The sequence below is a fragment of the Episyrphus balteatus genome, chromosome 2 (assembly GCF_945859705.1).
Source record: "Episyrphus balteatus chromosome 2, idEpiBalt1.1, whole genome shotgun sequence".
Classification (NCBI taxonomy): domain Eukaryota; kingdom Metazoa; phylum Arthropoda; class Insecta; order Diptera; family Syrphidae; genus Episyrphus; species Episyrphus balteatus.
In genome coordinates, this window is record NC_079135.1 from 91,764,134 (window position 1) to 91,836,222 (window position 72,089).

The following is a 72,089-nucleotide window of genomic DNA, read 5'->3' on the forward strand; positions in this document are numbered from 1 at the left end:
GAATTGAAGGGTTCATGAGGAAAACAGCTTAAGGTCCATTTTCTTCACTCGGAGTTGAACATAACTTGAGAATTTTTAATATAAAAATTCTCAAGTTTTGTTCAACTCCGAGTGAAGAAAATGGACCTAAATCCATTACAACTCATTCCGAGAAATACAATACAAACACAATTTATAATTTTGTTCTCCATACAATTTAGTACTAAAGGCACATGTATTTATTTTTTGAGCACGACTTAAATTTGTTTTCTAAAAGTAAGAATGTCATTAGAAAGTGCTACAAGACCTCATCCTCATCATTAGTTTATTTTTGAGTTAAAGTATACACGTGTCCTTTTTCCAGTTAGTAAAAACAACGTTTACCTTCTTTAAGTTCTGAACATTTTTTCATCGAAAATTCCTACAATTCGAATTTTACCTAACTGAAACTTTCTCAATGGGAAATATGTTTTAAGGGCTAATTAATAAGTGTTTTATTTTTTTCTTTAATATGTAATTCAAAAAAATAAATTCATGGCAAATTGTTCATAAAACAAAATTGTTCATAAAACAAAAGTTAATTTATTTTCTAATTATACATCTTCTCAAAGTTCTGTATTAAATTTGAATACAAACTTTATTCAAAAAATTCTCTATTCTACATTATAATAATTCTTCTATAGAAAAATAAAATTCGATTAAACCGACTATGGACCGACCGAATTGGAATAAATTAGCGTGAAACAAGACATCTATTATATATATTAAAGTTTGGTTTTGTGTACGTTCGCTAACTGGCCACACCGGCTGACTTATTTTCTTAATTTTTTTTTTTTTAATCAAAGAGGTATAAGAGGAGAAGGTTTAAGGCAAAACAATTTAAGATTTTATTGGGTAAATAGGGGTAACACGACATTGAAAAAGAGGCTATTTTCTAAACGGTAAGTCGTAAAGAGTTGACTTTTTTTTTAAATGATAGACAAATTTATTCAATAGTTAAAAAAGGTATTGAAAAAATTCAAAGAAAATTTCAAAACCAAGTTGTGAAGGTTTTTTTGCAGTCATAGACCTTCGACAAAAGACTAATTAGAGGTACGCAAAATTTTGCACAGAAATTTGAGTTACACCATGAGAAAGATATTAAAAAAAAAAAAAATTAGGGGTCTAAAACGGATAGGCCCTGTATTTTGAAATAAAATTTTTTGAAAAACAACCTATTTTTTAGGGACATTTTTGAGTAGTCTTTTATTTTTTTGGAATTTTTCAAAGTCTGCAAAAAATCTCAAACTTATAGAAAATATAGGTTTCAATCATGCGCATGCATGTACAAAATTTTGATTTTTGACCGAATAACGGGAAAAACAATTTTTTTTGTCCCAAGTTTTTTGTTCGTTTTTAACATAAGCCATATTTTACATAGGCCACTTTTGCTAAAAGCTTAAAAGTGAATATTTTTAAACTCATTTTACGAAATTTTCAAGTTTTGATTCCCTTTTTCATTTAAAATGTTAACTAATTATAGAGTCAAAAATTAAAAATAAATACAAAAAATGGCGGAACGAAGTCCGCCGGGTCAGCTAGTAAGATCTATAAAATAATATTTCTTTCGTCTTTGGTTTTATCTATGTATGTTTGTTTTTATGGAAAATGGTTATCAAACAATTCCAATTTTGTACAAAAATGAATGTGTTTGATTCTAAAAACTAAGAGAGAAAACGAAGAAAAATCTGTAGAGGAAATGGTTACATATTCATTTCCTAAAAATCTTAAAAAGTAATTTTTTTCCCTCTTTTCTCAAATAAGTGTAGCGAATGAATAGCAATAACGCAAAACTATTAAAGGGAATTTAGAAATGTTTGTATGGTGATGTGGTAAAAATTAAAATCCGAACCCAATTATGACTTCGGTATTTGATAATGGATCAGTACACGAGCCAAAAACCACACTTTTCACAAGTTCAACTAGTGTCATATAGTCACCATTTTTTTTGGCGATTAATTTGATTTTCGTTTATAACTAGCATGTTATTGGTCCTAGAATATTAAGTAACAAACTTGTAGCAAATTTAGTTTTTTTTGGTGCTCTGGTTTTTCTCTGGATTGTCAGTACCCAATCCAAAAACCACAATTTCCATAACTACACCTATTATCATAAAACCGACATGTAACTTCTCAACCATAGAAATAAGTTGAAAAAGAGAGGTTTTTGAACACTCTGCTGCCTATTTCAGTTCTTGTTTTGGTAAATCTGCTTGAAAGTAAAGTGTATAAATTCAAGTGCCCAATAAGCCAAGACCCTATATCCCCGCAACGAGCGCGAGCGCTTGAAGTAAAGGCTCTCTTCCCTGGTTTTGCATCTAGAACTTACATACAGTTCACAATATTGGCCAATTTAGAGATAGTATGAGAGAAATTAAACGCAGCTGAGAAGAAGATGATTCGTATGACGATAGGAGTTACAAAATTTGAACCAATTAAAAGTACGAATATCTAAAGCATATACAAAAATTATTTTCAAAATGCAGCAAATGTATTTTTAGCAAGCATAAATTTAGGTATGTTGCATATGTACTAACTTTCAAGCAGCTGAGCATTTTAAGATACTGGTCGTGTCATAGAATTGTTTGTGTCATATTCTAGAAGACTTAAAAAAGGTATCTTTAACGCTAGGAAAATTGTATATTGTTGAAAATATTAGCTCAACTTTTTTGAAAAACTTAAAATTATTCAATAATAGAATCAGGAATAAACTTAGGTAGATGCAAATAAATAAAAACAAAATAAAATAATTAAACGTAAAGGAATGGTTAATAAATAACACTGGTTAACAAAATTAAACTTTTTTTTGTTTTTGCCGAAACAAATATATACTTTTCTGAAGGTTTTCGGTGTGCTGAGCTCGAATCCGAAAAAAAAATTAATCAGCTCATGTTTTTGAAATATTACCGTTAGAAAATGCTGTACTTCGTGCCTTATTCTTTTATATAAAGAAAATTGTTTGAGCATATTTAGTAACGGTTTTAATAAGAACTATTTTCCACCTTTTTAAATCTGTTTAAATATTTCCGACTTCTTTTTTACTGCCCGAGATATCCTCAGTTGTTTGGCATATCTCATTATCATTATCTCCTTTATGACATATTATGAAGCCAAACCCACTGACTTCATTTTAAGATATCTCGGGCAATACAAACGATATTGAAAATTTTCCTTATACAAAATAGTAAGGTCCGAAGAACTCAAAAAACGTTTTTTGCATTTTCTAACGGTAATATCTCAAAAACGGGAGCTGACTAGTTGTTTCTGACTTCGGATTCGAGTTCAGCACACCAAAAATCTTCAGAAAAGTATATTTTTATTTTGGCAACAAAACCCTTGTAAACCAGTAAACACTTTTGAAGGAATAATGATTTTCTTCGAGAATTTGTCAGTTCCTCACAAGAGGCAGTACCAATGAAAGAATGTTTTTAAGGTGATCGAATAGTAAGTCGAGAATGCAGTAAAAATAGAAATCGTCACAATTCAAATCATTTAAATTTTTTTTTTCTGGTTGGCACGTTCTTGTTTTTAAGGTTCAAACTGCTTAAAGTTTTTACCTACCATTAGTAATTACAGGAGTACTTAAATAAAGTTTTAACTTTGTAGATAGAGCGAGAATCACTCCTTTTAGTTTTTGTATCTACTTTTGTCTAAACCATTGATCCAAAAATAATAAACAAAAAATATTAAATTCTACAATGATTTTTAATTTTCTTAACATTAATATTTACATTTTTATAATACATTTTTAAATTTTATTAATTAACACGATCTTTTTTTTTACTTAAAATGTAATGAAGAGCCGAATACAAAAAAAAAAAAAAAAAAAACAAAACATATACAAAAAATAAATGTATAATTAATATTGATTGAAATAATCTTTACAAAATATTAATTTTATTTTATTTTGATATTTTTGTTTATTTTTCAAAAAATTGATACAAAAAAAAAAACGCGAACAAGTAAAATTATTTATTTTGAACAGAAAATAGGAGCATTACAAACTTGTTTGAAACTATTAATTTACAATTATTCATAGAAAAATTAACTTCAGCTCTTCCGTTCATTAATTTGGATTTCTTTAGTTTTTAAATATTTTTTTCTTAATTATATTAAGTTCCTTGTTTTTAAAAGTATCTAAGTTTTTTTTATACACATCGCAATAATTTTTGTTAAACTCATTTATCTATTTTTTTTTTTTTTATTATTATTATTATTAATTTTCTGTTTTTATCTTTAAACAAAATCATCTGCTGTCTCTTTCTTTTTCTTTGTTATTAAATTAAATTCGATATGTGTGGCACAAATACACTGCGCGATTCTGTGCTTGGGGGATATGAAAATTCACAACATTTTATATCTAAAAAAAATATCTACGTGCAGACAATCTCTATACTAGTACGGTCTCCAGACATCAGACTGTTTTGGCGTTCTGCAACGCATCGGTCCCAAGCTACTTCCGCTGCGATTACTTCGATCGTCAACTATGTCCGCTGGCGAGGGTGATCTTCGTGTGGAGGTGACCGGAGGCGACGCATTTGGATTTGCATTTTCACTGTCTTTCTCGTCGTTGGAATGTGAAACTAAGGTGACACATCTCTTGACCAAATTAACACCCGCTACAGCATCTTGAAGACTCCCATTCGATGTGGCATTACTACTGTTAGTACTGCTAGTCGATGTGCCATTCCGAAACCAAGGAAGATCATGATAGTTTCCATAGAGTTGAGTATATAGCCATTGACTTGGTTGTGGAATGAGTGGATTTTGGAGGAAAAGTTGGGCGGCTAAGGCTGGATTAAATCCGTGTGGTTGTTGGAATTGCGAAGCAAATCCAGAAAATAACTCATTTTTTCTCAGGGATGGATTACGTTGAATTAGGGCTGTAAATGCACCGGTTTGTGGTGAGGGCGTCCTTCGGTCGTCATCTTCATGTGGCGAGGTGCTTTTTCTAGGCGATCCGGTCACAGATATGCTATCACTTTCGAAACCGGCGTCGATGTTGTTGTTGTTATCGTTTTCACTTGTTAACGGCGAGGAGGCAGAATTTGTATTATGAAGAGCTGAATTGGCTGTTGGAGGACACGTGTTCGGTGATCCTTCGGGACTGGTTGTACTGTGTGGATTACATGATGCTGATAATTGACTAAGTTGAGCTAGATGGTGATTTTCTAAAATGAATTAAATGTTTTAAATTGGTTTAAAAACTTTAAGAAAATTAGAAAATTGTACCACTTATTGATCGAATTCCTGGCCGATCTAAACGTTCTAATGTATTTGCTAGGACATGGGGAGGAAATCCAGGATGTTGGTGATGGAAAAATGCCGCACCATGAGGAAAGCCAGGACGACCTAGGGCTGGATTCGCACCTAATGAACGCCAATCTGGAGCGTGCAAATGACCGTGCATGCCAGCTAAATGGTGGGCAAAACCTGAAAAGAAAAGAGGATTAATAAAAAAAATGCTTTTTAAGTTTCAAAGTTTTTTTTTTATAAATTGATATGTTTTAATGTTAGAAATTCTATAATAAGGGTATTGAATTATGTCTTCAAAAAGGAGCTAAGACGTTCATGTGCTTTTATTGCAGAAATCGTTACCTAAATAGGTTATAAAAGAAGATAAAACAGCAGAGGGATTTTATATTGGCGTTACATTGTTGCTAACTATGTTTTTTTATGAAAATAAATCGAAAAGAAGTTTAAAATGTGCTACCATAAACAAAAAATCCAAGAAATATCATAAAAAAAATTCAAAAAGTGGAAGTTTTTGGTGTTTGTTCTAAAATTTTTCAAATTTTATTTTCATTAAAAAATATGAACAGTTCTACAAAAATCCAAGAGCGAATATCTTTTCGGCATCAATTTAGCTAAATTTCAATCTTATATATAGTTTTGAAAAAAAAAATTCTATAAACGCTTATTATGTCCAGCATTTTGGAACCATCATTTTGAAAAAATAAAAGTTGTAAGATTTTTTGTATTTCTTATACTAATATGCTTCGATGTTCTAAATTGCATGACTTTTCCTCAAGAAATGGTTGTGTAAATGATTTTTGACCCCATAAAGCACCAAATGCACCACTGTGCGGCGGTGGCAAGGAGACTGATAAATAGTCAAAGCCATCTTGGACGACAGATTTTTAAATCTTCAGCGAGTTCATGACTTTCACTGATTGTGTTAACTTCATTTCTACTTCTTATTTGGTAAAAATAATAATATACAAAAAAAAAAAAAATATCGCAAAAAAATTTCGACAAATTTATTTGGTCAATTTTTTTTGTTTTTCTAAAAATACATTTTTTTTAAATTTTGTTCTAACACCTATTTAGATTATTTTTTAAACCCTTCTCAGTGTTCACCATTCTCAACTTTTTCGCGCTAGTTGGTTTTGAAATTCGAAAAAAAAAACAGATTTTTGACCCACCCTATTATAAATAGTATTTTATTAATTAATTTTTATGAAGAAAATAATAATCAATAAAATGTTCAAAAGATAGCCAAAAACCCATTACATTTTATGATATTTGGAAAAACCTGCAGCAGGCAAAAAAATATTGAATATTTCGATGTTTCGAAGCGGCAAAAGTCCCGCTACAAAAAAAAGCATTTTGAAAAATAAACACCTAATGTCTCAAAGTTAGTTAAGTATAGAAAAATATTTCTGAAACAAATTTTTATAGACAGTGTAATATGTATCTTTCATTTGACAGCTACATACATGATTTTTTTACGTTATTTATTATGCATTTTACGATCAATTGTTTTAAAAAAAATCATCTAAAATCTTCGTTTTGAGATCAGCAACTTCAACCTTAAATATCCCGACATTCCCATCGATGATTTTGAAAATATTTTATATACATAACAAGCTTAACACCACCTTTCATTCGATATTGAATTCACCCCCGTACACGCAAAGCTATGACTCTATTGTAAAATGGACATTTCCTTTGTAAAAACCCATAATATACAATATGCATAATAGATTTGTAATTTTGTTTAATACTTATTCAGTGATAAGATTAAAGAAAACTTAACGGGTCACTATGGTGTATGTGTAACTTTTTTTTAAATAAAAAATTGCACTAAGCTAATTTTTTTACATTTGAGCAATTAAACTAGATAACGCTGTTATCTGGTCAATCATTGTATGAAAACAAACCGTTTTGACGTCTGTTTCCAGGACAACTTATCAAAAAAATTAGTTTATTTGTAAAATTACTCTTTTTTGGAGTAAATAAAAAAAGAACCCAAAGTACCTATTTCTTAAAGAATACCAAAACTATTAGAATCTTCACAACTGAACTTACACATACCAAAATGTCATTTAATAAAAAATATTAGAGTACGTTTGAATTTTGAAGAAAATAAAGCAATTCTTTTTTGTTAAAATTCCAAAATTTATAAAGCTCCTTTATCAATTATCCTCCAAGATTAATTTCAATTTAAATTTCAAAAGCCTCTCAAAATCAAATACTTCAAATATAGATAGATACCAATTTACTACATATATTTCTTTAAAAAATAATATTCTTCCAAAATAAATTGATAAAACAAAAAGAAAAAAAAAATTTCGACATTACAGACTTGTAGGTACATAACCCAAAAGTAACCATCTTTGGTGGTAACCTCAAACTATCACCCGCATATAGTAGTAGTGTCTCACTTATACGTCGGTCTTTGGTCTTCTTCTTTTAGGTATATGACCTTATTTGAGTCCATGAATGTTGCTAAGAACCAAAAATACACACTCAACCAAACCCACCTAAATAATCATTATAATTACACCACCAACAGCAAGTAGTAGCAGCCATCAGCTAGCAAGATATTTTGCCCATAAGGCACAACCTACTTCTCTTTATATGTGCGGTTATTTATGTTGTACATGTTTGTGTGTGTGTGTATGTGTGTTAAAGGAATGTAAATGTATCTAACAAATTTTCCTTCCAAATTAAGAAGAAGACTACTCTCTTCCCTCTATTCTATACCAACAACAATTCAGGGAATGTATAGCTAAAACAAGACACAAGATACACAAAGCTGCAGAGTTTTGATCCTAAGCAACCATTACTTGGTCACCATTTTAACTTGCACCTACAACACTTATGCCACCCACAATAACGCGCAGCAGCGGTATCATTTATGATCACAATCAACAACAGCACAGTTTTGTTGGGCTGAACCCCAGAACCCAGTTACCAGTTACTCTCTTGACTTGAGAATCATCATTATTATCGATGGCAACATACATTACCAAGGTATACCGTCGGCATCAATGCAAAGACGAAGGATTATCCCATGGTGGAACCTACTCCTTTTGCTTGACAAGAAGACGACGACGACAAACCCAATTGACATTGCTCCCGCACAGTTCTAAGCCATATTCCAAGCTGAACAGAGCATCATCACAAGTCGAAATATTAAATGTATATTTGTATGTGTGTGTTGTTAGTTCTGCCGCAAGGATATACTCTCCAGAATTGAACAGAACCTTTATATTCTACTACAAATGAATTATAGGAAAAGATATACCCCCGAAATGAAACGCAAAACAAGGACACACGACGACACCGACACGAGACTATGCGGATATCGTCGTCGTCGTCGGTGGTGGTGGTCGTCGTCGTAGTTCAGTGGCTTGCTTCACTCCCACTAAAACCTAAATATGCGGTCCTGTAAGGAAACCCTATGTGCGATAAAGGGTTAGCCACTCTGGGTACGGTGAAATCGTTGTTATACCCGTTTGCCAGGAGTGGGGCATAACGTGGTGCCATTGGTGCGCCGCAAAAAGCTTTTCTTCTTCTTCTTCGAGTCTTCATCTGGGGTACTTTAGTCATAGACCTACCCACTGTGAGCATTAATATAGTCTCTCTCTTTGCCCCCCTTTCGTGCTCCATCTCTGTGAAAATGAAAATTGCAAAAAAAATAAACCAAACCAAAGCTGCCTCTATATTAACGTCGTCGCCCGCTTTTCTATACCGCCACCAGAGTGTCCTTATGTTGGCGCAGATATTTTCTTGCTATAGAGTTTTTGGGGCACACCTACACAGAGAATGAAAATAATAAAAAATCATCGTTCTTTTCTCCCAAGAATAACGGCGTACCTACGACGACGAAAAAAAAAAAAGCTGAGGAAATAAAATTGAGATTTTCCTCTCACCAACACATTCTCACAAAAAAAGGTCCTGAGAAATCTAAAATATTCTATACTCAACCTCACACACACACAAACATTTGTATCCTATGAGACTTTAATGGGGATTTGAAATATTTCTCCATGAATGTGGAGCTGGGGTAGGTGATAGCTTGAGGGTATTTCAAAGGCAGCAACGTCTTACAAGGAGGTGAAATTATCGTTGTCGTCTTTGGAATATGAAAATGAGTCTGCAGCTTGAAGCTTTCCCCATCTGCTGCCACATTGCCAAGAGTCTCAGTCTCAATTTTACAGACACAGAGATTCTCTCTAATGTTGTAGGGATGCGCAAAGAGAGCTCTATAAAAGCCAGCCAGCATACCAGCCATCATCTCTAGCTAAGTACATTTTTGCCTTACATTGTGGGGATTTTTTTGTTCCTTTTTTTTTTTTTGGTTTATTTTTTTGTACTTTTTTTTGCGTTTTGCCAACCACCATCATTCTTGGTCTCGTATTTACTTGGCTAGAAAATAAAAATACCCAAGAAGTACATAAAACTGCTCTGCACCACCTACAACATTGATGGGTGGCAAAGGCAGTGTGGTAAATGGCCACCCTAACAAATTTTTAGGGTATGGGTGAAAAAAAGGACGTCCTTGCTTCTTGATTCCCTCCGCAGAAGAGGGTGAGAGGGTCTTAGAGAAAAAAAAAAAAAGAAAAAAAAACTCCAAGTATCTAGAAGAGAAAAAGGATTATTTCTATGTGCTTAATGCATATGGTGTCGTTGTATTTTTTTTTTTTTTTTAAGTGCCATATGGGAATGGTTACACTAAGGATGCAGGACTTATAGAGAAGAGCTACAGCTACCCAGAGAGAGACTGGGGGTCTCTATTTTATTTACTTGTCGGAATTAATTGAAATCTGTTTTCGTGGTGGTTTAAGGTCCTGCTATAGTTTTTTTTTTTTTGCATTTTTTTTGTTGTAATTTTCCATCTTCTCGGCTTCTTTGTTTATATAGAAGTTTGCATTTTTTTTTTGTCAAGTCCATATCCCTTGCCTTTTTTTAGATATCTAACTAAGGAGATGACGTTTTTTTTTTTTTTTGTTCATTTCTTTGTCCTTTCATTTTACGCTTTTGGGTTTTTTAAGGTAGATATGTATGTATATTCCTGTTGGTTAGACTGGTCGGGACATTTGTGGGTGGGTTATGAGGTTATGACACTTGCGGATGCCGACACCATCGACTATAACGACGACCGTCGGTCGTCGTCGCCATATTGGAATTTTAATTTGTGGATTTTCTTTTAGTAGAAGAAAGTATACAAGGAAAATATGTGTACCTAGTACTACATAATAGACAAGAAATGGAACAATGGAAAATTCAATGAAGGTATAATATCACAGGATCCTAAAGGTAAATATGCTTAAGGAAAGTTTTGATTTTCAAAAACGGTTAATAAGAAAAAATTACATTTTCTTGAGAACAGAAATCTCGAAAGTTTTAAGAAGGAATTTTTAATTGTTTAACTACAATAAAATAAACTTCACTCGTTTTAAAATTTTAGATCAAAACTATAACAGTATCACTCAAGAACAGATTGTAGCTATTGTATTCAACTTTTCCATAGTCATAAAATATGACTTTGCTCTAAATCTGAGCTCTAAAAAAATGTTTTTAAAATTTCGATTTCCAAAAATATTACATTGGAAAATTGAACTTCTAACTTTTTTTTATTCTGAATTAAAACGTCCTACAGGAGTATTTTTGAATTTTTTTTTATCCAAAACCTTACGCTCTACAAAAAGGTGCAAATAAAGTATCCTAATTTCGAGTGATAATGGATGCTACAACGGAGCTACTATATAAAATGTTCATCAAATTTCAGAAAAGAGCATTAATATATCTAATTTTCAAGAGCTGTTGACCAAATATTGTTGTACAATAACAAATAAAATGCACGACTGGGTCGCACGTACTTGCTCTTGTAGTTCATAGTATCTTTATCTTAAATATCTATTGGAAATTTAAGATTTTGTTTAGTGTCGAGAAAAAAAAATCAAAAAAAAAAAAAAAATCGAAAGTTTAAAAATTAAATTAAAATTGACTTATGCTTTGATGAAATATATGAACTTAAAAAATATGTAAATTTTTGAAAAACGGTAAGGCCATATTTCCATTCTCCGCATTTTTGAAGAAAAACTAAAAACGCAGTTCTGTTAGAATCAATAAGTCTATTACGTATAGGTAATTACCAAATTTAATCAAAATCGTTAGAGCCATTTTCGAGAAAATTGCAATACCTCGAAAACGTTATATGGGAGATATGCTTTACAAAGGAGATATTAAAAAATAAAAAACGGGTCTAGAGAATAAAGTAAAAAGCATCTGTACCAAGTTTCAAGCAAATCCATACATCTGTTTAGGCCCTAGCTCGATGTACAGATGGACGCACAGGCGCAGAGACGCACACACGCACAGACCGACGGACGTCATGACGAAAACCACTTTTTTGATTTTTTAAGTAGGACCTTTTTTAAAATTTGGTTATATTTAGGAAGTATACTACTGCCATTTGGCGCCATTGTACCTTTGATTGCAGAGGATGTGTAGGTGTACCCTGTTAGTAATAATTTTCAGCAATAAAATAATCTGAAACCCTCCAGATTTTCTATCCAAATCCATTGGAAGCAATTTCTACTTTGCAAAAATACAACTTAATACAATAAAATAAGGTGAAAAAAGAGGTAAATCTCGGAATGAATGCTAATAGAAATTGTTTTTGCTCAATATCTTCGTTTTTGTGTTCTATAACATACCTCAAAAGTATAGACAAATCTAATGTCCGCAAGTCGCGATTTTCAAGGTCAAAGCGCGAAAGGAGATTTTAAAAATTAGCAATAATAGACAATGGTATTATATACAGTATACACATATTATAATACATGTCTTCGAGGTATTTTTAAATGCTGATTCCAAAAAATTATAAAATCAAGGCAATCTGACGTCTCTGAAAAAAGTTATACCTGTTTTTCATCTGTCAATCCATTTTATTACAGGTAACAGTTGCAAACTTACTACCGAAAAACCCTTAAAAGTTATGGTAGAGCGACCAAAATTTGTATGAAGATTTTCATATCCATTATCATTACCTAAGAATCAAAACAATGCAATGAAAAAAAATTCATATCTATGAAAAATTGGTATTTTTTGAAAAAAGGAGAAATTTTGGGATATGCACTAAAAAACATCCTGGTATAATCTTGAAATTAGTGCTAATAGGCTAATTTTTTTGTTTCTATCTTTTTTTTGATATTCTATATCTTATGTCAAAAATCTAAAAAAAATCTCATGTCCGCAAGTCCTAATTTTGGAGGTTAAACTAAGTTAGGTGCAGACTTAAAGAAATAAATAAGAAAAGTTTAAATTTGTATGTACATACCTATATACCAACATAAGCGACATGATATAAAGGTATTTTTTAGCACTTATTCCAATAAAACTCACAACACAATAAGTTAACCTGACCATCCCTGAAAAGTGATGCACCTTATTCATGTTGATCTGACACAAATATCTGAAGTGTTGTTTTTCATTTTCTTTAAATCTGCACCCTATCTTCAAACCAGGAAAATTAGGACTTGCGGACATGAGATTTTTGTAGATTTTTGACATAAGATATAGAATATCCAAAAAAAAAAATAGAAACAAAAAAATTAGCCTATCTGTACTAATTGTACTAAGAGACGTCAGATTGCCTTGATTTTAGATTTTTTGGAATCAGCATTAAAAAATACCTTGATATCATGTAGCATATGTTTATATAAGATCATTGTCTATTATTCTAATTTCGAAAATCTCCATTTCGCGATTTAATCTTGAAAATGGCGACTTGCGGACTTGGGGTATGTTATAGAATGCCAAAACGAAGGTATTGAGCAAAAAAAAATTCTATTAGCATTCATTCCGAGGTGAAACCCTGAAACCCATTAACTCAATATTCTCGTTTCAATTTTATATTTGGTAAACGGTGTTCCTAAAATTTGTAAATAATTTTTTTGTCACTGTTCATGGTTGTTAAGATACATAAGTATTTATTAAAATTGAATTTTTTTTTATCAACTTTTGATACTTTCACCCAATTTTTTGTAGGACCTACATATATTACCTACATTATAGGTAGGTACTGTAAAACTACTTGTATTTTTTTATGAATTTTGTTTGTAAATTTCATGTAGATTTAATAAATTAAGTCGCCACTATTTAATATTAGGGAATATTTTTTTAAGCGTTTTTGGACTTTTGTATATATTTTGTATAGCATCGACTTTTTTAGCTTTGAAAAATATCCACTTTTTAATATTATGTATACCTAACTAAACATTTTAAAGCTTTTATTCTTAAAATTTAAAGTGATTTTAGCCAATTTATATATATAAATTATCGATATAATTTTCTTAAAAAGCTTATCATTATATTTAGTCATATATTCAATTTTCTTTTTTTAGAAAATCGTACCTATAAAAAAATACAATATTGAAACAACCACCTGTTGCCTTCTGTAATCCTCCATAAAAACAATATAACTCGAAAAAAATCAAAACACTGTTTTGTATACCTATTTAAAAAAAAAAATCCAACAAGGGTTTACGAAAAAAAAAATACGACTTCCCTTTCCACCAACCGTAACAATTTTTCAACATCAGCCTTTGCACAATGACTCAATTTAAAAATGTTTAACTTAAAGTAAAAACCTTTGGCAGGACCCCTTGGGACATATTACATTGATTCAATTTTATGTCAATTTTCTTGTCAATAAGAGAAATCCCAATCCACATAGCAAACCTCCTTCTGCCATATTTATAGGGTACGCATGTTGTAAACCAAGCAATTTATTCCGTAAGCATAACAACACAATTCATACAACATCTATAAGCTGGATAAGGGTAAGGTAAATTCTGTGCAAATTTTTTGAAACAGGGGTGAGCAAAATTTTGCACTTGATACTTGGAATTTGACATTATTGCCATCACACCACCACACATACCACCGCTATCGTTTGTAGTCATCGGCAACGCGGCGTTATTGTCACCCTCGGATGAAGTGTGAACGTGTCAATATTACTACACCACCCTTACCATAACCAACAACAACAACAAAAAAAACTCACCCCCATGCAATGGTATTCAATTGACACGGAGACACCTCATGTCTTATTTATTAGTTATTGATACAAGCAAGTGTTTTTGATAACACAAAATATTGACACTATAAAATGTCTCAGTCTCAGTTAAATTGGTGAAATTTTTTAATGGATATAATTTGTTTTATGGATACGTTTTATTTGTTGTTACCTGTGTATGTGATTTCTTTTTAAAATTATTGTGATTACCAAACTTAATTTTCGAGCTAATAGCTTTTTTACAACGGATCATAAATGCATTACCCTTAAATTGAGACTTCAATTTTTTCACTATCAGATTTTGAGTGGTTTTATCCAAAACTTGTCATTAACGAAAACCTATAGCTAAACAAAAATGTATGAGAAACCTTGTCTTTTGGGTGTGTTTTTTTTTATTTTCTTAAAACAGAGTTTTTGTTCGTAGAGAATCGTAGAGAAAATGCTTTTTGAAGTTTAATTTTAATAAATTTATATATTTAACTATTATAGTGTATTTATTGTGATTGATGTTGTATTTAAAAAAAAAAACATAAAAGTCAGTTGAGTCCATTAAAACAATGTTTTTTTTATAAATATGAAATAAAACATTTCAAAAATTTTGTCAAAAAAAAAAAATTTGGTACGCCATTATATGAATGATATCAACACATAAAAACAAAGTTCCAATAGAATTCATTTGGCCTTTTTCAAAAAATTGATTTTTCAAGAAAACATTTTGAACTTTTTTTTAAATCCAAAAATAATATTTTTGAAAATTTTTCTTAATTTTAATATTAGAGTTAATAAAACTATAACAAATTAATTAAAATCAAACTTCTCGACATAACAGTTAAAAAATTAAAAAAAAAAAGCTTTAAGAAAAATTTTTTAAAGATAGACCTTATTAAAAAACTAACAAATATAAAAAAGTCGGGAGCAAGAACTCTGTAAGGTGATTTTTATTAATGAGTGAGTGTGCTGAATTCAAAATTGTTTACCTACAGATTTTTTCCATCACGTCTAGTTTTTGAGCTCTACTCATCAGTCATCAGTTTTTTCGCTAAAAAGTCTCAAAAACTAGTTTTGAATTAAATGCTTTTTGATGTTCGGTTTGAAAAAAATATGTAGGTATGTATTTCCGTATTATTTTGCTTTTTTTATCCAAATCAGTAGTCGAAAACTGGAATTTACTTCAAATTTGCTTCAAAAAACATTAGTTACTTTAACCACTAAGATTTTGATATATCATAAATTTATATTTCAAATATCTTTTAGAAAAAAATAATATTGTAAAAAGACAAATATATTTAAGGCGATAAATTATAGCTTTTAGAAATTGCATAAATAGTTTTGCGATAAAAAATTTAACGGTGATGTAATTCGACGCCAAAAGTCTCAAACAAACGCGTTTTTGACCTGTTAATATTCAAATATTTCAAAAATCTGATGTGCCAGTGTAATTTTGAATTCGGATTCGGAATCATCACATGCAAATTCTTTGGAAAAGTACCTTATTTTTTTTTTATTTTAAATAAATTCTTATACCCGTGACAAAAAAAGCTTTCCAACCCTTAATATTAATTACTTATTTTTTTCTATATAAAACAATCAATATAAATTATTTTGTGTTTAACACAAAATAATTTTTTTATTTTGTCTAACCCGTGATAATTAAAAAGGCTGCCTGATTTTTTAAATATTTTTTTTTGCACAGATATTGAGTTTATTTTGAATTAGTTTAGTACTAGCAACTGCCACATAGTGTTTTATGAAAAAACAAAGTAAGAAATTTCGACATAAATCTTGATCCGAGGGGGAAGCAATGCATAAAAAAACAGCTTTTTAACGCTTTTTTCCATTTTGGTTATGTTTATAAATTAATTTTAGCAAAGTATAGCAACATTTTTAGTTTAATTAATATTTTACTTTGCGGAAATGTAAAGTTTTCATGCTAATTTTTGCTAACCTTAAAAATTTTCAACATTTCTAGGACAAGGTCAAATCTTTAAAAATTTTACAAATTTATAAAAATGGATTTCTTTTACAAAAAATCACGAATTGAATATGTTAATAATTATTCTGTATGAATTGAAGATAAACAAATGTTCCATACAATTTAAAAATTATTTAAAATCCAAATTAAGTTTTTTGACTCAAACCTCGACGATGGGAACAATATTCATGTTTTCTTCGAGAAGCGTCATGAAGTTAACCTATCTGCAAAATCTATCCCCTCTTGATGAAGGGGGAACTAGTCGTGTAAGACACAAACACTACATTTAGAAGCGTTGTCAAAGACGAAAAAAAGGAAAATTTGTAATCGATTAGCCTTTAGCCACTAAAGTGGGCGTGGCAGAGGGCGGAAAGGGTCAAAACTATTTATATTTTTGTATCTAGATAATCAAATTTCCTAAATTTTGTCCAAATGGTGCACGCCGTTTTTTAGATATAAATAATCATGTACAAAACTGGGCGTGGCAGGGGGTGTGAAAATTTCGTTAAGTTTTTTAGAATTTTTCTTTATTACATCTACAACATTTTTTTTTTTGCAAAATCAATTGCTTTTTGGAAAATTGATTTTTGTCCACCATCTCCATACAATCGCCGTTCTGTAACCCGTGAGGATGAAATAACTCTTAAGTTTTTTTTGTTTTTTTTTTTTAAATCAAGATTTATATGTATTTTAACCCTCTGTCGGCACACGGGTGCGAATTTGGCAAGACAAAAATTAAAAAATTACGATTTTTCAAAAAAGTGGTCACAAAAAAGTCTCTTTATAAAGGTGAAAATATTTTTTTTCGGAATTGTGAATACAATATTCAAATTTCTCGAAATATTGTACATCAATTTCATACTTGATTCTCTATTAAATATTGTGACCGAAAAAAGTTCTAGCGACATGAAAAAGTATAAACCAAACTCGCACCCGTGTGCCTATCACGTCACAAAAAAGAGGAATGTCTACAGAGGGTTAATTCACAAATTTATTGCTAAACATCTTTAAAATTTTGTCTAAACACAAGGAAATTACAAACGAAATATTTTCTAATTAATATCTTTGAGTTTTCCACATCTATCTGGCATTTATCATCATAATCTTATTCATCTTCTTAACCATAATCTCTTTTTTTAATCTAAACATATTTCATGAAATAAATTCATTGCTTGGTATAAATAATACTCCTCATGCATATGTTCATGCTTCAAATGTATTATAATTTCAAAATAACTCCTTAGATCCGCACTTCCCATCCAATCTCATTAGAAAACATTCTTTGATACTTTTTTTTAAGTTATAAAACATCTACTTTTCTTGCCTGCCTGTTCTCATTTCACTAATTTACCTGTTTTTTTCAACCCCTAAACGCAATAAGTCTAAAGCAGCAGTAACCTTCATTATCATCACCGACAACGACAACGACGACGCCATCATCATCACCAATGTAATTACTCTTCAGGCAAAAGTCCTTCCGACTTAAAAACCCAAATCAATTTCACAGGCTCCACTCGGCTTCACTTTTTCCACATCTTCTTCATATACCAACATATACTAACATATTTTTATCTAAGTACATATAACTTCCTTTTCTTCTTCTTTTGGTATAGTCTTCATCTCTTTTATACTTACATACATCGTGTGATGATATTTTAATGAAATTTTTCTACCTCGTCACACACTCTCATGATGATGATGATGGTAGTGCTAGGATGTAACACCAGGATGACAGGTGCCTTTAATAAGATACACACATTTGGGGTATGGGGTTGTTCTGGGGGGGTCTATATGCGAGAGACTTTGCTTTGAAAAACATCACCTTCCCATAGCAGAAAAACCCTTCTCATCGCTGGCAACACAAAATAAAGAGAGCAAGAGGAAACCCGGTTCCGTTCGGGTTTCTTTCACTTAGAAAACATCAATCAGAACTCTTTCATGAGCACATCCTTTTTCCTCTATAATGTGTGGAAGTGCTCTTATGCTGATTAATTTCATATCCTTGTGTGTTCCATAACCCTTTTAACCTCTGCGTCATCATATCATTTCTCGACAACGCCAACGCACCATCATACCATGTTTATACCTCTAGAACCTGTTATGATTTTTAATTCATTATATACATTTTTAAATTATTAAACAAGAGAGTATGTTGGAGCTGGAGGTGATCCTTATTATACAGGATGTGAACAATTTCCACATTATAACAAGGTCACACGCACTTACGCGTTTCATTGCCTGATGTACCCCCCTTTTTCACCCACATGTCAGTCTTTTATAAAGTTTTTCATCATACACATTTTGTATGCATGTACGAGCCCTATTTTGGGAAATTTTATAACTCTCGCATGTCCTTTTTTAGTCCTGGAAAAGTTTGGTAAAATTAATTTTAAGTTGAAATTCATTTAGTTTCCTTATGCTTGGCGCTCTCTCGATCTACTTGTCGACACGTTGTGTGTATTTCAAGTGAGAATAAATTTATTCTAATGCAATTTGCATGAGAGATAGAAAAGTTTAGCATGTTGAGTGCGGAATAAGTTTTTCGTGTGTCTGTCCGAAAGCCATGTTCGATGTGGGCAGGGAAGTAGAGGTATCTAGGGGATTCAGTAAAAAGTTTATATATGCGGCATTTATAAAAGTCCCTTTGGATTACAAAATGAAAATCAGTTTAACATGTTTTTTTTACTTGCGATATAGGTACTATAGGGCAAGTTTAGGATTCGTAAAAAAAATCGAACTCGAGATAACAATTTTACATGACATTACGATGATGGAGAATGCCAAAAAAGTGGGTCCGGCAATTCTGTCTGTCTGTCTGTCTGTCTGTCTGTCTGTCTGTCTGTCCGTCTGTCTCTATCTATAGCTACAGCCTAAACGAGTGAAGTGATTTTCTTCAAACTTGGTAGTTAGCAGTTTTTGGTGATTCCCTAGAGGGGAAATTGAAATTTTTTTTTTATGACCAAATCTAACGGTACCTGCCATATAACGGAAATAGAAAAGTTAATTTTTTTCAAAAACGGCTCTAACGATTTTGATTAAAATTTTTGTGTGTAGTACTACACATAAGGTCCAACTTTTTAAATAAAAAAAATATTTTTTGTACCGTTATTAACGGTACCTGTCATAGAACGGTTTTTTTCGTTTCTGAATATCTCGTACAAAATTAACCCGATTTAAATGAAAATTTGTATACAAAAGTGTGTAAGTAAAGATAATATTAAAATTTTAGAAAATTTTCAAAAAACGCATTTTTGGTTTTTTAAAAAATATTTCAAAATTTTTTTTTGAAAAATCAATTTTTTGAAAACGGATCAATGAAAAATTTTGAAATTTAGTTTTTATGTGTAAATTAATTATTTCTTCAAAATGGCATACCAACTTTTTTTTTGAAAAATGTTAAAAAAATTTTATATATAAAAAATTATTTTTTTAAAAAACGGCTCCTACAATTTTCAAAATTTTTTTTCTAAAAATACCTTTTTATACGAGAAATAAAATGGCATATTTGTTTTTTTTTTTAAGATATTTTAAAACGGAGTTTTATTAATTATAAAAACAGATTTAATTTTTTTATACTACCTATGAAATTTCTTCAAAATATCGAATTTTAAATTTCTTGAATAAAAAGCTTTAACATTATAGTTACTTTAAGCATAAGAGCAAGTACGTGCGACCCCAGTCGTGCAATTTATTTTTTTTTGTATTCTGTTCGATTGCAAGGACATACATAGTTGAAAAAAATAGAAAATCCTCATGTCTTTTTATACAAATAGAATTTGGGTGTTGAAAGGCTTACACATGTTCTTGTTGCTTTGGATAAGAGTTTTGAATTTACATCCGGCGGAAGAGTTGCTTCACAAAAAATGGGCGTTTCAATTTTTCAAAAAGTTGTCACCAATATAAATTGTCCTTGTTTCCGTTATACAAGAAGCAATGAATTTAAATGTATATTCAATATAGATGTAGTAGTTTTTTTGAGAGGAAATTGGCAATTTGTGGTAGAACTTTGGCTGAACAATGACTTTTATGCATTGGAATTTCATTTCTGAAATTTTGAATTTTTGCATTGCCTTGCTAGCTCTATGAAATTATTTCTTATTAAAAAAAAAAATTTTAAATAGAAATGGAATAGGTCCCAAATTTATATTGAACATTTGTTTTACGGTGTAGTATAGACTTATAAACAGGTTTCTTTTCAAGTTAGAAAATTGCCCTCAACAAAGTCCCAAAAGAACAGAAGGAAACTAGTAAAAACGATCCGAATACAAACATAAAAAAAAAACACGTATACACCCTAGTGTCCCATTGTTGCACAAAATTACAATCTTAGGTATTATCAAAATGTTTACCTACTGATTTTGCTATGAGAATTAAATAAATATGTTTATGTATAATATAAGCATGCTTCTGTTGGACATTTTAACTTTATCCAAATTAAGGCCAAGAATGATAAGAATAATTATAAAGAAAGCTTCAAATTTTTTGTAAAATCAAAAAATTAATCGGGAAAATTTAAACAGGTTTTGAAAGAAAAGAAACAGTTTTTATTTAAACCAATTTATAGAATGACCACAAAAAAAGTCAAAAACAGTTGTTTTTGCATTTTCTAACGGTAATAATAATTCATAAACGGTACGTCAAAGAATATATTTGACTTCGGATTCCAGTTCAACACACCGAAAAAATATATGTATGTCTCGGCGCCCAAAAAAAATTGAATTTTTTAGATCTGTGTAATTTATGGAAAAAAAAATTACTGTTCGAATTTTTCATAACAAATTGGTATGACGTCTAGAAAAAAATAGTGTCTGACACAAATGGAAAAAAAGTTTCAAGAAAATTAAAAAAATAATAATTATTTTTCAAAAATTATTTGAAACTTAAAAAAAAATCAAAAAATTTATATTTTCAAAATTTTGTTTTTATATTGGTCACGTTCAGGAAACATTAGGGACTAACGCGAGTTGGGGAGACTTTTCTTGCTTAACTTTCCAGTCAACTTTCCAATTTTTTTTTACAGCTAACCAATCAGAGAAGCGAAGGTTGACTAAATTTTAAGTTCCTAACGTTTCGAAACCTGCCCATTGAGACTAATTAAAAGTTACTTTATATTTTTTTTAATGAGTTGAGTCAAGAAACTAAAAAAATAAGAAAACGATTTTATGATAGCTTACGAAACTTTTGTGTCTACAAACAAAAAAATTTTCCTGAGTTGATCTTTTTTTAAATCAAATTTTACATATTGTTGTTTTTGGATATGTTTAATTTTGAAAAAAAACGCGGTGTTTTCATATTCAAAATAGTTTTAAATCTGAAAATAAAAGTTGAGCCTATCGATTAGCTTTGCAAGAAAGAATTTCTACTACTTTTTGAAAATTTGGTTTTGTATTCAAATGAGAAACACAAAACCTTCTTCTGAAAAACTAGAAAACAAAAAAAACATTTGTTGAGTTTTGAAAAAAACGTTCCTCAATAATTATTTTACATAAAAAAACATGTTTTAAGTGTTAAAGAGATTCATAGAGATTGTTTGCCTAGTTAGATGAGAGATCAATTTTTAATTTTTGTAAGGACTTAAAATACCTAGAAGTCTTAATCCTATCTAGTTCCGAATTTCATAGGAAATTGAAGATGTGTTTGTGACCACAGTCCTCAATGGACCGTTTAGAAGGCATATCCTAAACTAAAAGTTAGTACTGCCAACATATAATACAAAATATTTCTTAATCACGTGAGGGGACCTTATTCATTTACTCTCAGGACTGAATTTTTCTATAGTCAAAAATTATATTCATATATTTGAGGTTTATTCTATTGATGCTTTACTAAAATCTTTGTTTTTATCGAACTATAAAAACCTGTCAATATGTACATAAGTATTCATGTGATTTTAAATTATTTCTATGGAAAAACAAACATAATTACAGGCTCAGCACAACTAGCACCACCGTTCCTACCCTAAGGATTGTTTATTCTTGTTCAATGTTAAAATATTGCTCCCCTTTTGGCTCTGTCATCACTTCCGTCAACATTTTCATAAACACATCAATAACAAACAACATTAAACCCCCAAACTCTCTATCCCATCTCCTGCGATATAGCTTGTCGCTATTCTCGTTGTCACCCAATTATCTAGAATAAAAGATGAACGCGCCTCCTTCGCACTTGGCAACCAACAACCCACACCATCTTTAGATTCTATAAAGCAGAAGATTAAAATCCATTAAACACTTAATCTTCTAACGAGAGTTGAATAAATTCTAAAGAACATTCGAAAGAGGTTAAGGCCGAGATGACACCCAGCATAGTCAGAAATACCTACGAAAACAATATCCAACAAAAAAAGGGGTGCATTAGTGAGTATATAGAAGAGATAAACTTTCACCCTGTAGCGTTTTTCTGTTCACGTGACACTGCTGAAAATTTTAAACCGCGAGGTGTTGTTGTGAATAAGTAAATTTTTTTTGTCTGTCTCACTAACACACTGGTATAATATAATCTCGCTTTTCGCGATTTTCAAATTCCATCGCCAACCCCTCTCAAGTATTTCTTTATTTTTCAAATACAAACAGACAATGCAAACCAATACAATTATGCGGTAATTTAAGCTCCACAATGGCTTAGAGCTTCAATAAGCCCCCAAAACAAGACAAAAATAGGACTGTTTCGACGGATTTTATACACACACAATCGTATGATTAAGCTGTCTCCTTTATTTCGAAAGAGGATTTACAAAGCCCTCTCAACAAAAAAATAAACATAGTCTAAGTAGATCAATTTTGTAAAATTACCTGGCAATTTGAACGATAAGCCACCCATAAGTGGATCCGGACCAAATCGCTGCGGGCCAAATGCAAACGGATGAAATCCTTGATGGCGCACTTTTGACCTTGGCTCACGGGGACCATCAACTGTCACTTTGATGGCTTTAATATAAGTTGCTACTTGGACGGGGGATGATGATATCACGATGGTTAGACTAAAACTTTTCCCTGAAATCAATAAAAATATATATACATAAATCAATTAAGGTATGTTTGTCTGTGTGCATATTTATAAGTAATTTTTGTAAGTGTTTTAATTAACGGTTCATTGTCTGGTGCATATAATTAAATTTTGATTAAGTCATTGAGAACAAAAGATATTTTGCATAATACCATTTATTTTAGAAGGGATGCAACTTCATCAAGATATTAATCAATACCCTTATACTCGTACATCTACACAAGATAGGGTCTTGTGAGTGCAACTTGAGTGCATTGATTCCGGTGATTATCTTGAGGAATTTTAACTGATTCTCAAAAGGAGTTATTTACAGTGGATTGCACAAGGGTTAATTTTGAAAAGAAAATTGGAAGGGTATAAGATTAATAGAAGGAATGGTCAGTCAGTATCAGTAGGAAGGAAGAAAATATTGACACCATTTCAAAAAAAAATAAATTAATATCTTTAAGTGGAGTTTTTTGTTTAAGATTTATGCATAGTATTAATTCTTTAGTGTAGGATAATAACCTGGCAGAATGTTTACTTCTACTTTTCCCTCAAAGTAATATCATTCAGACACGCTAAATGTAAACCAATATAATTTTTTTGTCTGAATACCATGAAGATATCTACCAAAATACCCAACAGTATTGACAAAATTATTTCCAATTGTATCTTTTTCATTCAGTTATCAATTTCAAAAAGTTAAAACTATTAATTTTACTAATAAAAGTCGAAGGAAAAGTTAAGTTCCCGCATAAACAACATATCATAAAAACGTAAAGATTGCCTTAGTTAGGCAAAAAAAAAATGTTTTTGAAGCTTATAGTTTCCAATTAGTTTCACAGAAATTAAAGGACACAATTCATAATATTCGAAAAAAAAAGATTTTGTCTGTAAAGCCGGTTTACGGACGATGATTTTACGTGATAACGTGGTTAGAAAACAGGTTGTGTGCTTTTAAAATGAGTCAATTGAAGCGTTTATTTATTTCAAACAATCATAATTTACAAGAAAAAGCTAAAAAAAATTACCTTTTTTCTTTTCTCATTATATTAATTTTTTATTTTTAAAGCTTACAAAAAAAATTATACCATTAAAAAGCCAAATATTTCTTCTAAATAATAAAACCATTTATAAATTTTTACAATGCGCAAAAAGTATTAATATAATTTATTAAAAACAATCATTTCTTATGAAAAAAAGTGAAAATATCATTTCCATCACCCAAAAATTAATTTTTTTGATATAACAACCTATGATGAATTTTATACCACCTGAAAGCTTATTGCTTCAGCTCAAAATATATATATCGATCATGTCTATTAGGCATCTACAAAAAGAGCTAGAATTTTTTGAACTCGATCAATCTTCATTAAAAAAAGCAAAAAAATCATATAATTTTATGTTCTCACGCTATTGAATAAATTTTTTTTTTAGACAACCTATAAAACATTTTGTATCATGTAAAAGCTTATAAATTCACCTTTCATATGAGGTTTCAATCTTATTTCTACGATGCCTAGAAAAAAAGTTAGAATTTTTTAAAGCCAACCATGTCGAAATTCCAAACTGAGATTACGGTTTACGGTACTTCCCACACTGGTGGCTGTTCATAATCAATAGATCTCCACAGGTGTTTTGAGGTATTTCGCAAGTTTTTTAATTTAAAATTGTGTAGCTTGTAGTGAATGTACAATTATGTGTGATATACCAAATGAAAGGTAACATCATCGAGATGCTCAATAAAGTTAAATCAAATTTTTATTTGCCTTAGATCAAAAGATAAAACCTGTTGAATAATAAAACTTTATTTTACCGTTATCTCAAAATTGATTGAAATTTTGCACATATATAGTTATGTCTATTATCTATCTACAATATAAATTTCATTTATTTATCTGTTGAAGAAAAAAAGAAAATATGGTTAAAAAAGGTCAAAAAACTTGGGACAAAAAAACTTGTTTTTCCCGTTATTCGGTCAAAAACCATTTTGAAATACCAATTTTTTGCACATGTATGCGCACAGTCATAGACTACATCTTCTATAAGCTTGAGATTTTTTGAATGCTACAAAAAATTTAAAAAAATAAAAACTCATCCAAAAGTACCCCAAAATAAGTAGGTGTTTTTCAAGAATTCATATTTCGAAACGCAGTAACTTAAAAAAAATCCGTATTAGACCCCTAACTTTTTTTTAATTATCTTTTGACTGACGTTTTTCAAATTGTCAAAAAAAAAAAAAATTCCCCTACCTATAATCACTACTTTGTCAAAGGTCTACCTCAGTTTTTAGCTTTAGAAAACCATTAATAGCTTGGTTTTGAAATTTTTTAGAATTTTTTCAATACCATTGCCAGGCTTGCAATAAATTTATCTATTGAATAAAAATAGCCAATTTTTTTAAATTTTGTTTTAACCCTATTCACCCTATTTTTTAAAATCCTTCAAATGTATTTAACTTTAGGTTATTACCACGTCAAAAAAATGTAATCACAATAAAGGACTAGAGAATCCATGAGCAAAAATTTAGAGCTCAACCCTCAACCGATTTTTTTAAGCATTTTATATAAACTTAAAATATTAAAGTGCATATAGCAAAAACAATTCGAATGTCAATGTGATGAAATAAAATTGCATTTTATCAACAAGAAGAGTTACTTAACACCATCAACTCTAACAAAGTGCATCCTTTTGTAAAGACATAAATTCAAAATTGTCAAAAGTCATATATTTGTTCGCAAAATAAAATCAGTACAAGAAATTAGACGAACATTCACCCTTGCCAACTGCCATTTCATCGGGCTTAGAAAATATTTATGCAATGAAGGCCACTCTCAAAGTTATAAGGTAATGCTGTCCACTTTATTGTGCTGAGCCTGCTGCATGTGTCAAAAACATAAACATTGTCAAGATCGAATGAAAACCAGATAGGTTTTTTTGAAGAAAAGATTCTTCGGGTGATTTTGGGTCCAGTGTAGCCATCTCCACGTTAAGTAGGTCGCACACGCACGTAAAAATTCAAATCAGACTGTACCGATAGAAAATTCTCATACTTTTTTCTTGAGTTAATCCACTAAGCTTTTATTTCAATATAAACAAAAAAAAACTTAAATAATAATTTTCTTGTCCAAACAAAATGTCACCAATCTCCTTTAGACAATAAGGCATTGTTGTGCATTTTGGGGAATAAAGACAAACCCCAGATGTGGCACCAAAATGTTTGCATTCTAAGTTGCAAGTGTAAATATATTTACAATGCGCCACCAATGAAGGTGAACATATATGTGTGTGTGTGTATGTGTATCTGTGTTTGAAACATTTAATCCTGGAAAAGCATCCCAATATCATATAGGCAGTGTTAGTGGTGTAGGTATAATATGTGAAATAGTATGACAAGCATAATACCCTACTATCATTACCTAGGGCTTATACTATATGGGGAAAATGCAAAAGCGCATTATCATCATCATCATCATCACCATCATGAGGGTATTATTAATGCGAAATAATCGGGCAGATGTGTAAACAAATTTCGATTCCCTTATTAATTACTTGTCAAGGCACCTTGCCAAACATAGCAAACGACTAGAAAATCAGCCGCATGCACCGCCAGATGTTTGTTTTGGGGATAAAACTATATCTACATACAATTTGTGTGTATGTGTGAGTTTATGCTGAAACACACGGATTGCCCAACTTAGAGGTGGACAATGGGCAAATAGATTGTAATATTTCCGTATAGCATTTCGGATTAGATCCTAACCCCAACCGACCCGACCGATTGTATGCAAAGATGTCACCTCTCAAACACCCAAACTTCCAGCTTTCGAAGCTCATTCATTAAACTCATTATTGCTCCGAATGTCCGGGTGTGTAGTTCGTTTTCCTGGAGGGCAAGGACGTGTGTGTGGAACATACCATGCTTCTGGTAATAAGACATTTCCTCTCCCATGTCCTTTTGCATGTTTGCTAGTGTAGGCTCATGTATATTGTCGTCAGCGTCATTGTCATCCTCTCATTCGGATCCCAGGATTCGGTATTAGTTGGAAGGAAGGAGTATACCCAGCGGCAGCGTTGGGAGACATCGCACGATATGTCACTATAGGTTGTGTGTTGATAATTTTCTGACTTACTTTAGGCAAACAACAACAAAAGACGAATTCTCTCAGATACTTCAGAGGGTTTGTATTCAGATTTGGATATGCAAGCAATTGTCAAGAACCCTAATTTTTCGGAGAGAGTGGAGAAACATTCCAATGTGGACAGTTATTGGTGTTAAATGCGTTTTAAGTGGATGACAATTGTTGTCATCTGAGGCGTTGAAACAACGCCCTTAGGTATATATCACCTTTATCTTATTCGGACTGTGCCTTCAAGCCTGATGGTGGTGGCAAGTTGATGATGACCGGTGTGTTTGGTTTTGATAATTGCCTTGTTCGCTACGACACACGATTTGGAGTTTGGAATGCTATTGACCAAACAAACGAGCTTTGACGTAGTCATCATCATCGTGAAACACTATTTGTTGTGGTTTGTTTGATTGTGTGGAGTTTGAGACGTGTAATCGAGAGAATGTTCGGTGGTTTTTTGGTTAATGGGGGAACTTTAATTTATTAGACTTTATTACTGTTTTTTAGGTGGCTTTTTTGAGTTTCGCACACCCAATTGGTGGGAGGTCAATCTTCACTTATGTGCATTATTTTAGGTTACATCTTCCTGTATACCACGTGGTCAAAAAGCAGAGCACAACAAAAGAGAACAACCCAGAAACCAAGAATAGAATAACCTTACTAATAGCTGTTTCTATGAGCTGAGAAAGTAGTTAAGGAATAATGGCTTTTGTAGAGAATTTAAGAAACGCTTTTTAGAACAGTCATTATCTCTTTTTTATCATTTTTAATGCATTAAATTAGATATAAATGTCAGCTTTGTGTGAAATATTCTTCTCTTGAAGTTCCTAAAATGCTTCTTCTAACGGGTTTTATTTCAACTCTTTTGACATAATAATGCAAATCATAGTGTGACGTTTTAAATTTGGCATTGAACTACGTTGGGCTTGAAACCACTAGTGCCTAGAGCTCTGAACTAAGGAAGACCAGGGCCCTATTGCACCAACCACTTTGCACTTTGCATTTTGCAACTTTGCAAAACAATACTTTTCTGCAAAGTAAAAGTGCAAAGTGTTGCACCAAAAATTAAAAGTTCCCTACTTTGCACTTTGCAATTTTTGATTTTTTTTGTAAAGCAAAAAGTGTGTGCGTTGCACCAACTAAAAATTGAAAAATTTGCAAAGTAAAGCAATAAATAGTTTCAACTTTTTTTCGTTGTTAAAAAAAGTTTAAAGAAGAAAATAATAGAATTTTTAATATCAATATAATTTCATTATTTTAACTATAAATTGCAATCATTCTTTGAATGACGGATAATTTTGAATAAGGTGGTTGGCAATTCTAGAAAAGGCTATGTGGCCATGAAGCAGAGGGCAGAGGTGCGTTCTTTATTTTACCATACTTTACTTATGTTTATATTATCGAAGTAAATGGTCTATTGTTTAGTTACAATTTCTAACTATTTGAAATGGTTCCTCAACTCCTTTTGAAGTGTCAAATAGTCACGATTCGTAACTTTATCCAACTCACTTCCATGATACGAGTTTAGTGAGTTGTTGATCTATGAAATAAGATGTTTGGTTTTCAAGACAATTCAAACATTTGTATTACTTTTATTAATCAGCGGAAAAAAAATTCGTTTGACAGTTTATCATTACCTAACAACAAATCGTTTCTAAATGATTTGTAAAAAGAACACAACAAATTCGAATAATGCCACTTCAACTTCTTTTCACATAGTAACCATAGTTAAATATTCCCAATAGTATTATTCCTATAATTTCAAAATTCATTCTTAATTTTACATCACTCACGTACCTACTTTTACTATACTCTATCTTCAAAAAGTCATTCAAAGCGATTCATTTTTTATTTCATAGATCGATAAGGGTATATTTAAAAGGCTTAAACCCAATTTCTCACCACCTGATCATTCTTTTTAGCGGAGTTATTCACAAAAATGCATTTTTTGGGATATTTTACTTCTAAGCTAATATCTTTGCTCCAGTTTGTCGTAGACCAAAAAATAAACATACATTCTCTTCCTTATAATATTTTCTATCGTTGTATGTAATTTCATTGTATTAAAATGAGTTACTACAAAATGGCAGCCAGTTAAAGTCAAATTCTAGTTGTTAAAAAACACATTTTCATTTTTATTTCGAAAAAAGCTTATGTTATGGTCAATATTTTTCTAACTTATTTTGTAGCCCTCTTAATTTTCTGCATTTTACGTGGGTCGTAGGTCAAATGACGCTTTGACTGGAGTAGAACTATACACGAGAAAAAGCCATCCGCAAATGAAATTTTGTCTTTGCATATTATTGCAAAACTTTGCAGAATTTGATATGGAAAGTGCAAAGTTTTTTTGGTTGGTGCAACGAAATCGAAGAATTCCCTGCAAATTGGCAAAACTTTGCACTTTTCAGAAAAGTACTTTGGGCTTTGCAAGTTTGTGGTTGGTGCAACAAAATTTGCAAAGTAGGAATTTTTGTTTTACTTTTCAATAAAATAATTTCCTCTTTGCAAATTGGAGTTTGGTGCAACAGAATTTGCAAAGTTAAAGTGCAAATTTGCAAAATGCAAAGTGCAGGTCTTTTAATGAGCCCTAATTAGAGATGCTAATTATAATGCACACCTTCGGCCTTTCACAAGTACAAAGCTGTACTTTTGTTCTAAATCTTCTCAAACTCATTTTGTTAGGCACTTGCACCTTTACGCACAGAAAGAAAAACTACAAAATTTCAATTAACAAGTCAAAACCACTTTAAATAAATTTTATATCATCATCCAACAATTACTTCTTTTGACTTCTTGCCAATATTACGTAGTACATTTTTGTGTGTCGAATTTTCCACATCTACACACACAACCAAAAATAACCAACAACTTCGCTGCTACACCATAAACATACTATAGTTGATTTATAGCAAATCCTTTGCCAGACTAAAATCAATTACATCATACATCGTGTTTTCACATGTTTTTTTTTTTCGGTGTGAATGGCAGAGAAAAAGCCAAAAACAACCTGTGTGCGGTGTCAATGTGGCCACCAGCCAATGGTTTCCATCCAGCACACAAGTCTCTGAGATTAGAAAAGGAATTCATTAAAGCGAGTCCTTTTCCAACAATATAATGGCTTCACATTACAAGGCTCTTCTCATACAGTTAAAATATAAAAAAAGAAGAAACAAACAAACAAAAAAAAGAATACGAATTTAAACACTTTAACAAAAAGCTTAAGTCTCCCATGTGTAGAGTGTATGGAAAGTGCCAACGATAAAAAAACAAGAACCCTGACACTCGCTGTTGTCCTCGTCGCCATTGCCATTGCCACCATCGACTACACAATCATAAATATTGCTCCCAATGTTGTTTGGGGAATTTCATTCTTTCATGAGCAAGCTCCCCTCCCAACTTGCCATTCATCATAAATTCAACCCTTTTTTTTGTGTCCTTGCATCCATTTAACCTTTTCTTTTACATTTTCCGTCGTCCCCGGAGCTCGCAACCACTATATACCAGATATAGCTACCAACCATAGCCTCAAGGCTTTGGCGTTTTGTTTCAAATGTGTTGACATTAAGGATAACAATAAGCAAAAGGAAGCTCACAAAAATTGTTATATCTAAATTCTAAGGGTTGCTTGCTCCAAAAAATATATCCCCCGTTTATCATAAACCTTCAAGCAAGGCAGGGTGCGGTGGAGGCAAACACAATTGCTTCAAAAGTCATGAATCAAAAAATAAAAGGGCTACCTAACTCGCGTTCTCTGCAGCATCCTCCTCCTCGTCGTCCTTTTCATCGGGAATATCAAAAAAGTTTATTTCTTAAGGGTTCGTTCGAATGAGACCACGTTTAGACCCACACTCTAAACAAAAGTGATGAAAAATATCACTTTAAACTTTTTCGTTGACAAAAAAATTTTCTATAAAGCCAACAACCCCTGTTGTGCACCAAAAAGGGGTTAGAATTATGACAGACTGTTGCATGCTTGTGGAAAGGGGCATCAAGCTTAACTTTTCTCGACCAAAAACCAAACCATAGACGACGGGACCAGAAAAGCAGCGTTGACACTTTGCCTCAAACCCTACCGCCGCCGTGTCGTCGTGTGCTACTGTATTACCCACCGCTCTTGATGCCTCACCTCGCCGATGGTTTTACCGAACGAGTCGGTTGCCTTCGAAAAATGACGATGATATGAACCGCCCGAAGAAGTCATTTAAGCATTTGTCAGAACTGTCAGCTACAATGGCACCCCATGAATTTCTTATGCTCTCTCTGCATTTCACACCCACAGGACCAAAGTAGAAACCTAGGTACACTCTGTACACGCATATATGAAGGCACATTTGTGCAGTGCGTAACTTTAAGCAGGGGCACATTTGAAAGTAGGGGCCTTTTGCACTGATTCTAGCTTAAAAACTTGATAACCCGAGTAAAAATAGAAATTGAATTTTTAAATAAAAAATAGAAAAAATTCTTGCCCGACGCCGCACTACAGTCGCACGAACTGGCAGTTTGTTGTTTAAGTCAAAATAACTTCGAAGACGAATCAAACATTTGTATATGTACGAGAATAGAATTTTTGATCATGGTGCAGCGCTGGTGCATCGAATTTCTTCATACTAAATCAAATGGTGCGGAGGTGGTGCGGCGGTGGTTTAGAAATTTAGAAATTTTTAAAATTGTGCGGTGTTAGTGCGGCGAAATAGAAATTTTTGATAATAGTGCGGAGGTGGTGCGGATGTGGTGCGGATGTGGTGCGGAAGTGGTGCGGCGGTGGTGCAGTGGTAGTGCGGTGGTTTAGAAATCTAGACATTTTTAAAATTGTGCGGCGGTGGTGCGGCGAAATAGAAATTTTTGATAATGGTGCGGAAGTTGTGCGGCCGACGCTGTGGCGCAATTCCATTTTGATGCAATATATGATTTTAAAGTTCCTAGCAAACTATTTTTCACTAGACTTTTCCTAATAGACCATCTTTTCATCGGATCAGGCCCTCAAGATAACAGCTATGAGCCTGAAAAAATCACTTTGGCACGTTAGTTTAATGGTACTGCAACAAGATCGAGTATTACGGGGCAGTTGTTGTTGGTGGACTTGACTAAAAGTGTGTACATTCTGGTTGGGTACCCTATCCACCTTCCAACAACAACATCAAGTGGACATTAGTCATACAACATGAAGCTACTACACATACGAATAGATAAGAGATAACTTTAGATTTGGGCATACCACACTGAGCCTTAGGCATCAGGGTTTGGACTAACATCATTCCGCATCCTCTGCCTTTGCTCTATAAAATCGAAACAATGCGAATTAAATTGCAGCTTCTCTCTCCCCCTTTGCACTTTGTTTCTTCTTTAACCCTAGAGAACTCAACTTGAATACAATGATGGTGTAAAATATAAATGTGGCGCCGCCACTACCACCACTATACACCACCATATCAACCCCCCACAAAGAGAGTTGGGGGGGAGATAATTGTTTTTGTTGTCGCCTTAGCACCCAATGATGTCAATGTGGCGCATTTGAATGTTGTGAGTCTGCGAGTGAGAGTTAAAAGCAGGGGTGGGTTGAGTAGGCATGTTGCACAGCATTATAACCTAACAAGAAATAAATTGTTGCTGCTGCTACTGATGCTGATGATGTTAGCAAAAGTATGCTGGAATGAGTGAATAGTAGTAGAGGGTTGAAAATTGCGTTGCTTAATGGGATTCTTATTAGAGAGGTTTGCACCAAATTCGGGAATTTTCGTTTTGTGTTGCTGTTGATGCGATAGAGAAACAAAAAGGAAGCACGCAAAGTTCGCTTAATGGAGGTATTCCGACGATATAATTAAAAAAAGAAAAAAAAAAAAGTAATAGAGAGCACGATGATGATGATGCGGTGTGAAGCAAGAATTTAATTTTAAATATTCTTTCATAGTAAAAGTTACTTAAAGTTATTTCTTAGGGGCGTCCTTTTTTAAATCAGTATTCATTTTAAGAATTAATAAAATTGGTTCACTCAGTCAAAAGTTATGAGGTAACAAACACAAAAAAAAAATAAAAAAAAAAATACAGGCGAATTGAATACCTCCTCCTTTTTGGAGGTCGGTAAAAAATATGATTTTTGTTCAGTATAAAAATTTTCTTTTTCACTTCTTACCTCAATTAACTAATTTAATCACTTTTCACTTGCGATATTGGTTTTTGACAAAAAAAAATTTATTTTTTTATTTCGATTTTTTAAATTTTCTTTTGAAAATTGTAAGAAATTCGACTAATATTTAAAAAAAAAAAAAAAAAATATTTGATGGACACGTATTCCATTGATTTTTTTTCAATGCAGAACATTTTTTATTTGCAGTAAATTTTTTTTTTTTAATGCAAAATATTTTTATTTGCAATATAAATTTTATTTTTAAATGCAAATATTTTTCAGTTGCGATACATTTTTTTTTTAATGCAAATATTTTTCAGTTGTAAGAAATATTTTTAATTTAATTTCAAATGCATTTTTTTTTTTAAATTGATATTTTTACAACCCTTTTTAGGAGAAAGTCAGAAATTAAGAAAACGGTTCTATGACAGAAAATTAAAAGTTGGACCTTATTTGTTAAAGGGCAGTTTTTTTTTGACGTTATAACGTCTTATAAATCGATGAACCATGGCAGCCACCACGAAAAAGTGACGCCATTTTCTAATGTTCCACTTGAAATTTTTAGCAGTGCTGCAAAAATTTCAATTCAAAATTAAAAATAAACTATTAGAGAAAATCTTCTATAGCTTATTTGAAAGATAATAACCTAAAGTTAAATTCATTTGAAGGATTTTTAAAAATTCCATCTTTTAATAGGTACGGTAAATAGGGGTAAACGCGACAATGTATAGAGTTGATTTTTTTTAATCAATAGATAAATTTATTGCAAGACTGACAATGGTATTGAAAAAATTCTAAATATTTTCAAAACCAAGCTATTAATGGTTTTCTAAAACTAAAACATGAGGTACACCTTTGACATGGTAGTGATTATAGGTAGGATCATTTTTTTAGACTATTTGAAAAACGTCAATAGAAAGATAATAAAAAAAAAGTTAGGAGTCTGATACGGATTTTTTTTAAGTCTCTCCGTTTCGAAATATGAATTTTTGAAAAACACTTACTTATCTTAGGGTATTTTTGGGTGAGTTTTTATTTTTTTTAAAATTTTTTGTAGCATTCAAAAAATCTCAAGCTTATAGAAGATGTAGTCTATGACTGTGCGCATACATGTGCAAAAAATTGGTATTTCAAAATTGTTTTTGACCGAATAACGGGAAAAACAAGTTTTTTTGTCCCAGTTTTTTGACCTTTTTTAACCGTTTTTTATCTGTTTTTCTTCAACAGATAAATAAATGAAATTTATATTGTAGATAGATAATAGACAGGACTATATCTGTGCATTTCAATCAATTTTGTAGTCACAATTTTGAGATAACAGTAAAATAAAGTTTTATTATTCAACAGGTTCTATCTTTTGATCTAAAGCAAATACAAATTTGATTTAACTTTATTGAGCATTCTGATGATGTTACCTTTCATTTGGTATATCACACATAACTGTTCATTCACTACAAGCTACACAATGTTAATTTAAAAAGGTTGCGAAATACCTTAAAACACCTGTGGAGATCTGTTGATCATGAACAGCCACCAGTGTGGGAAGTACCGTAAACCGTAATCTCAGTTTGGAATTTCGACATGGTTGGTTTTAAAAAATTCTGACTTTTTCTGTAGGCATCGCAGAAATAAGATTGAAACGTCATATTAACGGTGAAATTATAAGCTTTTCCATGATATCAAATTTTTTATAGATTGTCAAAAAAAAATTGATTCAATAGCGTGATAACATAAAATTATATGTTTTTTTTTGCTTTTTTTTATGAAAATTGATCGAGTTCAAAAAATTCTAGCTCTTTTTGTAGATGCCTAATAGACATGATCGATATATTATATATATATATATATATTGAGCTGAATCAATAAGCTTTCAGGTGGTATAAAATTTATTATAGGTTGAGTTTTGAGTTATTAATGCAGAAGTTATTGGAATAAAGTAATCTTTAATCCTGCAAAAACTTATTTCTTTACATTATAAATTGACGGAGAAGGAGCTCTAGTTTTGTTTTAGAAACTAACTTTTTGCATACAAAAATAGATCGATACCAATTTTAAAACTCGTTTTTTGAAAAACAATTTTTTTTTTGGAGTTATGTCTTTTCAAAAGTTTTTTTATTTTTTGTTTTATACTACCTTTTTCATTCAAAATAGATCGATTTTTATTGCATTCAAGCCAATTATAAAAAAAAAATCATAGACGTTCAGGTTTTCAAAAACATATTTCTAAAAACGTGAAAAAAATTTTCAATCATTTCAAATAAAAACCAAAAGAATTATTCTACCCCCACAAAACCTGTAATCTTAGGTAAGTTTATGAAATTTCTACTTGAATCAACTTCAACATTTTAAAATAATACCACGTTACCAACAGCAACTCATAACGACGCGCCGTATTATCTTCAAGTGAACATTCAAATCCCAGAGGCTATAACCTTCCATACTCTCAATCAGCACCCAAAAAAATATAAACTTCTCAAGAACTCTTCATACACGAGTTTGAAAAGAAGATTGCGGATAATGAGGCCTGGTGGGCCGGCGGCAGTTTGGGAAAAAGCGGCTAAAAAGTCGCGGGTTAATGACTTCAATAATCCGAAAAGCGATTTGCTCTTTCCAAAAAGATGCCCCAAGGTTATGCTTTGTGTTTAAAGAAGGAGAACATTATACAACATAGGTACAGGGGGAGATTTACAAACAAAAAAAAAAAAATACCCAAAAAAATACATTGTTGCTGAAATATCAAACGACAGTGGGGTCTTCGTCTTCGGTCGGCAATGCCGATGATGATGGTGGAAACAAGATACAATGAAGACTATAAATTGCTTACGGATTTGGGTCCTTTATTAAAGATTATGTGACATTTATTGTTCACGCTGTAATTGTGATTGTGTGTCGCATCCTTGTTGCGTTCAAAAGTTATTTTTTGTTGTTTTTGTTGTCTTTGGTATTTTAGTTGTTTGAAAACTCTTGTTTTCATTTCAACGCCTTTGGCTATTAGTAGGTACTGTTTGAGGGTGTGGGTAAGACTTTGCTCTGCTTTTTAACGATTTCATCGTCGTCTGGTACGTAGACATCAATTTTATATTCAAAGCAACCCTCAAGCTCCAAAAAATAAAGCAAAAGAACCATATTATATGCCAAGGACAACGACAAGACGAAGAAGCATCAGCACAGAAAAGAATAAACTTTCTCCTGAACAACAGGAGTCATTGGCAATGTAATTTTGAACTTGTGAAATTTAATTTCCTTTTTCCTCACAGCTCCGCAGTCTTATTAAGTTGGAGTCAGATTCAGATGGGAATGGGTAACAGCAGAGGGTTGTAGTAAGAAACCCCTGACAAAAGGCCACAAAGAGCATACGCCAAACAACCGCCAAAGAAAATGAAATCCCAAAAAAAAAAAATATCTACAAACTGCAAACAAGAAGAAGAAAAAGTCAAGACCTTGTTGTTTATTTTTTTTTGTTTTCTTTTTATTTACAAACGAGAAAAGAAATTAATTTTACATTTTTAAGTAGCTCCTTGTGCCAGGCTGTAGATGGCGCTCTCGAAGGAAATAAAAAGGAATTCAACAGACTGTGAGTGTGATTGTGAATGTTTTTTAGTCGGCGGCAAAGACGCATCAAATCGTAAAGCTATTCAAGTGGTTGCTTTCTAATGATATGGAGAGGCAGATTTGTCTGCTCTCTAGAATAGGTGGTCGAACTTACATAATATCGTATTCCTTTTATTTTTTTTTTATTTTTTTGCGTATAAGGACGATTGGAGAACGTGACTTCAATTAAATTCCTTCGATTTACTTGATGCATCATAAGAATGTGAATCCACTCTCGCGTCTTGTTTGCAATGTTTGTGTGTGTGTGTGTTTGTTTGTTTGATTTAATTGAATATTTTATATATTGATGTAAGTTTGGATTTGCCATTATATAAGATATCCTTTAGACATTTGGAATTCAATTGATATTTTATCTACACACACATGATTGTTTGATATATAAGATACACATTTTAGGATGCGTTCGCTTTTTGCATAAATTTCTTTGATTTAAAGGAATTTGATTGTTTGCATTTTGGTAATGTTATGGAAATTATATAGAGGATTTGGAGATTTTAGTGGTTGGCAGTTTCAACATGAAAATATGTTAACTATTCCAGGATTTGTAGCTGGTCTTTGATAGAATTTGGTTGATTATTTAAACATTAAACTTGGTCACTCTTAGTGGCCACTTTTTTCTTCAAAACATTAAAAAAAAAAGTACTGTACACAGGAGAAAAATCCTTTCGATGTTCATTTAAATAACATATGATACTAAAATGATAAGGTCTTCCGAAAGAATTAAAATTAAATTTACTCAACGTACAGATATTTTATGCTAAGGTCCTTAAGGGATTTTTTAAAGAGTACAAAACATACCCAACAGCAAATAGAAGATCATTTGGAGTGGACCTGCAAACTGACAAACTCCAATTCTGAAATTTTTGGACGGTGTTTATGAATTTACAAAGTAATCTTGAGAAGTTCAGTGATATTATACACCCAATATTTTAGGTCAGTAGTGCAGAATCAGATGGATTTCCAATTTCGATCTGAATAGACTTTCGCAAACCAAGATGATTTTTTTTCTCAATGAATTGCATTTATTACTATTTTAGAAGTAAGAGTAAGAAAAGCTTTTGGCAATTGCAGAAAAAAAAAAAACATTTACAAATCATAAAAAAAAATTGATACTCCAAGCCAATTTACAAGGTTCTGCAAGGAAAATGATTGATTGGATTTTACCCCGCGCCACAGTGCGTTGACCAGTGGACAAAAATAAAAAAATCAAGTCTATTATATGATAAAAAACCGGTGCTTTATGTGTAGGGCTTATATTCAACAATAATAAAACACAGTTTTTCACTGCTTAAATATAAGATTCAATAAGATTAGTGGTGTTTTTCATGATATTTTGATTATTCAAGCTAAGGTTCAAATTGATATTTATCATTTTTTTTTTAAGTGAAAACAAATGTTCTTGACTTTTTTTTTGTTAATTATCAAAATGATTATCTGAAGATCATGTGTGTATGTCAATTTGTTTTTGTAAAGTGAAATTAGTATTTAAAAAATATAACCAAAAAAAAGTCTGTTTTTTGTGACTCAAAAACTAAATTTATATCAGACTGTAGCAAGCTGTAGCAGAATCTTGTATGCCACAAGGTTCCCTTATATTTCTACTTTCTTATCATGCTCACCTTTTTTGATCATACTTGCTCATCTTCAAAATATTTACATTTTTGTTGACTCATTTTCAGTACTAAAAAGTAAGAACTTTTTCGAAAAATTGGCTTAAATTGTAAAATTTTCAAACATAAAGGTGCTTTATGAATTTGTTTTAAGAAAACAAAAAGCTGTGGATACTAAAGCGCCTTTCAAAATATTTTGTTCCAAAATATCAGGGAATTTAATTGCACTTTTGCCATTTTTTGGACAATTTTCTCATTTTGCCTGCAGAGTTAGCTCTCATTCGATATTATTTAATTGTTTATTATTTTTTTGTGAAATTTATCATTACTTTGGTGAAATATACCATAAATATGTGTTTCTGAAGGTTTTCTTATTCAAAGAAACACAAATTGTTTATATTCTGATTTTTGTCCACATCCCCCATACACTCGACACACTGTGCGCGCTCTCATTCATAAGCTTTTTTTTGTAAAACTTACTTTGCCACTAAGAGAGTTTGAATAACAATAAAGTCGGATTCATCCAAGGCTTTTGAACAATAACGCGTTCTTAGCGATCAGGGCTTTCGAAAAAACCAAAGCTATCCAACAATCTAGATTCTAAAAAGAATAAGCTCTTGTGACTATTGATTTCTGTACCAACAATGTCAACCAGATTCTATTATGGACAATCTAAGCTGGACGTAATGAAGGTTACAAACACCACAATTTAAAAAAATTTCCAAGGTCACTAGTATTTATTACAATTGAAAACACTTGTTATTTTTAGTTTATCCTCTAAGAAATAAAGCATTAATATAATTATAATAAATATTTAAAAAAAAAAATATTTTTAATCAAGTTTGATGCTCAGCTCTTTCGTTTATAATTCAATTGTCATTTTGCATCCATGAATTTACACTTTCAAGTAAATAACAATAGTAGAGTAACTAAAGCAAATTATTATGGAACCCCGCCGAACAGCTCTGATTTTGACGATTTTTTTTTCAAACGTAGGTAATTAAAAATACTTTGAAGTCTTTAGATTAAAAATTTACGATATTGCCGTATTGTTTTTTAAAATAATTAATTTTTTTTTAGCAAAACCATTTTTTTTTGCTTAAATTTCATAAAACATATAATAGCAAAAGATTCTCTAGGTAATTTAAGGAAAAAAAAAATATAAGGGAGTAAGGGACAATCTTCCATCGTTTAAGCGATAAATGCAATTTTCTCATAATCTGACTTCAAACACAAAAAAAAATATTTTGAAAACGCTACAATATTTTAAAATACATTTTAAAAAAGCCAGAAGCTAATTCTTATCTCCTAAATTTAAATCCACTAAATTTAATCAAGAGTTTTTGAAAAAATGGTCCTCAAACTCAGAATTTTAAAAAAAAATGTTATAAAAAAAAAAGGTAAAATGACTTTATTCCAAACTTTTTCTAACAAAATATGAATTTATTTTAAAAATTTTTTTAGCCATAAATATTATCAGCTACATTCCGAAGCAGAAAAATTAATATATATTACACTTTTGAAAAAAAAAAAAAATTTAAAATTACTTCAATTTCAATGGGTTTTTTTGATAAAAACTGAATTTTTGCATTGAAATAATTGATTTTCTCAAAGACTTTGGCAAATAAGAACTTTAAACTTTTGCTATTTAACTTTCAAAAATAAGAGCTATTGAATGAATAAAAAATAACTTTATGTTCAAATGTTGAACTTTAAAAAAAAAATAAGTTAAATTTTTTTCAAAACTAAAAATTAAAAAAAGTTCTTCGAAAATGAAATACTTTTTAATTTTTTTCATAAACCGTAATACATATTGACATTTCCTTTTATAATTTCAAATCATAATAAATGTGGCCAAAAAAAATTTGAAAATAAATAAATATTACGAAAAAGTTTTAAAAACGACATTTAAAATTTTGTCAATAAAGCCCTTCATTCAATCAACCTAATTTTAATTTTACAAATATGACTAAGCTTTTAACTTTTTAAAAATGTATTTTTAAATATTGTAGGAGTTGCCGTTGTGTTCAAATATTTTTCTTGTGTTTGAAGTCAATTAATAAGAAAATTGCATCTGTCGCCTTAACGATGGAAGATTGTCCCTCACTCCCATATATTTTTTTTTTTCCTTGAATTTCCTAGAAAATCTTTTGGGATCAATAAATTTATGAAATTTAAGAAAAATTAAAAAAAAAAATTTTTTTTTGTTCACAAAAATCTTCAATTAAATTTAAAAAATAAAAACGGCAATTTTTAATCTATAGACTTTAAAGTATTTTTAATTACCTACGTTTGAAAAAAAAGATCATCAAAATCTAAGCTGTTCGGCCGGGTTCCCTAATATTGCCAATTTTTGAGCTTTAGTTACTCCACTACTAGTTTAAGCACTGAATATTGAAATATTTAAAATATATTAAATCTTATGAAACTATATTTAAATAAAAATTTATAGCTTTGGAAGTAAATTTGAATTAACTAAAAATTTAATCTTTTAGCAAATTCGTTTTACTTTAACTAAATATATGTACATACCTTCACAGATTGACGAATCTTCTTCAAATTAGGTACCGATGATTTTAATTATATTTATAGTGTTTTTTTTATATTACGCTTATAGATATTATCCTCATCATCTTTATAACATGTTCAAAGTATTACAGTTTTATCGAAATCGGCTATACTTGTATTGATTAAAGAAATTCAAATATAATTTTTTGGGTAAGGTCTGTCTTTTGATGAAATTTTTTTTTTTTTTTTGACTTTCTTCCAAACGACTTATATTCAATTACAATTTTGTTTTAAATTAAAAACAAAAATTTCAGTTTTATTCATAAAATTATGAAAAAACAATTTTTCGAAAATATTGTACATATTAGCGCAAATTTTCAAACATTTTAACCCTACTCCAAATCTACTTTAAAGCGGAGGTCGGATCTAAAAAGAAATTTAAAAGGAATGTCTACTTTTTGATATTTTCGAACGATTTAAAGTACTCTTTATCGTTAAACAGATCGTCTAACTTTACAAGCAGCAAAACGCTTGTTTATCTTTTTAAAGTATGCATTAATTTGTTGATGTTTGTCAATGAATAGCAATAAAAGTTTTAAAAAAATTGGTCTTAGAAGTAAAAATTATTATTTAATAACTGGATTAATCGGTAAAGGTTACTCGAAGTAAAAACAGTAGAGGCAACCAATTTCCAGTAAAATCCTGAATTATTCAATGAAATAATGTCAAAACATTTTCAATTTTCTATTTTCATTTGTTCCCATCGATTAATTTCACTACCAAACACTAGTTCCATGTAATACATTCAACCTTTTTCGTTGAACAAACTCATTAAATTATAAAACTTATTTGTATTTATTTCCACCAAAAAAAACCTTTTGTGATTACTCTCTCTCTCTGTCGTGGGATGGCTTGTCATTTCCAGACAACCCGTAGTCTAATTAAAAGGACACTTCTTCAAATACCGCATCATCTCCCGCGTCTAACCAAAAACTGAATTGCAATTAAAAACTTGTAAACAAAGTTGGTTGAGGGACACTATTCTGCTTACTGCTGTTGTTATTCCCTATCATCTATCCACTCTGCCTACACATCCTGCTTTTTCTCTATATCATTGTGATGTTGGTGGTGGTGCCATCAGGCAGCAGCACCTGCAAAGTGTATAAACCAAACACCATTTATTCCCACTGGCATTTTCAAGCAAACAAGGATAATTAATACTCATCTCTCTCTCTCGAAGATCTTAGGGACTATCACGTTCTATCTTTTCTTTTTCATTTTGTTGTAACCGTTACCAAGAGTGTGGGTGGAAGAAAATATTCGCAATTTTCTGTAATAAGCTTCAAACTGAATAGTTGGCGTTGTATAGAAATTCTCCATCGCCCCCACCCACATTATTTGTATATTGAAAAATCTCTTTCCATCATCGTTCAAAAAATTAATACCACGTCATATATTAAAACCGTTTTTACACAAAGCTTATAGAGCTCTCTCACAGGATATAAAATGTACGAGCAATAAATAGCGACCTGTTTAAAGTAAAAAGATGCTCCGTCTTAGCCGTTATTTATTTACACTCCAGCCATCACATCCGTGTGCATCTACCACACAGAGTTCTAAATTTGTGTGTGTGTGTGTTTGTGTATTTAAGTAAAATACAGTATGGAAAAAACTTAAACCGATTAGATATAAGTTACAGTAAGGAAAAAGGATACAAAATCCTTTAACCCCCACCAACTCATTTTACAAGCGGGCGGGCGGGCATTCTCTGCCTTAAAAAACAAGAATGGCCCCCTAATTATTATTATGAAAAGGAAAAGGCTTTCAAGTTAAAAAGGGGTTAAACATAGCAGCAACGTGGCATCAGCAGCGGCAAACTGTTGTTAAGTATACACAACGAGGTTAAGTATTACGCCCTCGAGCTGCTCCGAAGCCCGAGCTACTCATCTAAATGCAAAGACATCCCCAACAAGCAAAGGGTAATGACGATGATGGGTGTTGGAGTTGGAGAAGTTCTATACTCTTATAAAGTGAATGGTGGGTAAGCCGATGGATATAGATGGAAGGGGGGGAATGGGGGGAGATGATATTTGGATGGTGGCATCCCAGGGAGTTTCATATAAAAGTTTCGGGTTAGATGAACCTTGTTGGTGTGTGCTGTAACCTCGTTAAGCTTAATTAATAGCAGGGAACACCAAGAAACAGGTGCTGGTTGAATGTTTTTCTCATTCTTAACGTTCCTTCCTTAACTTTGGGAGACAGTGATGTGAATGAAGGGAAGGAGAGAGGAAGAAGAACATATTTTGTATATGGGAAGTAAGAAGGAAAAAAAAAACTCCTTAAACAAAGAGAAGACAGATTTTTGGTAGTGCAAACAATTATCGCACTTGAAAATGAGAAAAATTGATTTTTCTCGTCATTTAGCAGCAAAAAGACTGTTAGAAGTTGAATTCATTAAGCGGCCTTAAGGGAATTATTGTTTGGTGAAGGTTTTTGGGGGTTTAAATTGATGTTTATTGTAATATCGCTTAATAAAGTTGATTTTTATAAAAACAGTTCATTCATATCGTTAGTTAATAGCGGAAAACAGCTGACTTGGAACCCTAATAGAGCAATTTCTTTTAACATATCCATCAACTTTAGTGAGTTTATTATTTAACGCAATTTTTTTTTTTTTTTTTTTTTCAAGGAAGTCCAACTTTTTACAAAATTTGAGATAAATTTCAATGTTCTTTCAATTCTCTCCAAGTAAATTTTAAACAAAATGATGAAGTACTCGCACTTGTTTTTTCCTCTGCCCGAATTGATCCTTTTCTTTTTCTTTCGAATTTCCACTTTATGAATATTTTATAGTAAATAAACCTGATTTCTTTTACCAAACAAATTCCAATCACAATTTCAGACAAAATAGCTTCTTTTTTTATCGTTTTTTCTCGTACCAAGAAAAAAATGGTGAATTGTCAAAGTTCATGCAACCGTAAGTCGCATTCTAATTTCCTCGTCTTCCGCAAATGTAAGGGAGGCAATAACCATTCATATTCGTACTATGTCATATAGACTGTATTACAAACGGGATGAAGTTACTCTGTAGAGAGAATACAGAGTTATGAATTTTTTAAGACTCTAACAATACAGAAGGGTGAATGGTTTCGGTATAAATTTGAATTGTATAGAATGGACAATAAATTGCAGAAGAATTTATTGAATCCTGGGCATTTGTGTATAAAGGTCGACTTGGTGAAACTCTATGGCATTAGGTGATAAATGTGTCATGTGATGCGGATTTGTATATGAAAATACAGAGATGGTGATGGTGGTACATACAAATTGGTTGTGCGGTAAAGGTTTAAGGTTGCTTTGAAACATACTCTAAACTCTTTTATGGGTATGCTCGAAGAAGGGTATTCGTAACCAAAAAAAGAATCTTTGAGATATCTTTGGTTACATCAAGACTTATTTTAGAAATTGTAAATGTATAAAAAATTGATAATATTTGAAAGCTTTTTGTGTTTTTAATAGGTATTGAAATCAGAATCCAACACAAGTTTTGGGGCTTATAGATAGCTATTAATTTCAATTTTTACAATTTACATGAAAATGCTAAGTTGTCTTTCACAACAAAAAAAAATGTGAGAAAATTGGCTGGACACAATTCAAAATCATTATGAAAAAAAAATAAAAATATGGGTTTTATTTCATTTTTCAAAAAAAGTCAAATAAAATAGTAGGTACATAAAATCAAGAAATGAAAAAAAAAAAATGTTATACTCATGAAACTTGGCAAAAAGTTTGCTTTTGGGATAAGAACCAAGTACAAAAAAAGTCTATAAAAAAAAGTTGGGTGGAAGGGTGTTTTTTCGCGGACAAGAGGGAGGGGGTGAAGGTCACAAATATACTAAAAAAAAATTGTTTGTCGAATATCACCATATAACACATGTTTTCAAGGTATTTTTTTGATGCTGAATCTAATGACATAAAAATAAAGTTAATACGATTGCTCTAAGAGAAGTTATAGCTGATTGAAAACAAGGGTGCTTGTTTTTTTACTTCAACAGGTAAAATATAGCCGAAACCCATGGCAAAAACATGCTTCACTGATGAAATTCGGGATGAATGTTTTAGATAAAGCAGGGACAAATGATTCACAAAGTTTTTTTGATGGGTTAAGTTGTGTGTGAGGAAGGTATAATAACAGCTGACTTGAATGTTATTAATTTTTAAAACTTGGTGTAAATTTTTTGGTTAGTATAAGAATTAAGAATCTATAAAGTGTACAAAATTATTTTGAGTGAGAGGGTGTTTTTTTTTTAAGAAATGATGAAATTCAGAATTAATACCACAAAAACTAGGAAAAAATTGTTACACCAATGAAATTTGGTAAAAATTTTTCATTTATAACAGAAACCAAGAACCCGAACAGTCTTTACAAATATTTCAGGTTACAGGGTGTTTTTTTTTTTTTTTTTGGGAAATAGGGAAAAATCCGTGATAAGTCCGATAAAATCAATGGTATAAATGTTACCCTTACGAAATTCATTAAATATGATCTCTTTCCAATGGAAATTACGAATAATGTAAGTCTATAAATTATGTGAAAGGGTGTTTTTTTAGAAGTAAAGAAAATATGGATTTATTTGAATAAGTGTGTATAACTAGAGTAATATTAGTGGTACCCTGTTGAAATTTAGCAATTATGTTACTTTTAATATAAGAAACAAGAATTTAAAGTGTCTATAAAAATATCATGGTTAAAAGGGTGTTTTTTTTAGTGAAAACAAAAATGATGGGTCACCCTTATGAAATTTGGTAAAAACATTGATTTTGGGATAGAAAGCAAGAATAAAGAGTTTTTATAAAAAAATTTTGGTGAAAGGGTGGTTTTTTCGAAGAGACAGTAAAATCTGCAATAGGTCCCAAAAAGCCTGTTCAAGTTTCAACCATTTTTTATTGAATTCAGCTCGGCCATTCTTTAACTTATTTATGATATCAGATAGGCTTTCCAAAAAAAAAAAGGAAAATATTTAACTTAAAGTATTAACGCTTTTATTAAATATTTATATATTTTAGGTATATTTTTGAAGAACATTTCTCCTTTATGACTTACATATTTATAATTCGTTAAATATACTTGCTTTTTTCCGTACATAGTTTTCTATTCAGCTCAAAAGTTAGCTTTGCTGATCTTACAATTAACTCAATTGGAGAAATTTATTCCAATAAATAAATTTCCAAGCTCATAAGTGAGTAAGCTTAGCAAGTTATATGAAAATTTCGGTAAAGCTCGAAAAAAAATTTCCAAGTCGGTGCTAAAAACTAAAAAAAAAAAAATATATTTCGTTGCACGATATTTCTGAGATTCTTTGATTTCTGATAATGACTCAATAACTATTTTAGAAATTAGATCACTATAGCTTAAAAATTGTTTTTAATTTCTATAATATCTACTATTTTAACTTAAATATAGCCTCTTAAAAATCATTACAAAATTGTTGAGTTATGACTCTTATCTTTCTTTGCACTTGCGGAAAAAAAAATTTGTAGAACAAATTGTTCAAATATTTTAAAGCTCAGTGTAACAATTTTTTCAAATGTATTTTTAAAACTACAAAAAGGGTTGGGGTCGAAATTCTGTATGGGCCAAAATTCGGATTCCAAAATTCTGTATTCCAAAATTCTGTATTTTAAAATTCTGTAAATTCAAAATTCTGTATTTTAAAATTCTGTAAATTCAAAATTCTGTATTCTAAAATTCTGTAAACACAAAATTCTGGATTTCAAAATTCTGTATTCCAAAATTCTGTACTCCAAAATTCTGTAAATGATAAAAGAAAAATTGTTTTGATAATGCAAAAAGTGCGCACTTTTTTCATTATCAAAACAATTTTTCTTTTATCATTTACAGAATTTTGGAGTACCGATTTTTGATATTTTCTATGCAGAACCTTGAAGTAGTTTGCGTTCGACAGCTTAAGTTAAGTGTTATGAGTTAATAGTGAATAAAATGAAATCAGAAAAATGGAAAATATTAAATTATTAAAACCTAATAAAGGAAAGGATAAATTGTGTGTCGATGGTTTTATGTTTAATAACGAAGAAAGAACAACTTACAAAAAAAAACATGAAAAATGAAAAATTTTTGTTTGGCACCTAAATATTAAACCAAACCCGAATTTTTTACTAACAGTTAAGGGCATTTTCTGGTAATTGCTTTGCTAACTTTAAATCGAGTTAGCAGAACATTAAGTTTTTCCAAAAGTAGGGGAGCACTTGATATAATTTTGGGGTACTTGCTCTGCTTTCTTGAGGGACATGTTTTAATGTAGAGATTTAGAATTACAGAATTTTTAAAAGCAGAATAATGGATTTGCAGAATTTTGAAAAACAGAATTTTGGATTTACAGAATTTTGAAATACAGAATAATAGAAAAGCAGAATAATGGAATACAGAATTATGTTCATACAGAATTTTTTCTTCAGATACAGAATTTTGGTCATACAGAATTTTGGAATACAGAATAACGACCCGTTCCCCTACAAAAACATTTGTTTATTTATATGTTTTGACCTTCAAACGAAGTATGCCATAATTTTTAGATTTCTTTTTAATTTGTAGTTAAAACCGCCTTAAATAAGGTGGTATACCGATTAAAACTATTTATCAGTCGATACAAAAAAAGCAATTTTCAAAAAATTCATTTAACAATCAATTTTTCAATACCTAAATTGATTTTTGTTTTTATTCAAAAAATTTATTTGTATTCAAAGTTTTTCTTAATGTTCACATAATGGGAATTAAAACGTTCTTGTACAAAAATTTTAGTTGTTCACTTACGAGAAATTCGGAAACAAAAAAAAAAACGGTGTTAAGACAGTTACATATACCGTTAAAAACCATTTGGTCATAAGGCAAGTGTACCGTTAATTTTGGTCCTAAGCAAAATATTTCAATTTCTCTCCTAAGATAATCACTCTTAACTATACGAGGTTCGAAGTAAATCGCTTATGGAATAGGCTGCAGCTGGAGATATAGGCAGACAAACAGACTGACGCGTGCAAACAGAATTAGGGAAACAAATGTTTGTTTTGTTTTCTCGAGGTCAATTTGCTTAACGAATCTTAAACATGCCTAATAGCACTATTAAAGCTGCGATTCTAATTTATACAAAATTTACGAACAATTTGTATTTTTATTGAAAAAAAAAAACCATCGAGTAGTAACAATTAACTCCTAAACTTAAAAAAATGTTTTACCTTTCCCCCTCACGAGGTAAATGTCGTTTTCTGAGTAAAAAATAACTTTAAAGATTTGAACAAGTAACTTTATTAAAATGTCCCGCAATTTATTCAAGGCATTAAAAACCAGAACCCCAAAATATGAACTCAAAATATGTTTTTTTTTTTCTTGAACGCAGCAGTTTAATATTAGCAAATATTGAACTTTTTTTCAAAAAAAAAGTACATAGTCAGCAGCTGTTTCAAATCGAGGACATGTTCTAATATCCAAACAGGGACTGGCTTCCATTTTATGAAGAAAGAAGAATATCCTGCAGCAATGCTGCAGTGATATACCAAAAACACCTTCGCCCAAAAAAAAAAAAAAAATCCAATGTCCTCTGAATTGTTTCTATCATTTTTCTCTTGTCCGCAAAAAATCTCAAAAGAAAACGATTTTGTCACCCCAATTGTATCCAATTTTGTATCTTTTGTTCTCTGTTATTTTTTGTCTGCTCTGCAAAAATCTAACACGTCCATCTGGGAATGTCATTTATCTGTGTCGAGAATATTTTTTTCCGCTGTTTTTTTTTTGTGTGTTATTGGTTTTGAAGATAAACCTGCCCAGCAAGCCTCAATGACGACGAGACCATCCTTAAAAATTCTTCCAAGAAAAGAAGATTTTTTTTTTCTAAACAAAAAAATAAAAAATGACAGAAGCAAAATTGCGATAATGACGTGATTTTTCGCCCTTGGCAATCGGATACTCCATAGGCAGTAGTCAGTGGGGATTGGAGGCTGGATTGATATCGAAATGCAGATGTGGATTTTTTTATTTTTCATATAAAAGAGCAACGAAATCAAAAGCCAGGAAAACCACCCTCACACTATTTTTTCTTATATCCTTGAGACTATAATGGAGTTTCGATTATACTAAGTTCTTGTTGTTTGTTCTTTCATTATTCTTTTAACACAAAGTTCCGTTCCCTAAACTCCCCAGGAGTCGTGTATTTTTTCCTTTTCTCGTTGTTAGCTTCCTAACATCCTGTATAAATTATGGAAACGGAAGTTCCATGTTTATCCTGGGCTGGCTTTTTTCATCTTTGCTTATTTTTTTTTTTCTTGGGTTGTTTTTTTTTTTTTTTTTTTTTCTTGAAAACATGTACACATAATTTTTTCTGTTGTTATCTTATTTTCTTTGATACGGTTTTTCCGGTATTATCGAGGGTTCTTGGAAATTAACTTCATCAATTACTTATTAGAAAATACTTTAAACCGTAAATTTATTTCAAAATAATAGAAGAAGAAGAGAAAAAATAAACAATCTGGCTGTCTTGGTGGCGGTCTTACTTTTGGATTGTTTTTAAATTTCATTGAAGGTTTAAAAAAATAGTGGTTTCTATTTAAAGTTAGATAATTTTTTCATCTTCAAAATTCTTGAAAATTTAGCATTTTTGAGCCTTTATTTCAGTCCCCACCCTTCCTCTTTATCTTTAAGAGCTCTTGGATATTAAGTTGTAAATGGAATTCCGCCATTGCCATACATTTCTAAACCACCGCACAACCGTTGCACCACGTCCGCACCATTTTAAAAATTTCTAAACCGCCCGCACCACGACTGCACCACGTCCGCTCCATTCCATTTTGAATGAAAAATTCTATGCTCCTACTTATACAAATGTTTAAGTCGCCCAACGCCGGTGGTGCAGATGTTGTGCGGCGGTCAAGATTTTTTTTTTTATTTTTTTTTTTTTTAATCAATTTTTATTTTTACTCGGGTATCGATATTATCCTTGAAGAAATATGTCCTTTATCGTCAATGATTTATTTTTTTTTTATCATAAACCAACTAAATCCCCACTGAATTGTCTGCAAGCATAATCACCATTATTATCATCGGCATAATCGCCTCGTATACCTATATAAAAAGCATTAAAAACAAGTGATTCCATTAAAAATGACTACTTAAGCCTGGTGACATGACCCAAGACTCTGAGTATATGTATCCCGAGAACGACCCAACTAATCCTTTTGTAAATTTGTTGAAACAAAAAAGGATATAACTTCGTTAGTTGTTGAGGAAATTTCCGTTAACGCTGAATTTTTTTCATCCCTTTATTTTTTTTTTTATTTTTTTGTTACTTCGATTGTTTAAATAAGGCTCAATTTAAATCTTTTCAGTATTATCCCGTTTTACCGCGGAGGATATGGCTGTTATGAAGTCAGAAGTAGAGCAAAAAACAGATTCGGTTTGAAAAATCTTTTTACAAATCTTCCCTTAAAGTTTTTTTGGAGGGAGAAGAAAATCACAAAAAAAAAAAAATCAGACGGGTCTCCCCAATTTCTTTTGGCATTGTCATCCACCATTTGATTTCGTACTTCAGCCGTGATAAATTGACAGAAAGACGTCACATCCGTCCTGCGACTATTCACAATCAATTTAAAACATTTTTTTTTGTGTTCCGTTTTTTGTGTGGAAACATTGAAAAGAATTTAAAAATACAAAAAAAAAAATGAAGAAGTGAAATCTGATTGAATTAAATTTAGAAAAAAAAAAAAAACGAAGAAATCCTAATTTCCCGAATAAACACTTTGAGAAGGACGAAAAAAGGACATGAATTCTGTTGGAGAAAATGAGCAATCATTTGCGTCCACAAAGAAATGGGGGGAGATAGAGTGTAAATAAATTGGATCTTTTATTTTAATACACAGGGGTTGATGATTTTTTTTTTTTTAACTTTTTTTTTTGTTGTCAAATATCCACTTAGAAGAAGAAAAAAAGTAGCCACGGTTAAATTAAGGGTTCGTTAACACCAAACCGTCAATTGCAAACAATTTTTTGTTTGGTAGATGGGGGGAAATTTTTACTTTGTATATATTTGAATTTCTCTTTAAAAACTACTTACCTCGACCACTTCTTCCAACAAATCGCAAATCATTAAATTTCGCTACTTGATTTTTCATTACTGCTGTACAATTACGCAATTCACCACAGAAATTTTCATCATTACCAGCACGTATTGTTACAATTGTTCCATCCATAACATCACCTAGCGCTAGAACTTTGAAGGCAATTGGTAGGGTTTTGTTGGAACGCCAATGGGTTGGTAGCACTGTACATACCTGAAAGAAACAAATTATGAGATGTATTTTTTTGAGAGGTGAAAAGTCCTTGAGAGATAAAATTTCATGTTTAAAAACATATTTTGTAGCTCATGTAAAGTGAATATACACAAAAAGTGATTCATAACAATAAAATACACAATTTTTGAAAATTTTAAACACAAGGTCGTAGTCCTTAAATTTAAAAGGCTGAAAGTTTTAAAAAAATTTTACGAACAACGGACATACACCATCATCGTTTATTTCTTAAACCGTCAATATTGGACTCGGTCATTGTAAAATATTGTAACCAACTAACGAAGGCTATAACCTTTTTATTCAGCCCTGCAAGCGCATAATTTCTAGATAAGAGAAGAAATTTCGCAAGGATTTCAAACTTTAATTTAAGAGATTTCTCTCTGCCTTATTAAAGAAACCTATTTTTTTCTGCAAATGTTTCCATTTCTTCCATATTATCTATTTTTAACGGACTTTCAAAAAGCACTTTGTTATCTCAGAAATTTTAGACTGGGTTAACCGATTTTTATTTATTTTTATTTTAAAGCTCTTCTTACTATGCTATCCATGAGAAAACGGTTTTATTAATTTCGAATCTTTTGCTTCTAAAATTCAGTAATATTTACTACAAAATAGCATACCTACCATTTCATTATTGTGAACATTGTTTTTAAAATTTTAGGGCATCTGTGCACCCTGGATTTTTTCAATAAACCTTGAACTCTAACGAAAATTTAAAAACCTGTTCCGTATCTAAACACTCAAAATTGGCTAAGTTACAGCATTTTTCAAAAAAAAGTTTCAGCCACTGTGGCGGTCGACTTTCTTTATTTTGCTGTAACTCGAAACTATCCATCCGATCCAAATAACCGTAGAGTTAACAAATAGAAATATTTCAGCCTATAGTTAGTTTTGAATTTTCGAACGTTTCGAACTTTCTTTAGAGCCCATATTAATTTTAGATTTTTTTTTTCGTTTGAAATACATACGAATTTTGAGTTGTTAACTTTTATTTCAATTTACGTTTATCAAATTTGTACATAGCTTTTTTTTTTAATTTGAGCAAATTAATTTATTATATTTTTTAGCAAAATTCACGATTAAGTCGCACTTACTTGTTCTTATGCTAAAAGCAAATTCAAAACATATTTTGAAAAAAAGAGGTTGCCTGTAAAGCCGGTTTAAGGACGTTGATTTTACGTGATAACGTCATCAGAAAACAGGTTGTATGCTTTTAAAATGAGTCAATTGAAGCGTTTATCTATTTCAAACAATTTTTAAATTTTTACAATGTGCAAAAAGTATTAAAATAATTTATTAAAAACAATCATTTCTTATGAAAAAAGTGAAAAAATCATTTCCATCACCCAAAAATTCATTTTTTTGATATAACAACCTATAATAAATTTTATACCACCTGAAAGCTTATTGCTTCAGCTCATATATATATCGATCATGTCTATTAGGCATCTACAAAAAGAGCTAGAATTTTGAACTCGATCAATTTTCATCAAAAAAAGCAAAAAAACATATAATTTTATGTTCTCACGCTATTGAATCAATTTTTTTTAAACAACCTATACAAAATTTGATATCATGTAAAAGCTTATAATTTCACCTTTAATATGACGTTTCAATCTTATTTCTGCGATGCCTAGAAAAAAAGTTAGAATTTTTGAAAGCTAACCATGTCGAAATTCCAAACTGAGATTACGGTTTACGGTAGGTACTTTCCACACTGGTGGCTGTTCATGATCAACAGATCTCCACAGGTGTTTTGAGGTATTTCGCAAGTTTTTTAATTTAACATTGTGTAGCTTGTAGTGAATGTACAGTTTTGTGTGATATACCAAATGAAAGGTAACATCATCAGGATGCTCAATAAAGATAAATCAAATTTGTATTTGCTTTCAGATCAAAACATAGAACCTGTTGAATAATAAAACTTTATTTTACTGTTATCTCAAAATTGTGACTACAAAATTGATTGAAATTTTGCACAGATATAGTCCTGTCTATTATCTATCTACAATATAAATTTCTGTTGAAGAAAAAATGATAAAAATAAAAAACGGTTAAAAAAGGTAAAAAAAAACTAGGGCAAAAAAACTTGTTTTTCGTTATTCGGTCAAAAACCATTTTGAAATACCAATTTTTTGCACATGTATGCGCACAGTCATAGACTACATTTTCAAATCTTTACATTGTCGCGTTTAGAAAATAGCCAATTTTTTTTAATTTTGTTTTACCCCTATTTACCCTACTAAAAGATGGATTTTTTAAAATCCTTCAAATGTATTTAACTTTAGGTCATTACCTTTCAAATAAGCTATAGAAGATTTTCGTATCTCTAATAGTTTATTTTTTAATTTTGAATTGAAATTTTTGCCGCACTGCTAAAAATTTCAAGTGGAACGTTAAAATGGCTTCCCTTTTTCGTGGTGGCTGCCATGGTTCATCGATTTATAGGACGTTATCACGTCAAAAACTAGGGAAAAAATCAATACATGTAGATAACTTTATTATAATTAAAAAATATAAAATATATTTTTAAAAATATGTACTTAAACACCATATAAACCGACCAACGAATTATTCCATATAAAGAGGAATTTTAAGAAAAACAATTGAATCGATTATTTTCAAAACATGATAAGCCCATTTTGAATATTTTTTGATTAACCCCCAAAAGGTTGATTTTATTAATCCTTAAGAATTTAAGTCTTAATCAATAGATAATTTGATATATCTATGAGGATAATACTTGCATTTAAAGTATTATTGTTAAATAAATAAAATATTTATGTAGAAACTTTTTTTGAAGAAATGGACTTTTATCATGTTTTGAAAATAAATGATTAAATTTGAAAGTCCATTGATTCGTGTTTAAGTATTTAAAAAAATTCTTACAATGGTAGCTGGGTACCTATTAAATTTTACGAAAATAATAATCATCACTTAAAAACTTAATCTTTAGAATATTAATCCACCAATTTTCGAAAAATTGATTTTTCAAAAAAAAAATATTAAATATTTTGATATAGTTAATGTATAGTCAAATAGCCAAAATTGTAAGAAATTCGACAAATATTTAAAAAAAAAATATATTTATTTGCGCTAACATATTTTTTAATAAAAAATATTTGTCTTTATTTTCGATGCAAATTTTTTTCATTTCTAAAAAAAAATTTTTTAATGAAATAAATATGTTTTTTTTCATGCAAATCTTTTTCAGTTGCAATAAATATTTTTTGTTTAATGCAAATTTTGAAATGATTATTATTAATTTTCATTTTGAAATATACCAAAAGTTAATTTTAACTTAAAAAATAATTCATAAAAATAAATGATCTCAACTTTTCCTTTATCTTTGGGAAGGGAAAAAAGGAATATAGGTAGAATATAAATCTAATTCCTATCTGTATAGAATTAGAGAATCAATTAAGCTTCTTAATTTCTTCTATGAATTAACTTATATCTCTCTTAAACAAAAAATTCAGAACCACTGGGGAACATTTAGCTCCTTCTTTAATTTTGTACCCTCTACTCTAGAAAATAAAACTAGAAATAGTTTTGGTAATCAGTAACTAAGAGGAAGTTGACAGACTTCTATGAACTCAGGAAGCGATTTTTTAGAAGTAATATTTCCACCAAAGAGCTTTAAAAAATATTATTCTTTAATCATCATCTCAACTTCTCATAAACTTAATAGTAGAGTAACTAAAGCAAATTATTAGGGAACCCGGCCGAACAGCTCTGATTTTGACGTTTTTTTTTCAAACGTAGGTAATTAAAAATACTTTAAAGTCTATAGATTAAAAATTGCCGGTGTTGCCGTATTATTTTTTAAAATTAAAATTAAATTTTTTTTTAACAAAAACATTTTTTTTTGCTTAAATTTCATAAAACAAATGATAGCAAAAGATTCTCTAGGTAATTTAAGGAAAATATATAAAAGGCAGTAAGGGACAATCTTCCATCGTTCAAGCGATAAATGCAATTTTCTAACATTCTGACCTCAATCACAAAAAAAATATTTTGAAAACAACGGCAACACCTACAATATTTTAAGATACATTTTTAAAAAGCCAGAAGCTCATTCTTATCTCTTGAATTTAAATCCACTAAATTTGATCAAGACTTTTTGAAAAAATGGTCCTCAAACTCAGAATTAAAAAAAAAAATGTTATTAGAAAAATTTAAAATTACTTTTTTCCAAACTTTTTCTAATAAAATATGAATTTATTTAAAAAAAATTTTTGGCCATTAATATTATCAGTTGAATTTCGAAGCAAAAAAGGTAAAATATATCACACTTTTGAAAAAAAATGAAAAATTACTTCAATTTCAATGGTTTTTTTTTATTAAAACTGAATTTTTGCATTGAAATAATTAATTTTCTCAGAGACTGTGGTAAATAGGAACTTTAAATTTTTGCTATTTAACTTTCAACAGTAAGGGTTATTAAATGAATAAAAAATAATTTTATGTTTAGATGTTGAACTTTAAAAAAAAAAAATAAGTTACATTTTTTTTCAAAACTTTTATTAAAAAAAGTTCTTCGAAAATAAAATACTTTTTAATTTTTTTCATAAACCGTAATACACATTGACATTTCCTTTTATAATTTAAAATCATAATAAATGCGTCCAAAAAAATTTGAAAATAAATGCATTTTATATTACGACCAAGTTTAAAAAACGACATGTTAAAATTTTTTCAATAATTTTTTTGTTTCAAAAATCTGAGTTCAATTACCATTCTTTCAAAAGCCGTTCAATTAACTTAATTTTAATTTTACATATATTACTAAGCTTCTAGCTTTTAAAAAATGTATATTTGAATATTGTAGGTGTTGCCGTTGTGTCAATTAATAAGAAAATTGCATCTATTGCTTGAACTATGGAAGATTGTCCCTCACTCCCATATATTTTTTTTCCTTGAATTTCCTAGACAATCTTTTGGCATCAGTTAATTTATGAAATTTAAGAAAAATTTTTGAAAAAAATTTGTTTTTGTTCACAAAAATCTTCAATTAAATTTAAAAAATCAAAACGGCAACACCGGCAATTTTTAATCTATAGACTTTAAAGTATTTTTAATTACCTACGTTTGAAAAAAAAATCGTCAAAATCAGAGCTGTTCGGCCGGGTTCCCTAATATTGCCAATTTTTAGCTTTAGTTACTCCACTATAAAGTGAAATTAATCTTGTTTCATAAAATAATTAGTGAAAAATAAAAATACTCACAACATGAGGCGATCCAGTTTTAACTAATTCTCCAGGATGTTCAGCCAAAAGTCCATCAACAGTTCGTTCAATAAGATTCTCTGGTGTCAAATATGGACTATTGTCGACAGGTTTTTTACTTGATGCACTATTGTTGTTATTATTTCTGGAACTTATACTATTGCTATTGTTATTGTTGTTGTTGTTAGCACTACTTCGACTTGGGCGACTACCATCTTGTTGCGTTTGTGATGTTGTTGAACTAACTTCACTTGAAATATGCATATCACTTTATTATTTTTTTTATCCTTATTCCTTATGAATGATTTTTTTTTTTAATTTTTTATTATAAAATTTCTTGAAATTTTTATTAATTCGTAATTTTATCACTTCAAGCTATCACAGATGTCAACACATTTCTTATTTTCTTTCAAACTTCCTGTTAAATTTTTAAAATTTAAATTCAAATTGATTCAAAAATATCATCTTTGCAACTCGTGGTGGAAAAAAACCTGTTGATATTCATATTCAAATCAAATAACACAAAAAAAAAGGACAAACTTAATTGAGAACAAGTAAATTTCCTTTAAGAGAATATCCTTGTACACAAAATAAATGGAGCAATTATATTTTCAAACAGAAATATTTTGAATGAATAAAAATCCACTAAAATAAAATTTTTTCCCACACAACTATTATAGAACCGTGTCCGGTCGCTTTTAATTTCAACTTTCGAATAAACCGATAAAAATTAAAAGAGTTTTGGTAAACTTCTCAATATATCTCATAAACGCGTTGAATAATAATTTCCACCGTTAATAATGTCCTTTTTTCCAGGACGTCCTTTCCATATGTGACAGGCCGGCTGGTTGGTTGGTTGGTTGGTTTTTTCTGTGATTCCGTTCAATTCTTTTTTTTTTTTGTTTAATTTTATTCCTCTGGTCAAATATATGTGAGTTGGGTTTCATTTATTAATTCGTATATATTTTTTTTTTTGTTTTTTGCTTTTTTTCTTTTAGCCCAATTTGTATAATATTAAATGGAAAAATAATAATTCGAATAAAAATACAAAAACAAAAAAAAAAAAAAATATTAAATGATGATTTTTGCCGGTGGCACTCTGTTTGTGTGTGTGTGTCAGTACTCGAGCTCCCTACCACGTGGGGATATCCTGAAATTTTTAAGCACACACAAAGTTTAAGCATCGGTGGCTTTTGTGTTCTCGGGCCGCAGACCATACAGTGGTGGGCCACACATGCCATACAACCAAACAAATCAGTAACAATACCGAGTGAAATAAAATCGCTGAAGTCAAAAATAATACAAAAAAAAAAACACAGTGGTGTGTAAAGGTATTCGAACACTTTGAGAGACAAAATTAGATGTGTGATACAGAGTGGCATAAATTTCAATTAAGAAAAACAATAAGATATACAAAAATCTTTTATATCTTTTTTGAATGGTAATAACCTAAAGGTGAATAGGTACTAATAAAGGATTTTTTCTGAACTCAACGTTGTAGAAAGTTGAATATTTTTAATCGTATATAAATTTTTTGTTAGGCTGACAATGCATTGAAAAAATTCTAAAAAATTTCAAAACCAAGTTAAGAACGGTTTTTTAAAACTAAAATTTCAAAACCAAGTTATGAACGGTTTTTTTTAAACTAAAAGATGTGATAAACCTTTTACAAAGTGGTGATTATAGGTAAGGGACATTTTTTTTTGACAAATTGAAAAAATGCCATTCGAAAGATAATGAAAAAAAAATTAGGGGGTAATATGGATTTTTTCTAAGTCTCTGCGTTTTGAAATATGAGTTTTTGAAAAACACCTTTTTTTGTAGGGGTATATTTAGATGTTTTTTTTTTAGTTTTTTGCAATTTTTTGGATTTTCAAAAAATCTCGAACTTATAGGACATCTAAATATTAGCCATGTATGTGCAGAAAATTGGAATTTTAAAATGACCGTTTTTAACCGTTTTTTATTTGTATCTCTTTTTTCTTTAACAGATAAATGAATAAAATTTATATTGTAGATACATAATTAGCAGAACTATATTTGTCAGTCAATTTCGTTTTCACAATTTTTAGATAACGTTAAAATAAAGTTTTTTTTGATTTAACTTTATTGATCATGCCGATAATATTAACTTTTACTTTCACACATAACGGTATATTCACTACAAGCTAAATAATCTTCAATTGAAAAACATTAAAAAAAAAACACAAAACACAGTAAGTACCACAATCTCAGTTTGAAATTTCCACATGGTTTGTTTTAAAAAATTCTTCCTTTTTTTGTAGGCATCGTACAGATATGATTGAAGCATCATATTAAAGCTTAAATAATAAGCTTTTAAATGATATAAAATTTATTATAGGTTGTGATACATAAAATGGACACTAAAATAATGGAAGAAAAAAATTTTTTTATGAAAATTGATTGGGTTCAAAAACTTCTAGCTCTTTTTGTTGATGTTCAGATGGTTTTAAACTTTTTTTGTAAATTTATGATTGGATCCAAAAAAATTTTCCGTTTTTCTACAAAACATACCTACAGATATAAATTTTTTTATCAAAAGCACACAACCCGTTTTTTTATGATGTTATCACGTAAAATTATCGTCCATAAACCGACTTTACAGACACCTACTTTTTTTTGTTGTTAGAGTTACGACCACTTGTAAGTGTCCGAAATTTTCTTCTCCCCACTGTATTTTTCAAACCATCTGACAGTAAAAAAAAATATAAAAAAAAAAAAAACAAATCAACTCCAGAGTTGGTCAAACAAAACAACACAGAGTGTTTAAAAAATATACTCTCATCTCCAACCCCACATTTAAACTCCCTAAAGGAGATGGTTTCGGTGGGTTTTTTAAGTGGAACCATAGAACAACCAGTGTCATGCAATGAACTCCCGAAGTTGGGGTGATTATAATTTTTTTTTTTTACTCTCTGACCATATGTGTGTCGTCATAAAATGTGACAAAGTGCGATAGAGAATCAAAAGAAGAAAAAAGAAAATAAAAAAACTTAAAAAAAAATGATATAGAAAATTTAAATAATTATTTTTCACAGAATATAACGCGCACTTTTCCAGCCAATGTGAACTTTTATAATGACAACGCACGGCCGGCATACGGTTTGCGACGGAAGAGCAACACAAAAAAAAATTATAATATAGAAAATGCCACCACAGATGTGAATTAAATCGCGGGACTAATGTGTTTTTTTCCCAAGGACAATATTTTTTTCTCTCCTTTGGTTATATATATCTCTACTCATATAAATTCATTGTCATTGTCCTGGTCCTGATTCGCTTTTTTTGAAGCTTTGTCGTTTTTTTTTTTTTTTTTTTGTTAATTTTTAACTCAGCGATTTCCGCAAGGATAGAGAGAACTCCAAACAATCTGGCAGTTGATTATACAGAATTAAGGATATGGCGATTTGTGATAAAATGTTTGATGTTTTGTTTGTTTTTTTTTTTTTAAGCTTTTTAAAAAATAATTTTTGTCATTATTGCTGGTAGAAATAAGATAAAAGAACTTCATCGTTATTTGTTTTTTAATTTTTTTTTTGTTAATGAATTTTTAGTAGGCATAGCTGCTTATATTGAGGAATTATAATACAGATAGATGCAAAAGAGTTTGCACAATGATTTAATAAACCAGCTATTTAAAATTCATATTTGTAACAATAATAACTAGGGGAATTTAATTTTACAGTCAGGACTAACGAACTAGGACATGCAAATTAAAAAAAAAAATTATCATATACATATGTTTATGATTTATTGAGTTAAAAACTCAATTAGTGAATGAGAACTGCACATTCAAAATATGTTAGCATTATTAACCCGTTAAAGGATAAAATATTTATTTTTCAAACAAAGATTTTACGTTTTTTCTTAATCCAAAAATTATTTTTTTATATTTTAGTTCTAACAATAAGATCACTAAAACTTTTTTTTTACAAAAGTTTTCTTTGAAATCAGTACGTACTTGGGAAAAGTTTCTTAGAATTTTGAATTTTTTTAGGTATGTAATTATTTATCAAAAACAATACAAAAAAATCAAACATTTAGATTTTGTTTGTATTAATCCAAAAAATATTTTTTTTAGCTTTAACATAGATAAAGATCACTTTAACTTTTTTTTATAATTTTTGTTGAAATCAGAAAGTTGTTCTATGGCAAATGCCGTTAAAGGGTTCAAAAATATTTTTTTATTCGTACGATTGTTAATTGTTAAACAAAACTTAAAATTCGTTCTGCAAAGCAAACAAAATAAATATCTTGTTATAGTGATGAAGATGTTATAGGCATGAAATTTACATCATTGGTAGTACTCAATATAAGAGTTATTTTGAGATATTGGGCCACCTAGTATCCCATCCGGAAGGGTAGATGCAAGAGTTTTTCTATGTTGCACTTGATTTATTGCATATCATAGTATAGGCAATAAAACATTTTTACTAATATGATACATGATTACGAGGTATTTTCTAACGCCCGATAGATTAAAATCAGTATTAAAATGTTTCGACCATCATGTGAAAAGTTATTGGGCTCTTTATGAATTGTCTTTTACTTAAGAGCAAGAATCAGAATATTACCAATTATTTTCGGTGGAAACTTCATGGTTTTTTATAGATTATACTTCATGACTTTTAATAGATTATACTTCATGACTTTTTATAGATTATACAACATCAATACCATCCTTTATACAAAAATATAAGTATACGAGTATTTACTAAGTCAAACGGTGTTAAAGATAGATTAAAGAATGTACCTAAAGTTTTAGTGTAATTTACTTAAGTGACTTATGCTTTGTTATTTGAGGTTATATATGAATATGAAGTTTTCCAATAAAAGGTATTGGACTTTTCTCAAAAACGGTTCTAACGATTTTGATACAAAATATTCAAGCGTTAATTCTTCGATTAGGGCTATCTTTTCGTGGATTTTTTTCTTAATCATTAGAACTTTTTTCCTACTCTCTCCCAAATGAAAAATTTAATTTCAATGAAAGACAAAAAAATGTATAAAAAAAAGCAAAGTTTTGAGTTAAAACAAAGTTAATTTTTTGGAAAAATAAAATTTTTGTTTGATTTTTAAAATTTTGCTTTATATTTTGGTTATTCATTAAAAATGGGTTTAAGTTTTGGTTGTTTATTACCAATTATAATTGGTACAAACTTGTATAGGAAGATAATTTTAAAAAGTTGATTTTTTTACGATTACAAAAACTTGAACTTTTTTTTTAGAATGTAATACATTTTTACAATCGCATTTTTTTGCTGGAAGGAGCGGCTTTCTTGAAACAAAAGCTGGTCCGGATTTCATTGCTTAGCTCATTTACATAAATGTGTACATTATTACGAACAATTTTGTAAAAATGACAAGTTAAATTTTTCAATAATTTTTAAAAATTATTAAAAATCTTAATAACACAATTTCTATATGATTTAGCTCAGATATGTATGTTTTTTATTGCTGTTCGTCTGCTGTTTCGTCTGGAATCTAAGAAGGTACTGTGAACATTTGTTGCTGCATTCATTTGGAATTCGAAGAGCATGCAAAAACTTTCCCCCAAAAGTAACAACTCAAAAAATGTGAAATTAAATTGTTTCTGGTTCAATCCTGTTCACTGGAATAAAGAATTGATTTTATTTTTGTTTTCATTCGCACTACTTTGAAGGTAAAATGCATCGTTGAGGTTCCATATAAATCTACTTTAAAATCTTCCTCTTAATGACAAGAACAACAATAGCAAATTTTATATTATTTGGTCACTCTGGTGTATGCGTAACATTTTTTTAAACTAATTTTTGTTGGTTTAGAAAAAATATCTTTTTAAGCAAATAATGAAACTCTTTTTTTTTATCATAGTTTAACAATTGACATTACAAAGTGGCGTGGTATGAAATCAATAAAAACTATTTGATTTTTTTTTATTATTTAAGTGTGTACTTTGTTCGTACAGATGTCATAATGTGGATTAATTATTCCCGACTCTGACTGTATTCATAATTCACAGTCTAACAAAAATTAAAAAAAAAAAAAATACCAGAGCAAAAAATATATAAAAAATACTGTGCGTGAAAAACATTAAAATGTACACTTTATGATAAAAATTTTCCGCGTTTTCGCACAAATGAATGAAACATGAAAACTCATCACGATTGTCAGTGGCTGAAACTCAAACAAGGTGACCAAATTGGTTTGAGAGCAGAGTAAGGGAAGTGAAGGTAAAGAAAAGCCTGCTATCCGGAGCCCCCCTCATTGTCTGTGTGGGATAAAATTGACGGAAAATGTCATTTATTGGCTGCATGGAAATGCCACTGCTGCAACAGCCGTTAGCATCGCAATATGGTAATACAATAATAAAACAACAACAACAAAAAATATATACAACAAACGCAACAGAGTATGATAAACAAAAACAAAATTGAGAATAAAAGATAAAAAAAAAATAATAAACAGAAAAAAAGTATAAAAACACGGAACGGTATGTGGTGAAGAACTACAATCGCCTGTGAAAACCGCACATATGGCCAAAATAACTCTTCAGGAGAAAACACATACAAACGTTCAAAGTCGTCAACAAAATAGCAACATTATGTGTATGTTTATTAAGCGCAAAAGGAAGTGGATAAATACAATATTTTTTTGAAAAAAAAAAAATACTTTGTTTGCTGAATGTGAGTGAGTAAAAATATTAAAAAGGGAAATAAAATCAGTCAGAATGATAATTTTAAAATATAATAGATTTTAAATTTAATTTTAATAATCAAGCCTTTGCATTTACGCAATTGGAAAGAAAGTTAAGTCAAAGAATACCTTGTGGTAATCAAAAAAATAAATCTTTTGTTGTAGAAATAAACAAAGTTTTAAAAACTAAAAATATTTCTTTTTATTTAAAAAAAAAAAAAAAAAAAGAATCTGGCTTATAGCTAATTTCTTATCATAATACTGAACCGTTTCAAAATTCCGGTGATAAAGGGAATCAATTTAATGATAAGACAGGGTGTCTTATAAGTATTAAAAATGGTGAAAGATAATATTATGGTCTCTTAGAATCGGGCAACTTTTTCATTCCAAATCCTTACAATTCTGATTCTTTGGAATGAATTAGTTATGAAAAAAAAATTAAATTTCCGACTTCCGCACACTCAATCTATTATAATTGTATGGTTTGAGACATTCAGTTTCGCAAAAAAATTGATGTAATTTTTTTTCAAAGTTTTATTTGTGTTTTTTAATAGCTTTCAAAAAACACCTAGAATTTTCAATTTTTCTTTAAAAAGTAGAAGTTTTTTCCAAAAATAATATATATAAAATCTTTATTGATTGTTATGTTATCTTAAACTATTTTCATATTTTTTTAAGTAATTACCAGCCAGAACAGAACTGGCATCTTAATGCTAAATAAATGTAAGTACCTAACATTAGAATACATTTTCTGAGTCACTTCTGAAGTTTAAGTCCAATAAGTTAATACATTCAACAGTTAAAAATATTTAATATCGTAATATCTATTTTAAATAGTTGCGAATGCTTGTTTGTAACTAGTTTAACCCTCTGTAGGCACACCCTACGGGAAAAGCACACGAATGCGAATTTGCTTTGTACTTTTTCATGTCGTTATAACTTTTTTCGGTTTCAATATTTTATAGGGAATATGATATGAAATTTACGTAGAATTTTCCGAAGAATTCGAATATTGTATAATCACAATTTCTAAAAAATATACTGTCACTATTATAATGACATAATGTTTTGCGAAAACCTTTTTAATTTTAAGATTTTGTCCAGCCAAATTCGCACCCGTAATGTGCCAAAAGATGGTTAATACTCGTATTCTCCGAATTAACTATTAAATAGTCAATTTTAACTATAAAAATAGTTATTTTGTGACTATCGAAATAATATAATAAATAAAACCAATAAACGAATATTTAAAATAGTTGTCCCTATTTTAACTATTTTTTCTCTGAATGTAGAGGTACCTATTGAAATTAAATTTAAAAAATTCTTGCTCCGAACTTATTTTGATTTTGCCGACCAGTGCACAGTGTGGTAATTCGCCAATCTGACTGGACAAAATAGAAAAAAAAAAGTTTAGCCACATGATTTTAAATCATGAGTTGAGCTTCTCAATACAATGGGTAACTGTAATTCATGTTTTGTTTTTTTGTTTTCATTTCGGATTAGCGTAAGCTAAGCTTGAAAGTTGGTTCTTGTCAACAGTTGGATGGAGATAATACAAAGTATTCTATTTTTCGCTTGAGTTTGGTTGCCGATTAAAATCGCTGTGGTACTTTTTTTGTTGTAATTGTTTTTTTTTATTGTTAATCTACATTTTGAGGTAAAGTATTATAATTTTTATTTTTTCATTACCATTGCAACTATTTAAAAAAAAAAAAAATTCTGTAAGAAGGCTAGGATGTGCAAAAAAAAATATCTTTGTTTTTCAAATAGAGGTAAAGTTAATTTTTCCGCATTTTTCCGGTCTGAAATTAATTAATTAATGTTTTGTGAAGTGTTGTCATTAAGATTAGCTAGTTACATGTCTCGCGTTTTCTCGACCGCCATACAACTTTTTTCACTTTTCAAAATGAAGTCAAGATTTTCAAAAAAACAAATTTTCGAAAAATGTGTCAAAACTGCCAAATAAGATCGAAAAGACAGTTTTTTTGATCTTTTAATGAGCAGGTATCATCTTTGGAACATTTTTGACGATAAACAAAAATTAAAAACATATATACAAATTTTGTGCTTCAAGTTAAGCGAAAAAAAAGACAAAAAAGGTGGAAGACACATTGGACCGCTCTTTAAACATGAATTTCATTTTACCTGACCAATATTATGTGGTAACTAAATAAACAAAAACAGTAGATAGTGAAACAAAAGTAGAAAAGAATTTTTAAAAATTAAAGAACGGGAAAAATATAACAAACGGAAGGTTAAAAGTCACCTAAGTGCACCTATCCATTAGAAAATAGTTAAAATCAGTAGAATCGCTCTCCGCAAAATTGAAAAATCATATTCCTATAAAACCGTGAAGGATTTATAGAAATTTTCTTTGAGTGAAGGATCAAAATGTATAAAAGATTAAGTTCTGATCCTCTGGAACCACTAAACCACTGGAATTTTCAACTTATGAGGCATTATCATTGATGAATAATGCTTTCCTGTCGGAACATCTTAAACAAGTTCAATCCAAAAAGCAAGCAAGTGTAAAAGGCCAGACATAGGGTCACGAAGAAATTTAGAGAATTATTAGCTTGAAATACATCGAAGGTAATATAAACACAGCTGTTTTTAATAGGCCTTATGTTTCAAGTTTGCATTTAAATTATCTGCAGATATTGTTAAAGGTGATGCCATTTTGTATGATTGTGAAACATATATAATTAAAATTATTGCTATAATTTTAATTTAAAGCATGATATTGAGAAAATAAATCATGTATGTCACCTGTCAAAAACATGTGTAAAAGTTCTATTTCTTAATAAAAACTTATTATTCTGCCTCTCTTTTTTCGTGAATAGCAATAGAGTTTTTATTTATTGAGATTTTTCAAGCTTTTTTTAAAATAATTAAGTATATCCAATCATAGAATATGTTTATGGAAACATAAGTTCAAATACTATAAAAATGCATTTTCTTCATCTATATTTTGACCCACTTTTTGCAGAAATTATAGATTTGTTGTTTTTAAATCTTTCTTTTTTATAGAATTTTACCTATTCACATTCATTTGTTTGAAACTATTTAGAAAAAAAGTCGATTTAACACGAGTTATTAATTTTGTCCAGCTAGATTCGTGATTGGCCACACTGTGCAGTGTCGTGAAAAACACCTTTAAGATTTATGTGATCTTGTTTCGCATATGATCAATAGAATTTGCATGCCTAAATTTAATCAATGTACTATATAGCATCTAATGAGGTTTCGGTGACAATTTAACTGTTTTATTCATAACATGCGATAAAACATTAAATACGACCATAACTTCATTACAAAAAAGTCCAAAAAAGGACCTACTTCGAGTTCATGTGTCGCATTTTGCCAAAACATATTTTTTTTAATTTAATGAATTTATAAAGTTTTTTTTTTAATCCTTTACCGATTTTTTAATTTTTTTTTCACAAAAATTGGTTCAGAAATAATGGTTTTATAAAAAGCTATATTTAAAAAACTAAAATGCCTATAGAAGGAACATTAACTATTAACATTAACATTAAGCTAAATTGATGTAGAATTTTCCGAGGAATTCGAATATTGTTTTCACAATTTAAAAAAAAAATGTATTTACACCATTATAAAGAGACTTTTTAGCACCCACATTTTTGAAAAATTGTAATTCGCACCCTTGTGCAGACAGAGGGATAATAAAGGCGTTCGAAATATTAACAGCATCAAGTGAATGTTTGAGTAGATTTTGGTCACTTGAGCTACTCATTTCGAAAAAAAAAACAAAAGTAGTTGTTTATATATTTTTAGGAAAAAACTAAGTAAATCCTTCAACGTTCGGTCAAAAAATTCTCCTTCAAAGGCATATTTGAGTAAAATTTTGACTTGATCAACAACTTTGAACTACACTCACATATATTCCAATTTTAAATTTATAAAAATAAATACGTTTGTGGAAACAATATGGAGAGAGTAACAAAAGGGTATTTTAAGAGCATTTGTTTCCACAATATGTTTTCCGAATTTTATTTAACATTTAGCGCTTTGAACTGAATACAGTGACTTTCATCAAAAAACACACATGATTCATATTTTTTATAAACACTTTTGTAAAAAATAGACCAAACATTTTCTAAATTGTTTAGTTTTTTTTTCAAAACTTATGAAACGAAGTTTTGTCTGCTTCAATTAGGGTTGCCATGCGTCCGGGTTTTCCCGGACATGTACTCTTTTTTGGCTGTGTGGGGGACGTCCGGGATAGTTTCTATCAATTGTCCGGGATCGTACTCTTTTTCTAGCCTGTAAGTATCTCAGTACTTGTATGCTAATCTAAATTCATTTAGCCCTGATTTTTCAATCGTCAGTTAGACCATCATAGGAATAAATGTCAATATTAAAAAAACTTTTATTCCTAGGAATACGCTCTAACTGAGGTTTATCTGACTATTGAAAAATTGGCCCTTATTATTCAAAAAAACGAATCGAGTTCATTAAAAGCTAGGCGTTTTTATTTTGGTTTATTATCTGCTCAATTCTGTTTTGTATTCTGTTCCAATATAATCAAAACTCAAAAATATAGAATATAACAACATTTTAAACGATTAAGGAAAATCTAAAGCCACTTAAGTAAGTAATTTTTTTTAACTGGAATAGCATTACAACTCTTTTGTAGTATTATAGCTCAAATGTATATTATAATTACGGTGACCATATTTCTAGAAGCGAAACCCGGGACAGATAAAAATTCATTGGATATTTTTGAAAAAAAATGATTTTTCAAAATAAAAAAATTGAATTTTTTTAAAATAATTTTTTATAATGTTTCCTTATTTTAATATTGAATTTCTTAAACTATTTTATAGGAGCATTTTCGTTGAAATCATTTAAATCGTTTACGAAATCAGAAATCTAGAACACGGTTCAATAGGTGATAAATATTGTTAATAACTTCAAAACAAAATATGTTTTAAAAATCTTAAGAGCTGTTTTCTAACATTTTATTTTAAAGATTTGAAATTTTATAATCTTTTAATTCAACTTTTAACATGCTTAAAAGTTTTAAAATTTAGCTAGGTTCATATATGTTGCTCATTATTCGAAAAAAAAAACTTTTCGACCTTTTTTACAAAACCAACTCAACGAAATCATAAACGAAAATTTTGCTTTTCGTTACACATTACGCTGCCTAACCAACGAAATTCTTACCCGTGCTAGAATATTTGGAGTGTATTCAATCGATTGTCACTCACATTTAATTGTCCTGGTAAATTTTTCTGATCCAAAAGAGTTTTTTTGATTTTGGAGAGTTAGAAAAATTTTCGTTTTGCTTCAGCAGCGTATTAGGCTTAATGATTTTATCCGAAAAATTAGAAAAACTTTTAGTTTTTAACCAATAGTTTTTACAAAATAGCTATTTAAAATTTTGAATACAAAAATCAGAGAATTTGCAAATACGTGACAATCACGGGACAAATAACAAAATACGGGACACTTATGAGTCCCGGTTTTCCTAAATAAAAACCCGGGACAAGCTGTAGAAATACGGGACTGTCCCGGGTAAACCGGGACGGATGGTCACCGTAATTATAATACTAAAAATGTGATTTTTAGTTAAATTTTAATAGGATTGTTCGGTTTTTTTTTTATAAAATTATGCATTTTTTTTATCCTAGTTTTGTACTCTTTTTTTTGTCCTTATTTGTCCGGGAAAGTCCGGGATTTTGCATCTCGATTGCTAGTTTCGTCAAAATATATCTGCGAACCCTAGCTTCAATTAGTTATTGAACTATTGAATATAAATGTCCCTACTAACAATTTTGCTTCTATAATGCTTTACAGAAGCAACAATTGCATCTGTAAACCTTTATAGAACCAAAATTGTTTGTCGGGGTGTTTTGTTTTATCTTTTAACGACAATATTAAATAAGTTATATTTAAAAAAAAATTTTGACACTTTTTTAAAAAGTTTTTCTTTCAGAGACCATAGTTTTTTATTCGTTTTTGCAAAAATGAATACGATAGTTTTTCAAATCTCAAAATCTTACTGCAAATTCGGGACTAACTAAGTTTGAGTAAGCATTAACAAATGAGCTAAAAATACAATCTATAAAAATTACGGAAATTTTTTTTTTTATATATGCAAAGTAAGCATTTTTGACATCGTTTTAAACTCAAACGAATTTGATGCGATATTTTGAGAATGACAGTTAAAAAATGCCCCAAAACTATGTATTACAATTATTTTGCATCAAGTCGTGAAACAAACATTCGAGCGATATCATTTCTTCTACTTAGTGTTAACAATTTTACATTTTACAAATTTTGTTAAAAAAATTGATAGTCAATTCACATTCTGAGATTACTTTTCTAGAATGTTTAGGGATCTTGTCGTTAATTGTGTAGGTATTTGCTCTTACGAAATTCTTTTTAATCCATAAGAAGATAAGTTATTTAATCCAAATCTGAAAAATATTAAAATTTCCACTTTTGATTGGTTTTTCCACCACGAAAATGCAAAGATAAATTTTCCACTTTTCTCAGTTCAATTTAATTGAACGTTTTTTTTTATAAAATTACCGATATTGTTATTTTTCTTTTTTTTTTTAATATATTTTTTGAAAAAAAATTAAAAATAACAGTTTTTTATGAATCCGTATTTTTTTGTAATTGTATTAAATGACCGTAGGTATGATTATAAGCCGACGTGAAAATATATTTTTGTTTCGCACTCACAAAAAAAATCCCGAAAACCGATCGAATCGACCGACGCAACGATATTAAACTATTTTTTGTGGTAACCATGAACCCGACCACTACTCGTCATCATCATCATCATCATGGTCGTTGTTGTCGTCGTCTTCATCGTCATCATCATCTCCACCAGCTGATGCTGCTATACTTCTTATACTCTCCATCTCCAAAACCCCATCCACCACTTCCATACCATATCTTCATGGTATAGTCAGTATCTTCGTCGTCGTTGTCGTTTTCGTTACCGCGAGAACCAGTAGCAGTGGTTTATGTGGAAGGCCGTACTACCTTACCAACCAAACGACCGACCAACAACCAACCCATGGATAACTGGTTCACCTATACCTCTGTACTTCTTTCTATAGATATATATTTTATTTTTCCAAAACTTTTTTATTTTTCTTCTTATTTTTTCTCTTAACTGTGTTCCTGCTGCTCCTTATTGTTGTTGTTGGTATGTGTCGCTTTTATGGTATCACGCGAAAATCGCTTCACATTTCCAACCAAAGAAATGGGAATTCCTTCCATCCCCAACCCTTATAATGGAGAAAAATAACAAAAAATAAAAGAACTAAAACTCTCCGTTCCCGCTGTTTTCCAATATCTTGAGGAAAAAGATAAAATACATAAACATAAAGCTATACCCTCGGAAGAGCGGCGATTCTTTTTTTTTCACCACCACCACCCTCTAAAAGAGAGAAAAATATTCATCACGACAAAAAAGAAAAAAAAAAAAAGAAAACAACAACAAAAAAAGAAACTCATAACGACTCTCTGCTGATGCTCCCGCCCGAGTTGAATACTGGATTTGGGATCCATTGTCCTTGTCATCAAAAATCTTCCCGCATTGCTTTGCACTTTGGCGACGAAAATGAGTGACATAAGCAAACAAGAGAGAACAAAAATAAACATCAAAACAATAACAACAACAACAACTTCCAACGAAAAGGAAGACCAATTTCTCTTCTTTTTTTTTTCTTCCCGCTTATTTTTCTTCTTCTTTTCCTTTGGATTTTTCTTAAACGACAAACGCACTCCCATCCACCACACCCACACCCCATCACAGTTGAGGGGAAGGGGGGGTGGTGGAATTCAAATAAAATTCCAAGAGAACGAAGACGACCAGTTTTTCTTGGCCTCTCGCTTACTCACGAAAGCAAATCCTCAGCACCATCTCCATCTGTCTTTTTGAATTTTTCTTAAGAGATTTTTCCACAAAACGGTAAATGGTCGCAGTTACATGTTGGTACATAAACCTTATACACCACCAAATTGAGGCGAAAAGAAAAACTCAAGAAAATTGAGAGAAAAAAGAAAAATAAGAGTTTTTTTTTTGTTGTTGTCCTCCATCAAACGACAGCAGCGACACTATGCCCCGCTGATAACCCTGCAAACCCACAATCATCAACCCCAATGAATAACCACGAAAAGAGAGAGAGAAAGAGAGAGCCATAAAGGAAAGGAGTTTGGGAAATCTTTGAAGACTCTAGCGGGTTTGACAGTGGTAGTGGCAGCGGTGAATACCTCAACTGAAAGCCACCATCCAACACCAAAGAATACATACCGTGTAGACGAGAAGGACTGATGGGGTTGAATAAAATAAAGGGGGTAGAAGGGAGGTTAGTGATTTTCTTGAGTTTCTTTTTTTTATTTTTTTTTTTCACTTTTGCTCTCTTCTGAAGTTTTTTTTCCTGTGGGAAAATCGGTGGGCTCCATCGTGGTGATGTGGTAGTGGTTAAAACTTAAGGGTTGCAAAATTGCAGAATGTATTACCCCGAAATCCAACCAATGTGTTGTGGC

At 30.3% G+C, this 72,089-nt stretch overlaps 1 protein-coding gene across 1 annotated transcript; it reads right to left on the reverse strand.

Moving 5' to 3' along the window:
- Nucleotides 1–4,055: 4,055 nt before the first annotated feature.
- LOC129912676 (segmentation protein Runt) lies at nt 4,056–57,817 on the reverse strand. Its single transcript, XM_055991032.1, has 6 exons — nt 57,648–57,817; nt 56,856–57,273; nt 51,393–51,609; nt 23,095–23,295; nt 5,250–5,450; nt 4,056–5,188 (listed from the first exon to the last, which is right to left on the reverse strand). The coding sequence occupies exons 2-6, from the start codon at nt 57,117–57,119 to the stop codon at nt 4,413–4,415; spliced, it is 1,659 nt and encodes a 552-aa protein (XP_055847007.1). The 5' UTR covers nt 57,120–57,273; nt 57,648–57,817; the 3' UTR covers nt 4,056–4,412.
- Between the last annotated feature and the right edge of the window lie 14,272 nt (nt 57,818–72,089).

What these genes read in the sequence shown, in the direction of transcription:
- LOC129912676 (XM_055991032.1), bottom strand. Translation starts at nt 57,119, where the DNA reads ATGCATATTTCAAGTGAAGTTAGTTCAACAACATCACAAACGCAACAA. An exon ending in AAACTGGATCGCCTCATGTT is followed by an intron (nt 51,610 to 56,855) that starts GTGAGTATTTTT and finishes TGTTTCTTTCAG; the next exon opens with GTATGTACAGTGCTACCAAC. An exon ending in CTTATCGTTCAAATTGCCAG is followed by an intron (nt 5,451 to 23,094) that starts GTAATTTTACAA and finishes TTTTCTTTTCAG; the next exon opens with GTTTTGCCCACCATTTAGCT.